Raw genomic sequence first — 72,089 nt, 5'->3', positions numbered from 1 at the left:
TGGCTCTAGGGGAAGGCTTTCTGTTCTGGGGGAAGGACTTTGTCTTTTTACCGCTTCTGTTCCTCAGTTCCTTGAAGATCTCCGTAGAAAATCTATCTCCCTCCATCTGTGTTTCTTTGCTTCCGTGTCTTTTTATACCTTAAAAGTGATTAGGTTTAAGACATGCCCTACACTAATATGGCCTCATTAACATAACAAAGAGCATCCTATTCACTTACAGGATCGCATCTGCTGGTTCTGGGTTAGGATTCTAATACATTTTTTGAGGGGTAAATTCAATCCAGAGCAGAGATGGTTCTGTTGTTGCTGTTAGGTGCTCTCGAGTTGGTTCTGACTGATAGCAACACTATGTACAATGGAATGAAACTGTGCCCAGTCTTGTGCCATCCTTACAATCTCTGTTATGCTTGAGCTCATTTTTGTACCCACTGTGTCAATCCACCTGACTGAGGGTCTTCCTCTTTTTCACTGACCCTGTACTTGCCAAGAATGATGTACTTCTCCAGGGAGTGATCCCTCCCGACAACATGTCCAAAGTATGTAAGACGCAGTCTCGCCATCCTTGCTTCTAAGGAGCATTCTGGTTGTACTTCTTCCAAGACAGATTTGTTCTTTCTTTTGGCAGTCCATGGTATATTCAATATTATTCTCCAAGACCACAATTCAAAGGCGTCAATTCTACAGTCTTCCTTATTCATTGTCCAGCTTTCACATGCATATGATGCGATTGAAAATACCATGGCTTGGGTCAGCCACACTTTAGTCTTCAATGTGACATCATTGCATTTCAACACTTTAAAGAGGTCCTTTGCAGCAGATTTACCCAATGCAATGTGTCATTTGATTTCTTGACTGCTGCTTCCATGGCTATTGATTGTGGATCCAAGTGAAATGACATCCTTGACACGGTCAATCTTTTCTCCATTTATCATGATGTCCAGTTGTGAGGATTTGTGTTTTCTTTATGTTGAGGTGCAATCCATACTGAAGGCTGTGGTCTTTGATCTTCATTAGTAAGTGCTTCAAGTCCTTTTCACTTTCAGCAAGCAAGGTTGTGTCATCTGCATAATGCCGGTTGTTAATAAGTCTTCCTCCAATCCTGATGCCCTGTTCTTCTTCATATAGTCCAGCTTCTCAGATTATTTCCTCACCATACAGATTAAATGGGTATGGTAAAAGGACACAGCCCCGACGCACACCTTTTCTGACTTTAAACCAATCAGTATCCCCTTGTTCTGTCTGAACAACTGCCTCTTGATCTATGTAAAGTTTCCTCATGAGCACAATTAAGTGTTCTGGAATTCTCATTATTCTCAATGTTATCCATAATTTGTTATGATCCACGCAGTCGAATGCCTCTGCATAGTCAATAAAACACAGGTAAACATCCTTCTGGTATTCTCTGCTTTCAGCCAGGATCCATCTGACATCAGCAATGGCACCCCTGGTTCCACATCCTTTTGAAACCAGCCTGAGTTTCTGGCAGTTCCCTGTTGATATACCACTGCAGCCATTTTTGAATGATCTTCAGCAAAATTTTGCTTGAGTGTGATATTAATGATATTGTTCTATAATTTCCGCATTTGGTTGGATCACCTTTCTTGGGAATAGGCATAAATATGGATCTCTTCCAGTCAGTTGGCCAGGAAGCTGTCTTCCATATTTCTTGGCATAGGTGAGTGAGCACCTCCAGCACTGCATCTGTTTGTTGAAACATCTCAATTGATATTCCGTCAATTCCTGGAGCCTTGTTTTTCTCCAATGCCTTTAGAGCAGCTTAGACTTCTTCCTTCAGTACCACCGGTTCCTGATCATATGCTACCTCTTGAAATGGCTGAACATCAACTAATTCTGAGATGTTTCTGGTTCCTCGGAAAGATGTGCTGTGGAAACCCAGGCCCCATCCAGGTTGGGCACAAACTGCAGGGTCTTTCAGGCAAAGGACCCTCTGAGGTTCTGGTTCCCAACATATAAGAAAGAAGCAGTAAGACCTGTTTCTACCATCTTCTGGGAGGCCCTGGGTGGGCAAACTGTTACGCATTCACTCAACTACTAGCCAAGAGGTTGGCAGTCTCTGCCCAGCTTCCTCTCGCCACAATGCAATGGCTTGATGAAGACATGCAGTCACTCTCTCAGTAATTCCAAGGTAAGAGGGTCATGGCTATGTGTTGAATAGCAGTAATGGTCCACAGATAGTTCCACTGGATGTTTTAAAAAAATCCAACCCTCTATTTTGAGGCCAGACACAGTCATTGCTTGAGTTCGAGGAGATGATCCCTCAGAGGCACCTCAGAGACAGGCCTGAAGGTCTGCTTCCTAATGGTCACAGCCTTGAAAACCCTATGGAGCCATTCTACTCTGACATATGGGATTGCCATAAATTGGAGTTGACTCCACAGCAACTAACAACAACAGGATCATCTGTGGGTGACCCTGTCCAGGCATGGACCAGTTAGTTAATTGGAAATTTTACTCTAAAATTGGAGGGTGCCAAGACCGAAGAATGATGTGGCAACTCCAGTGTGGAGGCTATGGAGCTTATTAGGAGACTTATGGTCAGCAGTTTGAATCCACCAGGTGCTCCTTGGAAACCATATGGAGCAGTTCTACTCTGTCCTATAGGGTCACTATAAGGTTACTGTGAGTCAGAATCTACTTGATGGCAACGGGTACGATATGGGTACGGTATGTACAAAGTAGCCTCTGGCAGCCAAAGGACAAAAGCAGATCTACACAACCCACAGTGGGACAGCAGAGGTTTTATAGTGGTCAAGGACAATCATGTCTACATGCCCAGGATGGTACATAAGGTTGCCTCAGCAAGGTTGCATAACAGAAGTTTGGAAAACAGAAGTGAATTAATGGAAAGCATGAAGGCAGACATGGTCAGCCTCACAAAGCCTGTTTTCCCCTTCAGTCTACCCCTTGACCTTGGCTCTTACAATCTGACATGTCCCTGAGAGGAGGTATCGCTGTAAATACAGACAATGTTGCTGTAGTTGGAGACACAGACCACCCTAGCAGTATAGAAAAACACAGCAGACAATCCCTACTCCCAGGAAAAGATGAAGACTCATCATAACACCATGCCAGAGTTGGTAAACACCCTATTGTGGCTGCAACTGAGAGGTATTGCAGTCTCTTAACAAGATGTGGGTGCCCATGAGAGTCTGAGTCCAGAAAAAGGTGATGTTGTGCCCCCATTCTCTCCCATGTCTCTTACAGCTGTCTAGTAAGTTCTGATCAGGGGCTCCACCCTCCAAGGCATGCCTTCAGTGCTTGAGAAGACGAGTGGGCCACAGACCCAGCAGCTGCTTTTGTTGTGGACTGCAACGAAGCTGTGAGCCCACTCTAGTAAGCGGCTGGCAGCCCCAAAGGGAAGAATGGAGTGTCGGCCGTATCTACAGCTGGAAAGACAGGTGTTCAATAGGTACAAAAAGGGGTAAATCTTCCCCTTCTGTTAGGATCACACTAGTGGCTTCCCCTCTGGTAGTAAGAACAGAGTCTGCTTTCGGCAATTTCCCTGGCTGAGTGTGCCATACATGCTGCCTTGGGGAGGTCATCTGAGAGGTTGTGAGTAAAGTCACCCATTTTGTTGTATGCCAGAAAAGGAGACCTACTTCCATCTCTCGTGATATAGCCATCTTTTTTTTTTTTTTTTTCTATGTGAAGTTCGACTCTTGAGGCCTTCCATGCAGCAGGATGGTGGGCTCCCACTTTAGGCAGTTCAGTTCCTCCACCTCCAGAGAGATGAAGTCACCAGTCCACCCCAGTGGGGTAACAGGTGCTAATAGATGGCTCTACTTCCCTAGGGTGTCCAGAGGACCATACTATTATGTTCCAGCAACAACCTTGGTGAATACATTTCCAGAGTTTGTAATGTCACTCAAATTGTTGCTGGATGGTCACTTAAGACTCCTAGTCAGGCATACAGGGCTAAAGCCCCAGTGAAAGCTGAATTTATCAGCCTCAGAGCCTCAGTCAGCACCTTGGCCCACCCAGCCAGGGAAGCCTTGCCTGTAAGGTTCACATTTGTTGATTTAGGACACTGTTCTTTCTTTCCACCAGGCCTGTGGCCCGGGGATTGTAGGGCAGGAGGTAATGCCATTGTACCTTGTTCTCAACCACCCATTCGTGCACATCATGACCTGGAAAGTGTGTCCCCTGGTCACTGTCAACCCTTTAGGGTATTCTGTACCTAACACTCAATTTTTGTAACCCCTTTATTGTAGAAGCCTGGTTTGCTTTTTTACGTGGGAAAGCCTGTGAAAAGTTGATAACAGTGTCCACGGAAATGAGAGTGTACTTTGTTCTTCACTGGGGGACAGAGGCCCTATGTAATCTACCTGCTGATCTGTCACTGGCTGTATTTTCTTACGTATATTTCCAGGATTGCGTGGCAGATGCCTTGGGTGTTGGCATGAGCATACAGACAATTTTGTACAGCACCCACAGGATCACTGTACTTTACTGCTATCCCTGCCTCCTTGGGTATTTTCCAACCAACACAGGCACTGCAATGTTCACTTTTCTGGTGAATTTAATGGGCAGTGTTATGGACTGAATCGTGCCTCCGAAAATTTGTGTCACCTTGGCTAGGTCATGATTCTCAGAACTGTGTGATTGCCCACTTTTTGTCATCTGATGTAACTTTCCTATGTGTTGTAAATCCTACCTCTACGATGTTAATGAGGCAGGATTAGAGGCAGTTATGGTAATGAGGCAGCTCTCAATCTACAAGATTAGGTCATGTCTTGAGTCAGTCTATTTTGAGATATCAAAGAAAGAAGTGAGTAGAGAGACAGGGGACCTCATACCACCAAGAAAGCAGTCCCAACAGCAGAGGGCTCCTTCACTGAGAAGCTCCTAGACCAGAGCAAGATTGATGACAAGGACCAGAACTGACATAGAAAGTCTTCCCCTACAGCTGGCACCCTGGATTTGGACTTCTAGCTTCCTAAAATGTGAAAGAATAAATTTCTCTTTGTTAAAGCCATCCACTTGTGGTGTTTCTGTTATGGCAGCACTAGATAACTAAGATGGCCAGCTTCCCCCTCAAGATGCACTGTTGTAACGTGTGTTATAGCATCTGCTCCTTGGTTTCCCAGCAGGGAAAGGGGTAAATGGGCTACTACAAGAAAAACAGGTCAGCATTCGGGGTTTGGAGGCTATCTCAGATGTCTTGCCACAAGGCTTTCCCTTACAGAACTTTACCTATTATTGTCTATTGTTTGTTATGCTATTGGTCTATTTACATAGTTAGGCCACAAGCTATTGCCTAACTGTCCATACACAGGGTTAAGGGCCAGAGTTCATGGGTGATGACCATCCACATGGCCTTTAATTTGACCTATTGATTGCTTTGCCCTGAGTCAGTAGGTTTTAAACCAAATGGTTTCAGTGGAAGCTTGCACAGCCACCACCACCCACAGTCGTGACATATCTCAGCTAGAGCCATCCATGTACCAGGCATCTGCTGGCAGCTGGCCTTCTCCTCTCTTGGAGGAGAGAAGAGGTGGCTCCAGTAGCACACTAACCTGTGCTGGAGGGTCATCTTGCCATGTCAGTGGACCAAGTAGAGCCTGTAACCCTTGGGACAATGGACTGCAGAAGGGACTGTGCTGTTGCAAGTATGCATGCCATTTGGTCAGCACAGCTGTCTGTGTGGTCCAGAAAACAGTTCATTGACCCACCCGTTTATGGACAAAGCTGTGCAGAGCATGACAACTCCCATCCCTGTTAACAGCTGTACCTGGTGGACAGCATTATGGGCTGCTAACAATTGTTTCTCCATGAGACTATATTGGTTTTCTGCCTGCCTCCACAATTGGGACCAAAAACCTAAGGAGACTTTAGTTCCATCCTGTTCTTGCTACAAGGCCCAGCCAAAGCCATCATTGGTGCTGCTCATGTCTAACTGCAAAAGTAACCTTTCCCATATTGTGCCCAGTGTTTTTACTTATGCAATCAACACATTTGCTTTCTCAGAACCTTGCTGCTGTTTATTACTCCAATGCCAAGAGACATCCTTTTTTACCAGTTCATAGAGTGGTCTCAAACACTGGGGCAAGTGGGGAATAAATGCTCTCCAATACCCCAAAAGACCCATGAAGGCCTATGCTTTTTTGGTGTCCTAGAAGGGGGTAAGCTCGTATCTTATCAACTATGGCTTCAGACAACACACGGATCTTACTAGATGAGATGACCCCTAGGAATTTTACCTACATTCCTGGCCTCTGCACCTTGTGGGGATTTATGGCCCATCTTTTTCCCTGTAGGTGGATGATTAGGGGGTCTAGACACTCCTGTAACAGAGAAACATCTTCATCAGTTAACATGATATCATCAATGTAACGAAACCGATGGATAGTATTGGGGAAAGAGGAAAGAGTCAGACCTCTAGCAACCATACCAAGGCAAAGAGTCAGACCTCTAGCAACCATACCAAGGCAAATAGTGGGACGATGTAGATATCCTTGGGGTAGCACTTGGAATGTCCATTTTTTTTTTTTAGGTGAAGGCAAACTTGTCTTAAGTGCTCAGGGCTAGAGGAATTTAAAGAATGTATTGGCCAGATCTAACACATCATATGTACTTGGGTCTCTACAAGGGTTTCTAACAAGGAAGTTATGTTTGGAACTGTAGCATGTATAGGAAGGCTCACCTTGTTAAGATACTTATAGTCCACGATTATACACCAGGACCCATCTGGTTTCTTCATAGGCCACACAGGGTTATTAAAAGCACTGGGGGATTCCCAGAGGACGACTACTCTTTTTAATTCCAAAGTAGTTTCATTAATTTCTTTATGTCCTCCAGGCAACTTAAATAGCTTGATATCTACCACTCTTCTCAGTGGGGGCGGAGTCACTGGTTCTCAAGCCACTTTTCCTCTCAAGGTTGTCTTTACCACCCTCACTCACAGTCAGAATTTTCCCAGACGTGGTCAAAGTCAGTCCCATGAGGACATCCACCCCTAAAATGTATTCCAATATTGGGGGAAATATAAATTTGATACGGTTTAGAAGGAATATGTCCTACTTGCAAGGTCAGAAGTACCTGGCATATTCAGATGAACTTTCTGCCATACCCATCAATTGCCAACGGGGTCCTTGAAACCACTCAGGGTTTCCAAAGATAAGGGTACTCTCTGCCCTGATATCAACTAGAGCTAGCACGCGCTGCTTGTTTGTTCTTGACCAACGTATTGTGAACTCTACATGAGACCTCCAGTCCTTCTGCAGGGCCCTTCCTTGTGAGGGTCAGTAGGATTCAGAGGGCAATATTGCTGCTCCAGCTTCAGATTCTTCCAAAGGCTAACAAAAATCACATTTGGTTGCTTATCTGTTTTGTCCACTGCCTTTCCAGCAACCACTAAGTCCACCCACACCTGCCTTTGGGTCACTTCCAAGGGGCCCTTGGATGGTCATCTCACAGGTTTCTCGGTCTTTCTTTTCTCTTCCCACAGTTCGCACCCCCTTCTCTCTAGCCTTCTTGGTTTCACCCAGATCAGCTACGGCATGTCTCACCTGGTAAACCATCTGCTCCACTAGCGGACTAACAATATCCACTAGCGTGCCATACCAGGAGGGTAGAGTCACATGCAGAATCCTTGCTTTCATTCCTGCAATAAAAAGTTCATTGTCTGGTCCCCAGAAATGCTTGGCATAAATGGTGTGGCACATACCTAACTCCCAAATTAACTCCTGTAACTCCTCTTTGGAGGGCCATTTCTTGACTGTGCTGGGAAGGTCCCCCTTGTTCAGCCACGTCTTTCTGCAACACAAGATGATCCAATCTATGAGGGCGTGTATGCCCTCTGTGTTCCAAGCTACATGCAAACACTGCCAGAGGTGGAGTGGGTTGCTATACTGCTCATTTTCTCTGCCTTGGCTCCATTTAAAAAGATGCCATCTCCCCCAGCATCCCACAGATGTAGTAGCCAAGCTGCAGTAGTTTCCTTCTCTTTCTCCTGGAGCTTCCCACACAACTCAGTCAGCTCAGAGGGGGTGTACTCCTACACTGTCAAGGAGCTGGCTGGTGGGATTTCTTGTCTGGGGTCATCAGGTTCCCAGGTAGCTTTCATCCTATGAGTAATGCGCAGCTGCGTCCAGAGGAGCCACCCTGCACAGTCAGACTTCTCTTCCACTATTACTTTTATATATGATTCACTACTCGATCTACTCCCCCACAGATTTCACGTTTTTGCATCTTAGTCACCTCGTATCAACACTGCCCTAATCTTTCCCTTTGGCACTTTTCTTCCCACCGTCTTTACAAACCTGCTGGTGAGCATCTCTTATTGCTTGTCCTGCTCTCTGATGTGGCTACTTAATATGTCAATCATTGCCACACACAACTGGTTCACATCTCTTTCCAGCTGTAGCTCTTCTAGCAGGGCTCTTACATGCCCTTCAGCAGTTATCTGGGCTTCTGTTGCTAGCTGAATGGTCACTGCTGCTCTCCTAGCTTCCTTTCCACACTTACAAAGGTGAGCATCTTCACACAACCGTGCTATATTGCTTTGCGTTTGGGCGGTGTCCCCATACTGACATGGCTGTCCACACACATCAAGTTTATGGGACAGACCTTCCCACGTGGGAAGGTCACTGACGTATCCAGGATTTCTCCCACAGATGCCTCACTCCCACTTGCCATTTCCTCAGTCTCCTGACTGGCTCACCAATTGAGCAGGCATGGACCAGGAACTTGAAATTTGCCTCCAAAATTGGAATGTCCCAAGAGACCAAAGAAAGAGATGGGCATCTCCAGTATGGTGGTGAAGTTTATTTGGTTGACTTACATACAAAGCAGTCTCTGCAGCCCCAGAAACAAAGCAGATCTCCACACCCTGTAGTGAGAGGGCAGAGGTTTTATAGTGATCAAGGACAATAGTGGCTACATGCCAAGGATGTTGTATAAGGCTGCCTTGAAAGATCACATTACAAGGGCTTGGAAAACAGCAGTGAACCAATGGAAATGGAAATAGAAAGGAACTAACAGAAAGAGTGAGGGCAGCCATTTTCATCCTTGCAAAGCCTGTTTCCCTCTTCAGACCCCATGTGAAGTGCCCAACATACAGGGATTTCTGGGATATAGAGCACCTTGTCACTCACCGGGCAGATGCTGTTCTTTACTGTTGCATCTTTCTCGTGCGAGTCAGAGCTTGTCCCCCTCACTTTGTTAATATATTCAGTAATGTTGTTATCGCCCTAGTTAACAAGTAAATATTCTGGACGAATTTCAAATGAAGCAGCTGAAAAGATCTTCAGTTAGTTACTTTTGCAGAGATTTGGCTATGAAATGGGAAAACGTGAGCTATCGACCCATTTCAGTTTCACAGAATGTCTGAGGTTTTTGTCAACAGGTTGGTGCAGGGAGACTAGAGCACGGCAGAACAGCAAGCTGACGGATGGCTAAGGTGGGTGGCCTCAAGGATCTCTAAGGGACACTTGTCTGGCCCTGCCTTCTCAGCCGCAATGTCGATGGCTTGATGAAGACAAGCAATTACTCTCTCGATAATTCCAGGATAAGAGAGGGTGGCTATGTGATGAACGGCAGTAAAAATCCAACCCTCTGTTTTGAGGCCAGAAACGGTCTTTGCTTGAGTTCAAAGAGATGATCAACTTTAACATTAAAGCCAGTGTTTTGGTTTCCTGGAGTTCCTGTAACAAAACACAGCAAGATGAGTAGCTTCGGAGAACAGAAATATATCCTGTTATAGTTCTGGAGGCTGGGAGTCAGATTTCTGGGCATCGGCAGAGCCACAATCTCTCTGTCACTCTAGGGGACAATCCTTGCTTGTCTCTTCCAGCTTCTGAAACCCCAGACATTTCTTAATGTTACTTGGCTTTTAGGTGCATCTTTGCAAGGCATTTATCTTCCTCCTGGGCGTGACCATGTTTGTGAGTCTGCTCTTTCCTTTTGTAGGACACCACTTAGGAGGGACCGGGTGTGCTTCAGTGTGACCATGTTTAACTTAACCAATAACAAAGGAAAGAGGTTTCCTCGGGAAACCAAGGAAAGAGGTTTGGAAACAGGTTTCTAAACAGGGTCCCATCCAAAGGTACAGGGGTTAGGATACCAGCATATCTTTGGGAGGACACAATCCAATCCATTACAGTCCTTGTAAACCGTGTGTGTGCTTGGGTTGACTATAAAGTTGGTTACGATTATCGGTGTTACCAGGCTATGACAGGCTCACCTGGCCTCTGGAGACAGACACATCGGTGGCACACCATAGCTGGTGCCCGGGTCTCTATCCTCTACATGGCCAGGGGCAGAATCCACCCTGGCACACTGTGCACTTTCGAACTGGGGGCGGCCTGGGTACCAGGTTGTAAGAGGGGCAGATAAAGGAGGCAGGGACTTCCAATTTGGGAGGGAGTACCCAGGAGGCAAGTTGGAACTTCTTCAAGTAAGAGAGACAAATACTACAGTGGGAAGCAGGCTGATCCATTAGGGGAGGCTCCAGAGGAGTTGAGAGCAGAGTGATTGTGTGGTGAAGGGCCCATCCCATCACTCTGGGTACCCAGGGAAAGGGGCCACCCCAGGAAGTCCCGAACCATCACCCATGAGTATGCAGGCCATGGTCACACCCCCTTGTCTTCCTGCACCAGCTCTCTCCACCTAGGAGGGCACCATCCTGCCCAGAAAGGTCAAGCCATGTGCTGTGTGTCACACAGGCAGTCCTGACAGATGAGGATCTGACTCCAGTCTCCAGCCAGAGCTGAGCATCCACACATCTTTTAGACCCTTTGTCTGCAGGGAGAGGGTGATGTGCTCACTGGCTCTGCCCAATGGAGCTAGCTGCTGAGACCACCAGGAGATTCAAATCTTGATGGCGTTGTCTGGGACTGGGTTTGCCAGTGGGAGTCTTTCTCCTACAGGGACATGGACTCGCATGTCATTTTGGGCCTATGGCCTCTCAGTGGGCTCTAGTGCTGAAGCAGCATTCCCCCAACCAAAAAAAATAAAAATCCAGTTGCCATTGAGATGATTCTGGCTCATGGTGACCCTGACTTACGGTGACCCTAACTCATGGCAACCCCATGTGTCAGAGTAAAACTGTTCTCCATGAGGTTTTCAGTAGCTGATTTTTAAGAAACAGATCACCAGGCCTTTCTTCTGAAGCATCTCTGGGTGGACTAGGATCTCCAAACTTTCGGTTATGGGGTGAGCACATTAACCATTTGTACCACCCAGGGACTAGCCAGCTGCTGGCAGCAGGGTAGAAATCACTGATCTGCCCCTGGCACTGTGGCCCCTATGACAGAGATGGGGAAATGCAGATGTCCCCACAGGAAAGGCTTTCAACATGGCAGAACTGGCTCTACCTTCATCCTCACCAAAGGCCCAGGCCTTCACTCTGTCCTGGACCCGACATCCTGGGCACACAGGACCCCTCTGGCTCTGTTCCAGCCCACCACTGCTACCCCAAGGGCATCTCTGACCCAGCAACTCCACCTGCAATCTGCTGTCCCTCCTCAGTGTTTCTCCTGCTCCGTATCAACAGGACCTCTCATCCTGTCCTACTCCCAGTCCTCCAGTCTAGCTCTTCCAGATTCAAATATCCCGAATCTCCATCCGCAGCCCTCCAAGCCCAGCTTACAGGTAACCTTTGAAGCCGCTGGGAGCAGGTGACTGCTAGCATGCCCTGCCATGATGCCTCCCTCTCACTCATCCTCAATTACCTCTCATTCTGGGCTTTGGCTTCACGGAGTATTTAATAAATGTTTAATAGCAACAATAAAAAAATTGGAGGCATGGCTGAAGATTCTTTTTCGGGGACTTGAGACTGTGTTCTGTGTCTGTAATAAAATGCATCTTGGCAGAGCTGCAGATGAACAAGGGTACCCAGGGTCATGTGGAGCCTCTCCGCCCCCCAGTTCAGGAAACTCCTAGGAGAGGGAGTCTTCCGACAAGCAACCAGTCATGCCCATTTCTGTCTTCTGGAAAAGCTCTCTCTGCCCAGCTGTGTGGACCCTGAACATGGGCACCTCAAGGTCTGAAGGGTCTGAAAGTGCTGGACACCTTCCCAGACTCACCCAGCATGGTGTAAACCCAACTGGTGGGTGCCCTGAGGCTGCAAATGGTTGCTGTGTCAGGAGAATCTGACAGTAGCCTTCAAACCTGTCCTCTGCCCCACCTATCCCCCTCAAAAAAAGAAAGAAAAAACAGGACTCCTCAGGGAGATTCAGGTACAGTGAAAAAAGACGTTTGAGGGTAAGAAATTATTATCAAAATAAAGAGATAAAATAAAAATTCAATATTAATATAACTTAAAATATATGTATAAATATACAAATATAAACTGTAGTTAAAGGTGATGACGTTGTCTCCTTGCCATGCCAGACAAAAGCTAGTGAAAGCAACACTCCACCAAGGCAAAAACCAGAGAACCTTGGGAATCATGAGAAGAAAGAGATGAGGATTGGAAGGGAAGCCTAGGAGATCAAACATATTAGGAATCTGAATTCCAACAGGTGAAAACAGATAAAAGGCAAGAATTGCATTCACAGTGGATGACCATTTCTCTGAGCTGCAGAAGGGGCCAGGGGTGCAGATTGGAAAGCTCCCTGAGACCCAAGCAGGTTGAGGGGATGCATGTCCTGGTTTTCCTGGTGTTGTTGTTGTTGTCAGGTGCTGTCCAGTTGGTTCTGACTCATAGCAACCCTATGTACAACAGAAAGAAACACTGCCCAGTTCTGCACCATCCTCACAATCATTGCTATGTTTGAGCCCATTGTTGCAGCCACTGTGCCAATCCATTATTGGTAGACACCTCCAATAATAAGGGCAGAAAAAGGAGCGTGCACTTTTGGGTGGAAATAACAAAACACAGGCAAGGTAGAAGGGTTGTACTCTCATCCTGCTCGTTCTCTGAGACACCTGAGGTCAGAGTTATGTGACCACTTCTTCTGACATTATCCCCTCTTGGGAGGGAAGGACCAAGGCAGGAATTCCAAACCCAACAGAGCATTCATGGCAGCACACACACACACACACACAAAAGACTTTGCAGAGATGCAAGTTTCGGAGCAGGTACCACCTTTACACCTCACCTGAAGAAAATCCTCAATAAGGACTAAAATAAACAACAAATGAATCAGATCTGAGAATCTAGAGGAGAAAAGACCGGTTTCTCGCCACAGAGGCACAAAACATCGTTCATTTCTTGTACATCCTTCTGGAGGACACAGGAAAACTCATCATCCCACACATACAGAAAATAACTCATCATCCCATGCATACAGAAAACACAGAAAGCTATGCCTCTTCTCACAAATGCAATAGAAACTACTATACATTGTGCTGTACTCTGCTTCTTTTCACTTAAAATGAAACAGAGAGATTTTATAGCAGTTTATAAAGAGCTTTCTCAGCTGTGTTTAACAACGGTATAGGGTTCCATTTCAAGAATGCACCATAAATTATATAATCTTCCTCCTATTGGTGGCCATTCAGGTTGTTTCTAGTAATTAGCTTTTACTAGCCACATTGCAATGTTCATTTTTGTTCATATATCATGACTTACATGCGAGTATATCTGTAGGAAAAATGAATAGAAATGCTACTGCTAAGTAAAATGGAAATTCTAATAATAGTCTAGAAATAAAGGATTTTCAACTATCTCAGCACAATCTAGAAGGTCGAGGGGGAGAGGAAGTAAACACGTCTGAAAGGTGTCATTAGAGTGAGAAAAATTACGGGGGAAAATACATGTAAAGGCTCACTTTATGGCAAGAGGGAAAAAGAATGCCATAGAGACATAAAAATGAGCATCTTATTTTCAAATATATATATTTTTTAATCTCAAAACACCAGTAAGCACTAAGGGAATACATTACAACTGAACATTTAAATTAAAAACTTAACAATTGGAAAATGTAAAGTGAATAACAATAAATAAAATATTTTTATCAAACCAACAAAAATAAGTAACTAGAATAAACAATAAACATATGCAAAAAACAAAAGAATCATATACGAGCCATTATACTAATATAAATGGACAGTCTTCTCCTGTTAAAGAACATAACTTTCAGTTTTGATTAAAAACTAGGCCAAGATATATAGAGAAACAGAAGCAAACCAAATCTATGAGAGAGTATTGAAAATAAAGGCAGGAAAAAGAGAGACCTGACAAATAAATTCACCACCCATCTCTCAGTCCATTGTACTGTAGTGGCTTGTGTGTTGCTATAATGCTAGAAGCTATGCCACAGGATTTTGAATACAAGCAGGGTCACCCAAGGTGCACAGGTTTCAGCTGAGCTTCTAGACTAAGACAGACTAGGAAGTAAGGTCTAGAGATCTACTTCAGATTAGCCAATAAAAACCTGATGAATCGTAACAGGATATTGTCCAACTTGCTTACTTTGGACTTACCATAAGGAGGGATCAATGCTGCAGGAGAACATAGTGTTTAGTGAAGTAGAGGACCAGCAAGGGTGAGGGAGACCCTCAGTGAGATGAAATGACAAAGTAGCTACAATGGATTCAAACATGCTGACAATCATTAGGACAACATAGGACCTGGAAACATTTTGTTCTCTTGTACTTAAGATCACCGTGAGCCAGAGCCAACCCGATGGCAGCTAACAAGAGCAAATAAAAAAATAAGACATTGGTGACAATAAAAGGCAGCAATGAATTTTTGCTAATGAAAACTCAAGTAAATTAGGAATAAAAAGAAGGTACTTAATATACAAAAGTTAGTTAACAAAAGCAACACAGAATTTCAGATTAAAATAGTAAATAGCATGAAAAGGGGTAGACTGTGTGTAATAATAAAAGGCTGTCATTAGGAAATGGTTATGAGTTATAAACCTCTATGCATCTAAGTGCCAGAAGATGAGCACCTCAGGTAGGAAAGCACTCAGAATATGACTGGGAAAGAGCTGCCTCCTCAAACTAGAGCCAACCTTAATAAAATGAACTTTAAGGACATTCATTTGCTGATGTGACATGGCTCAATATGGAAAAAAACAGTTGGAAACATGCATTAATAAACGAAACATGAAATGTACAAACTATGAACCTAACAAAATTGGAAATCGTTAAAAATGAAAGGGAGGAGGTGGAGCCAAGATGGAGGAATAGACAGGCGCTTCCGGCGAGCCCTCTTTACCACAAAGATCCAAAAAAACAAGTGAAAAGAGTGTATTTGTGACAAGCTGGGAGCCCTGAGTATCAAAGGCAAGCTTAGACCTGGAACTGAGGGGCAGGGGGAGGAAGAGACCATTCAGAAGAGGGGAGGATTTACCGGACCGGAATCGCAGGGAGCCCTCAGGCACTATTCCTGGAGCTGCCGCAGCAGTGGGCTGATACTAGAGCTCAGCCACAGTTTCTTCAAGGAAAAGCAGCCACCTGCACAGCCTACTCACACCTCCAGAACCTGAGGAGAATGGTGCCCTCAGCAAAAGCTAAGTACTTACGTATATTTTACTATACCCCCCCCCCCACTCCCAAGGTGGCTTCAGCGGCTTAATCCCTGGGCCTGAGATAGACTCTGGTGAGCACCTAGAGCCATCTTCCTGGCCTTGGGGAAGGAAAAAATTTGCAACTGGGGGGAAAAGATTATTTGCCAGCTCCATTCACCAGGGGAGCTCAGGTCAGGAGTGGCTCCTGTCCAGACATAAACCATCCATGGACCTTGAACACCTTTCCCTTTTGCATGGACTTGTGTGGGCCTATTTTGGGAGAATAGGCCCTTGTTGTCAAACTCCAACTATTTCAGCTGTGCGGTGGAGAGGTAGATGTTCGATGTTTGACATTGCTTTGTCTATTAAACAAGGCCCTCACCTACCCACATCAGGGACCTAAGGACCGTTAGCTCCACTCAGGTCACCCAGCCACCTGCGACATGGGTTCAAAGATAACTTCTAACTCCCAGTCCTTGCAACCAAAAACTTTGGGTGCCCATGGTCCGTCAGCAGAACCCACCCACCTGCGTGCTCTAAGGAACAGGGACTCGTTTTCCTCAGAGACATTTGGGGGTCGGTTCTCGGACCCATGCCTTCCTCAGAGTGTGACCCCCTGCTGCAATCAGATACTGGTATATATGCCAATCACCCCTGCCCTTCTAAGACTGTAGGACAGAACTTGTACCACACACTTGATGATCAGCTACCTGGAAACCTGAGCTGAATTCCATACAAGGAAACTGAATGGAGTCCTAGACTGATATACCTGATAACAGCTCTAGCCATCTGGGGACAGGACATCAGAGCTCCAAAGGCAAAAATAATCAAGCTAGCTCACTCAAGCAACCCATGGGGTATACCAAAACAAAACAAAGCAAGCATCTATGACACAGTAAGCAAGCATAAACTAATATAATAACTTATAGATGGCTCAGAGACAACAGTCAATATCAAGTCACATAAGGAAACAGACCATGATCACCTCAACAGGCTCTCAAAACAAAGAACTCAGAGATCATCTAGATGAAAGTGCATTCCTGGAATTACCAGATGCAGAATACAAAAGTTTAATATACAGAACCCTTCAAGACATCAGGAAGGAAATGAGGCATTACGCAGAACAAGCCAAGGAACACACAGATAAAGCAACTGAAGAAATTAGAAAGATTATTCAGGAGCATAAAGAAAAGTTTAGTAAGCTGGAAAAATTCATAGGCAGATAGCAATCAGAAATTCAGAAGATTAACAATAAAATTACAGAATTAGACAACTCAAAAGAAAGTCAGAGGAGCAGAATTGAGCAAGTAGAAGTTAGAATTTCTGAACTTGAAGATAAATCACTTGGCAGTAATGTATTTGAAGAAAAATCAGATAAAAGAATTTTAAAAAATGAAGAAACCTTAAGAATCATGTGGGACTCTATCAAGAGAAATAACCTATGAGTGATTGGAGTACCAGAACAGTGAGGGATAACAGAAAATACAGAGAGAATAGTTGAAGATTTGTTGGCAGAAAACTTCCCTGATATTGTGAAAGATGAGAAGATATCCAAGATGCTCACTGAACTCCACATAAGGTAGATCTGAAAAGAAAGTCACCAAGACATAATACAATCAAACTTGCCAAAACCAAAGATAAAGAGAGAATTTTAAGAGCAGCAAGGGATAAACGAAAAATCACCTACAAAGGAGAGCCAATAAGAATAAGCTCAGACTACTCGGCAGAAACCATGCAGGCAAGAAGGCAATGGGATGACATATTGAAAAAACTGAAGGAAAAAAATTGCCAGCCAAGAATCATATATCCAGCAAAACTGTCTCTTAAATATGAAGGTGAAATTAAGACATTTCCAGATAAACATAAGTTTAGGGAATTTGTAAAAACCAAACCAAAACTACAAGAAATACTAAAGGGAGTTCTTTGGTTAGAAAATCAATAATATCAGGTATCAACCCAAGACTAGAACACTGGGCAGAGCAACCAGAAGTCAACCCAGACAGGGAAATCCAAAAAAAACAAAGGAAGATTAAAAAAAAAAAAAAAAGCTCAAAACAGGGTAACAGTGATGTTATTATATAAAAGAAGAGAACATTAAAATAATAAAGAGGGACTAAGAAATATAATCATACACCTTCCATATGGAGAGGAAGATACAGGGATACAAAGAAATAAAAGTTAGTTTTAAATTTAGAAAAATAGGGGTAAATAATAAGGTAACCACAAAGGAGACAAACAATCCTACTCATCAAAATAAAATACCGGGGAAAAATAGAGACTCAGCAGAAACAAAATCAACAACAACAAATACCAGGAAAGGAAAATATATAAAGAAAATCTACCCAGCACATAAAATTAAGTGGGAAAAAGAAACTGTCAACAACACATGAAAAAAGACATCAAAATTAATTACACTGAATGTAAATGGACTAAATGCACCAATAAAGAGAGAGTGGCAGAATGGATTAAAAAACATGATTTGTCTATATGCTGCCTACAAGAGACACACCTTAGACTTAGGGACACAAACAAACTAAAGCTCAAAGGATGGGAAAAAATATCTCAAGCAAACAACAATCAAAAAACAGGAGGAGGGGCAATATTAATTTCAGAAAAAATAGACTTTAAAGTTAAATCCATCAGAAAGGATAAGGAAGGACACTATATAATGATTAAAGGGACAATACACCAAAAAGACATAACAATATTAAATATTTACGCACCCAATGACAGGGCTGCAAGATACATAACACAAACTATTGGCATTGAAAAGTGAGACAGACAGCTCCACAATAATAGTAGGAGACTTCAACACACCACTTTCGGTGAAGGACAGGACATCCAGAAAGAAGCTCAATAAAGACACGGAAGATCTAAATGCTGCAATCAACCAACTAGACCTCTTAGACATGTACAGAGCGCTCCACCCAACAGCAACCAAGTCTACTTTCTTTTCTAGTGCACATGGAACATTCTCGAGAATAGACCACATGTTAGGTCATAAAGCAAGCCTTAGCAGAATCCAAAACATTGAAATATTACAAAGCATCTTCTCTGACCACAAGGCCGTAAAAGTGGAAATTAATAACAGCAAAAGCAGGGAAAAAAAAATCAAACACTTCGAAACTGAACAATACCCTGCTCAAAAAAGACTGGCTTATAGAAGACATTAAGGATGGAATCAAGAAATTCATAGAATCCAAAGAACATGAAAACACTTCCTATCAGAACCTTTGGGACACAGCAAAAGCAGTGCTCAGAGGCCAGTTTATATCAATAAATGCACACATCCAAAAAGAAGAAAGGGCCAAAATCCCCTTATGAAAACATTCTGCATCCCACTTTGAATTGTGGCGCCTGGGGTCCTAAATGCCAACAAGTGGCCATCTAAGATACATCAAATGGTCTCAACCCACCTGGAGCAAAGGCAAAGGAAGAACACCAAGGCCACACGACAACTAAGAACCCAAGAGACAGAAAGGGCCACATGAACCAGAGACCTCCATTACCCTGAGACCAGAAGAACTAGTTGGTGCCCGGCCACAATCGATGTCTGCCCTGCTAGGGAGCACAACAGACAACTCCTGAGGGAGCAGGAGGCCAATGGGATACAGACCCCAAATTCTCATAAAAAGACCATACCTAATGATATGAATACAACTAGAGGAATCCCAGAGACAATGCTCCCCAGAACTTCTGATGGCACAGGACAGGAACCATCCCCGAAGACAACTCATCAGGCATGAAAAGGACTGGTCAGCGGAGGGGAGAGAGATGCTGATGAAGAGTGAGCCAATTAAATTAGGTGGACACTGGAGAGTGTGTTGGCAACTCTTGACTGGAGGGGGGATGGGAAGATAGAGAGGGAAGATGGCAAAATTGGCACGAAACGAGAGACTGAAAGGGCTGACTCAATAGGGGGAGAGCAAGTGGGAGAAGGGAGTAAGATGTCTGTAAACCTACATGTGACAGACTGATTGGAATGGTAAATGTTCACTTGAAGCTTAATAAAAATTAATTAAAAAAAAAAGAATTATCCCTACAACTTGAACAAATAGAAAGAGAGCAACAGAAGAAACCCACAGACACCAGAAGAAAAGAAATAATAAAAATTAGAGCTGAACTAAATGAAATAGAAAACAGAAAAACAATTGAAAGAATTAACAAGACCAAAAGCTGGTTTTTTGAAAAAAATCAACAAAATCAATAAACCACTGGCCAAACTGACAAAAGAAAAACAGGAGAGGAAGCAAATATCCCAAATAAGAAATGAGATGGATGATGTTACAACAGACCCAACTGAAATTAAAAGAATCATATCAGATTACTATGAAAAACTATACTCAATTTGAAAACCTAGAAGAAATGGATGATTCCTAGAAACACACTACCTACATAAGCTAACACAAACAGAGGTAGAACAACTAAATAGACCCATAAGGAAAGAAGAGATTGAAAAGGTAATCAAAAAACTCCCAACAACAACAAAAAAAGCCCTCGTCCAGACGGCCTCACTGCAGAGTTCTACCAAACTTTCAGAAAAGAGTTAACACCACTACTAGTAAAGGTATTTCAGAGCATAGAAAAGGATGGAATACTACCAAACTCATTCTATGAAGCCACCATATCCCTGATACCAAAACCAGGTAAAGAGACCCCAAGAAAAAAAAAAATTATAGACCTATATCCCTCATGAATGTAGATGCAAAAATCCTCACCAAACTTCTAGCCAATAGAATTCAACAACATATCAAAAAAATAATCCACCATGACCAAGTGGGATTCATACCAGCTATGCAGAGATGGTTCAACATTAGAAAATCACTTAATGTAACCCACCATATAAATAAAAGACAAGAATCACATGATTTTATCAATTGATGCAGAAAAGGCATGTGACGAAGTTTACCACTCATTCATGACAAAAACTCTCAGCAAAATAGGAATAGAAGGAAATTTTCTAAACATAATAAAGGGCATTTATACAAAGCCAACAGCCTACATTCCCCTAAATGGACAGTCATTCCCAATGAGATCGGGAACCAGACAAGGATGCCCTTTATCACCACTCTCATTCAACATTGTGTTGGAGGTCCTAGCCAGAGCAATTAGGCTAGATAAAGAAATAAAGAGCATCCAGATTGGCAAGGAAGAAGTAAAAGTATCTCTATTTGCAGATGACATGATCTTATACACAGAAAACCCTAAGGAATCCTCTGGAAAACTACTGAAACTAATAGAAGAGTTCAGCAGAGTATCGGGATGCAAGATAAACATACAAAAATCACTTGGATTCCTCTACACCAACAAAAAGAACATTGATGAGGAAATCACCAAATCAATGCCATTTAGAGTAGCCCCCAAGAAGATAAAATACTTAGGAATAAATCTTACCAGAGATGTAAAAGACTTATGCAAAGAAAACTACAGTACGCTTTGGCAAGAAACCAAAAGAGACTTACGTAAGTGGAAGAATATACCTTGCTCGTGGATAGGAAGAAGTAACATTATAAAAATGTCTATTCTACCAAAAGCGATCTATACATTTAATGCAATTCTGATCCAAATCCCAACGACATTCTTTAATGAGATGGAGAAACAAATCACCAACTTCATATGGAAGGGAACAAGGCCCCAGATAAATAAGGCATTACTGAAAAAGAAGAACAAAGTGGGAGGCCTTACTTACCTGATTTTAGAACGTATTATACCGCCACAATAGTCAAAACAGCCTGGTACTGGTACGACAACAGATACATGGACCAATGGAACAGAATTGAGAGTCCAGACATAAATCTATCCACATATGAGCAGTTGATATTTGACAAAGGTCCCAAAACAGTTAAATGGGGAAAAGACAGTCTTTTAAAAAAATCGTGCTGGCATAACTGGGTATCCATCTGAAAAAAAATTAAAGAAGACCCATACCTCATTCCATGCACAAAAACTAACTTAAAATGGATCAAAGACCTAAATATAAAATCTAAAATGATAAAGATCATGGAAGAAAAAATAGGAACAATGTGAGGAGCCCTAATACATGGCATAAACAGTATACAAAACACTATAAAGAATGCAGAAGAAAAACTAGGTAACTGGGAGCTCCTAAAAATCAAACACCTATGCTCATCCAAAGACTTCACCAAAAGAGTAAAAAGACTACCTACAGACTGGGAAAAAGTTTTTAGCTATGATATTTCTGACCAGCACCTGATCTCTAACATCTACCCAGAACATGATACTGCAAAAACTCGACTACAAAGAGACAAATAACACAATTAAAAAATGGTCAAAAGATATGAATAGATACTTCACTGAAGAAGACATTCAGGTAGCTGACAGATATATGAGGAAATGTTCACAATCATTAGCCATTACAGAAATGCAGATCAAAACTACAGTGAGATTTCATCTCACTCCAACAAGGCTGGCATTAACCCAAATAACACAAAAGAATAAATGTTGGAGAGGCTGTGGAGAGATTGGAACACTTATACACTGCTGGTGGGAATGTCAAATGGTACAACCACTTTGGAAATCGATTTGGCGCTTCCTTAAAAAGCTAGAAATAGAACCATCATATGATCCAGCAATCCCACTCCTTGGAATATATCCTAGAGAAATAAGAGCCTTTACACAAACAGATATATGCACACCCATGTTTATTGCAGCACTGTTTACGATAGCAAAAACATGGAAGCAAGCAAGGTGCCCACCAACAGATGAATGGATAAATAAATTATGACATATTCACGTAATGGAATACTACGCATTGATAAGGAACAGTGAGGAATCTGTGAAACATTTCATAACATGTAGGAACCTGGAAGGCATTATGCTGAGTGAAATTAGTTAGTTGCAAAAGGACAAATATTGTCTAAGACCACTATTATAAGAACTTGAGAAATAGTTTAAACTGAGAAGAAAACATTCTTTTGTAGTTACGAGTAGGGGGAAGGAAGAAGGGTGGGAGAGGGGCATTCACGGTTTAGATAGTAGATAAGAACTACTTTTTTTTTTTTTTTAGGTGAAGGGAAAGAGCCCACGGTACAGGGGAGGTCAGCACAACTGGACTAAATCAAAAGCAAAGAAGTTTCCTGAATAAACTGAATGCTTCGAAGGACAGCGTAGTAGGGCAGGGGTCTGGGGACCATGATTTCAGGGGACATCTAAGTCAATTGGCATAATAAAATCTATTAAGAAAACATTCCGCATCCCACTTTGAAGAGTGGTGTCTGGATCTTAAACGCTAGCAAGCAGCCATCTAAGATGCATCATTTGGTCTCAACCCACCTGGATCAAAGGAGAATGAAGAACACCAAGCACACAAAGTAATTATGAGCCCAAGAGACAAAAAGGGCCACATGAACCAGAGACCACATCATCCTGTGACCAGAAGAGCTAGATGGTGCCTGGCTACAACTGATGACTGCCCTGACAGGGAACACAACAGAGAACCCCTGAGGGATCAGGGGAGCAGTGGGATGGAGACCTCAAATTCTCATAAGACCAGACTGAATGGTCTGACTGAGGCTAGAAGGACCCCAGTGGTCACGGCCCCCAGACCTTCTGTTGGCCCAGGACAGGAACCATTCCCGAAGCCAACTCTTCAGACGTGGATTGGACTGGACAATGGGTTGGAGAGGGTTGCTGGTGAGGAGTGAGCTTCTTGAATCAGGTGGACACTTGAGACTATGTTGGCATCTCCTGCCTGGAGGGGAGATGAGAGGGTGGAGGGGGTTAGAAGCTGGCAAAATAGACACAAAAAGAGAGAGTGGAGGGAGAGAGCAGGCTGTCTCATTAGGGGGAGAGTAATTGGGAGTGTGTAGCAAGGTATATGTGGGTTTTTGTGTGAGAGACTGACTTGATTTGCAAACTTTCACTTAAAGCACAATAAAAATTATTTAAAAAAAATGAAATGGAACACATAAACATCAAAATCCTAGGCATTAGTGAGCTGAAATGGACTGGTATTGGCCATTTTGAATCAATTATATGGTCCACAATGCCAGGAATGACAACTTGTAGAGGAATGGCATTGCGTTCATCATCAAAAGGAACATTTCAAGATCTATCCTAAAGTACAATGCCGTCAGTGATAAGATAATAACCATACGTCTATGAAGAAGACCCTCCCCATGTGTCTGTCAGTTTTTTGTACTGTGGGGGCTTGCATGTTGCTGTGATGCTGGATGCTATACCACCAGTATTCAGATACCAGCAGGGTCACACATGGAGGACAGGCTCCAGCTGAGCTTCCAGACTAAGAGAGGCTAGGAAGAAGGACCCACCATTCTACTTCTGAAAAGAGTTAGCCAGTGAAAACCTATGAACAGCAGAGAACACTTTCTGATATAGTGGTAGAAGATGAGCCCCCCTGGCTGAAAGGCACTCAAAATATGACTGGAGAGAAGTTGCCTCCTCAAGTAGAGTCGACCTTAATGATGTGGATGCAGTAAAGCTTTAAGGACTTCCATTTGCTGATGTGGCACAACTCAAAATGTAAAGAAACAGCTGCAAACATCCACTAATAATTGGAACCTGGAATGTACAAAGTATGAATCTAGGAAAATTGGAGAACTTCAAAAATGAAATGGTATGCATATACATCAATATCCTAGACATTGGTGACCTGAAATGGACTGGTATTTGCCACTTTAAATCAGAAAATCATATAACTCTACTATGCCGGGGATAACAACTTGAAGAGGAATGGTTTTGCATTCATTGTCAAAAAGAACATTTCAAAATCTTTCATGAAGTACAATACTGTAAGTGATAGGATAATATCCATATGCCTACAAGGAAGACCAGTTAATATGACTATTATTCAAATTTACCCACCAACCGCTAAGGCCAAAGATGAAGGAATTGAAGGTTTTTATCAGCTTCTGCAGTCTGAAATTGATCAAGCATGAAATCTGGATGCATTGATAATTCCTGGTGATTGGAATGCAAAAGTTGGAAACAAAGAAGGACTGGTAGTTGGAAAATAGGCCTTGGTGATAGAAACAATGCCAGAGATCAAATCGTAGAATTTTGTAAGACCAACGACTTCTTCATTGAAAGTACCGTTTTTTACCACCATAAACAGCTACTATACGCATGGACCTCACCAGATGGAACACACAGGAATCAAATTGACTACATCTGTGGAAAGAGACGATGGAAAAGCTCAATATCATCAGTCAAAACAAGACCAGGTGCTGACTGTGGAACAGACCACCAACTGCTCATATGCAAGTTCAAGCTGAAACTGGAGAAAATCAGGGCAAGTCCACGAGAGCCGAAATATGACCTTGAGCATATCCCACCTGAATTTAGAGACCATCTGAAGAATAGATTTGACACATTGAACACTAGTGACTGAAGACCAGACGAGTTGTGGAATGACATCAAGGACATCATACATGAAGAAAACAAGAGGTCATTGAAAAGATAGGAAAGAAAGAAAAGACCAAGATGGATGTCAGAGGAGACTCTAAAACTTGCTTTCGAGCATCGAGTAGCGAAAGCAAAAGGAAAAAATGATGAAGTAAGAGAACTGAAGAGAAGATTTCAAAGAGCGGCTCAGGAAGACAAAGTAAACTATTCTAATGACATGTGCAAAGAGCTGGAGATAGGAAACCAAAACGGAAGAACACGCTGAGTGTTTTTCAAGCTGAAAGAGTTGAAGAAAAAATTCAAACTTCAAATTGCAATATTGAAGGATTCTGTAGGGAAAATATTAAACAACGCAGGAAGCATCAAAAGAAGATGAAAGGAATACACAGTCAATTATACCAAAAAGAATTAGTCAATGTTTAACCATTTCAAGAGGTAGCATATGATCAGGAACTGATGGTACTTAAGGAAGAAGCTCAAGCTGCTCTGAAGGCACTGACGAAAAACAAGGCTCCAGGAATTGATGGAGTGTCAACTGAGGTGCTTCAACAAACGGATGCAGCGCTGGAAGTGTTCACTCGTCTATGCCAAGAAATTTGGAAGAGAGCTATCTGGCTAATCAGCTGGAAGATATCCATATTTATGCCTATTCCCAAGAGAGGAGACCCAACAGAATGCCAAAATTATCAAACAATATCATTAATATCACACGCAAGTAAAATTTGACTGAGTATTGTTCAAAAGCGACTGCAGCAGTATATCAACAGGGAACTGCCAGAAATTCAAGCCAGATTCAGAAGAAAACTTGGAACCAGGGATATCATTGCTGATGTCAGATGGATCCTGGCTGAAAGCAGAGAATACCAGAAGGATGCTTACCTGTGTTTTATTGATTATGCAAAGGCATTAGACTGTGTGGATTATAACAAATTATGGATAGCATTACAAAGAATGGGAATTCCAGAACACTTAATCGTGCTCATGAGGAATCTTTACATAGATCAAGAGGCAGTTGTTCAGACAGAACAAGGGGATTTTGAGTCGTTTAAAGTCAGGAAAGGCGTGCGTCAGGGTTGTATTCTTTCACCATACCTATTCAATCTGTATGCTTAGCAACTAATCCAAGAAGCTGGACTATTTGAAGAAGAACTGGGCATCACGATTGGAGGAAGATGTACGAACAACCTGCGTTACGCAGGAGACACAATCTTGCTTGCTGAAAGTGAACAGGATTTGAAGCACTTACTAATGAAGATCAAAGACCACAGCCTTCAGTATGGATTATGCCTCAACATAAAAAAAAAAAAAATCCTCACAACTGGACCAATAAGCCACATCATGATAAATGGAGAAAAGATTGACATTGTCAAGGATTTCATTTTACCTGGATCCACAATCAACACCCATGGACGCAGCAGTCAAGAAGTCAAAAGACGCATTACATTGGGCAAATCCGCTGCAACGGACCTGTTTAAAATGTTGAAAAGCAAAGATATCACCTTGAAGACTATGGTGAGCCTAACCAAAGCCATGGTATTTTCAATCGCATCATATGCATGTGAAAGTGGACGATGAATAAGGAAGACTGAAGAAGAATTGATGCCTTTGAATTGCAGTGTTGGGGGTGAATATTGAATATACCATGGACTGCCAAAAGAATGAACAAATCTGTCTTGGAAGAAGCACAACCAAAATGCTCCTTAGAAGCAAGGATGGCGAGACTGCGTCTTACATACTTTGGACATGTTGTCAGGAGGGGTCAGTTCCTGGAGAAGGACATCATGCTTGGTAAAGTACAGGGCGAGCAGGAAAGAGGAAGACCCTCAACCAGATGGACTGACACAGTGGCTGCAAAAATAGGCTCAAGCATATCAACAATCATAAGGGTGGCGCAGGACCAGGCAGTGTTTTGTTCTGTGGTACACAGAATCACTATGATTTGCAACAGACTCGACGGCACCTAAGAACAACAACATCCCAAAAACCCAGTGCCGTCGAGTCGATTCCGACTCATAGTGACCCTATAGGACAGAGTAGAACTGCCCCATAGAGTTTCCAAGGAGCACCTGGTGGGTTTGAACTGCTGACCCTTTGGTTAGCAGCCGTAAAGACCAGTTAATAAGACTATTATTCAAATTTAAACACCAACCACTAAGGCCTAAGATGAAGAAATTGAAAGTTTTGCCAATTCCTGCAGTCTGAAATTGATCAAACATGCAATCAGGATGCACTGATAATTACTGGTAATTGGAACGTGAAAATTGGAAAGAAAAAGAAGGATTGGTAGTTGGAAAATATAGCCTTGATGATGGAAATGACACGGGAAATCTCATGATAGAATCTTCCAAGAGCAACAACTTCTTCACTGCAAATACCTTTTTTCACCACCATAAACAGTGACTATACACACAGTCACTTTGGATCCTGTCCCCATCACCTACTCTCCTGGGAAAGCTTACCAAAACCAAACCCATTGCTGTCAAGTTTATTTGGATGCATAGTGACCTTACAGGACAAAGTAGAGCTGCTCCATAGGATTTCCAAGGCTGTAATCTTTCAGGAAGCAGACGGGCCACAGAGCAACTGGTGGGTTTGAGCCGCCAACCTTTCAGTTAGCAGCCAAGTGCTTAACCACTGCACTTCCAAGGCTCCTTCCCTGCAAATCTTAGAGAAGACTTAATGGGGCTGTCAGTGGGCTCCATTATCCTCATCCTTGAACAGTGGCACCACTTGCATGGGGCTCGTGGAGGACTACAGGGATCACTCTGTAAAGCACTTACAAAACAAAGCCAACTTGTTGCTGTGGTGTCTATTCTGACTCATAGTGATCCTGTAGGGCAGAGTAGAACTGCTTCTCAGGGTTTTCAAGGCTGTGATCCATATGGAAGCAGACTGCCACACCTTCCTCCCATGGAGCAGCTGGTAGGTTCCAATGGCCGACATTCCAGTTAGCAGTGGAGCACGTAACCATTGCTCTACCAGAACTCCTTGTAAAGTGCTTAGCACAGGATAAATTGACTGTTTCTTGCAGCAAAAGCTACTAGAAATGCAAGCGGACCTGATAAAATTGCTGTTCAGTGAGACTTCCCTGCTGCCATCTTACGATAGTGCAGATCTGGTAGATAATGAAATGACAGTACATGGAGACATAGAGAAATCACATTACACAGCCACTAACTTGATCAAACAGATTTATGACCTGCTAACATCCTTCACACTAACACACTAAGTGGTTTACACACTAACATCCTTCGAAGAGCAAACAATGGCTTTATTTGCAGGAACTATTCACAAAATATTTGTTATGTGCTTGGTCGTAAGTAAAACCTTTAAAAAATTAAAATGAAAGTTGAGATTTTTACTGGTCATATTATCTGATCATGAAAGTAGCGATAATAAGGAAAAGATGAATAAAAATACCTTAAGTCCTTGAAAAATAATACTTTCAGTCATGGGTAATCCTTGGACCAAAGAGTTAATCAAGAAAGAAATTACAAAAACCTATAAAGCATTGAAAAGGAGAACATTTCATGCAAAACCAATTGGACACAGAAAAGCTCTATTAAAAGAAAATACATTGCCTTAAAATGGCTTCATTATTTACAAAGGAAAACAAAGATTAAGGAGTTTGGTACTCCACCTAAGCAAATTAGAAAAATAAAAAAAGAACTGAAAGATATTAGGTAGAATAAATTTAATAAACTTAAAAGCTAAAAATATGAAACAGTAAATAAAATAAGTAGAAAGTGTGGCTTAATCCAAAGTTTTTTCTTTCATGTTAAACCTTTATAATCTAAATATGGGAGGCAGGAACAGAGAGAGAGACTGAATCTGTCAATGTATCAAAAATAATAACATGTTATGGTCAGGCAGAGTTCAAGAGTATTACTTTCTACTCACCAGGTCTGATTAGAATGATATTACCAATACAGTGGACCAGGATGTCATTCTTCAAGATGTCCAAACAAGTGCCTTCAGATTCTGTTGTGACGGAAGGTCAGAGAGTTAACATAGCCCCAAACAATGCAATAAAGGTTTGCCTTGTGAAGACAATCTGCTCTTGATCCTTCCTATCTATGAAGATTGGGGAAAAAAAAGGCAAATCAATAGCCATATACCAAGTATAAGGTACATGAAAGCACGCAGTGAGGTACACGGTTTTAAAAATATATACCAAGTGCTAGAGAAAGTGTTGATCTTCGCCAGCAAATATAACTTATGGGGGGACATCTGGCTATTGGGACCATCATTTAATTAAGTCTCAGATCAACCACGATCCATCTAGCTTTTGCAGAGGACCAAAGAACGACTGAATGGGAATATGAGGAGCACAACTTTTCGCCCATTTTTCAAGATTTTGATGGTGGCTCTAACTTCTGCAGTTCCTCCTGGGATTAGGTTTATTGTTGTTGTTAGTAGTAGCTGTAACAGTAATAGTTGTAGTATCTTGGTCCAGATCAAAACCAAACTCACTGCAATCGAACTCATAGCAACCCTATAGGACAGAGAAGACATCCCTCCATAGGGTTCCAAGGAGTGGCTGGTGGATTCAAACTGCCGACCTTTTGGTTAGCAGCTGAGCTCTTAAATATTATGCCACCAGGGCTCCAGTATCTTGGTATCTTGGTCAGGGGAGGGGAAATTTACAGAACCTTCCACTTGCCTTCCCCACCATAATAGCCTTTACCCTCTAGGTCACGGAACCAATGGCACTATACTCACTTTATTCAAATTACTCATTTGTGACACTAGGGAATAATCAAGAAGTTTGGTCCATGGATCCACTGAACTACCACGAGATATCTGGATCAAACCCCCCACTGCACCTGGAAGGGAGTCCCTGGATGGTGCAAACAGTTTGCACCCTCTCCTGCTAACCAAAATGTTAGAGTTCCAAGTCCACCCAGAAGCACCTCGGTAGAAAGACCAAGTGATCTGCTTCAAAAAAATCAATCACTGAAAACTCTGTGGCGCACAGCTCTACCCTGACACACATGAAGTCAGAATTGACTTGATGGCAACTGAAAAAGCAAACAGACAAACTAAAACAGCTGGAAGAACATGACAGCATTTCAAGCCCATGTTCTTTTAAGTGCAGGCTCTCAGGAGCATGGGTAAGTCACTTAGCTTATTGCAGAGGCCCTGGCAAGTGCCCACGGGATTTTTGGAGAAGTCTTGGAGCAGTATTTACCATATATGCTTGAGAGGGACATTTAGAATTCTCCCTCCAGTGGATGGCCTCACCTTCAGTGAATTGGCTCTGGACTGTCTTAGGTGTGTAAGCTCAGTGTGAGATCATAATTTTCCACTGTAAGAGCTGACATCATGCATTCATTTCTGATATCTCAATTGTTGTTTGTTGTATAAACTGAGCAACATAAGAGATTGAAACAGATGGGCTGTTTCACCTCTAGGAAAGCCATGATATATTATTGACTTCCAACAATGACCTGATGGCTGTTCTGGCCATGCTTCTGATGTAAGGGGTGGCATCCACAATTCTGCTGGGATGGACTATCACCTCCTCTCTGCTCTTCTGGAATCCCACCACTGTGATGACATTAGAAAGCCACTTTGATAGCTTCATCCCCTCCAGTCACCCAGGCCTACAGAGAAGAGCCTGACTCTCTCAAATGTGCAGGTGCCCTCTTAGCAGTCACTCCTGATGTCTTGGTGGAGGCAGTGTCTTCTGCACACCCTAAGGGATTACAGAGTCAGGTGGTAGGTTCTCAAGTTCTGTACATTCATTCCATTCTGTTGTATTGTTGTTGGGTGCCATCAAATTGATCCTAACTCATGGTGACCTCGAGTGTTATGAAGTAGAATTGCTCCGTAGGGTTTTGTTGGCTGTAATCTTTACAAAAGCAGATCACCAGGTCTTTCTCCACTGGAACTGCTGGGTGGGTTCAAACTGCCAACATTTCAGCTAGCAGCCAAGCGCTTTAGCATTGCACAGCCAGGGCTCTTTAATTTCATTCTGTTGTTGTTAGATGCCATGGAATTGGTTCAGACTCACAGTGACCGTATATACAATATACAAGACACTGCTGGTCCTGCGTTATCCTCACAATCATTGTTATACTTTATCCCACTGTTGTAGCCACTGTGTCAATCCATCTCATTGAGGGTCTTCTTCTTTTTCCCTAACCCTCTACCTACCAAGCATGATGTCTTTCTCCAGGGACTGGCCCCTCCTGATAATATGTCCAAAGTATGTGAGATGAAGTCTCACCATTCTCCCTTCTAATGAGCATTCTGGCTGTACTTCTTTCAAGACAGATTTGTTTGTTCTTCTGGCAGTTCATGGTATATTCAGTATTCTTCACCAACACCATGATTTGAAGGCATTAATTCTTCTTTGGTCTTCCTTATTCATTGTCCAGGTTTGAATGCATACGAGGCGACTGAAAACACCATGGCTTGGCCATGCACACTTTGGTCCTTAAAGTGTCATCTTTGCTTTTTAACACACTAAAGAAGTCTTTTGTAGCAGGTTTGCCCAATGCAATGCATCATTTGATTTCTTGACTTCTGCTTCCATGGGCATTGATTGTGAATTCAGTAAAATGAAATCCTTTACAACTTCAATATTTTCTCTGTTAATCATGATGTTTCTAGCTTTAGATAAGCTAAAACTCTGTAGTTATAAGGACCCTGTGATGCTGCTGTCCTTCAGAGCTCTCTGACCCAGAGATTTCCCACCTTGTCACAGGAGGACATTCAGTAAGATGCATGTAAGTTTTCCCCCACCTTTATCTTCTTCTCCTGGATTTTTTCATGCCCTGTTCCCCTTCTGGTGGTGTTCTGGGCTGCTTACCTCTGAAAGAACTTCTTCCATGGGGGACCTCTTCCTGTACGCAGCTGTTAATGTTTTTGTCCCAATAAATGGCTCGTTGCGCAAAGCCACTATATAATGCTTACATAATTTTTCTTGATCATATCTAAATTTTCTCAAATTTACACCACCTTGTCACCTTCCGATGAAGATTCATAGTAGGTGAGAAAAGAGATCAAAACATAGTCTCTTTCCCTAGAAGAAGGGCAAAAACACAAGGTGGTGCTGAATCATTAAAGATCAATAAAGGGTCACTAGTACCCTACCCACAAGACCCATGGATGCTATCACCTGCCTAAAACTGAGGCTGAATAACAGGAAATGTGTCCCTGACTGACCCTCCCAGACTGACAGTAAGTAATAAAGGGCACTGTCTGCTACTGGAGGAAGGGCAAGCATGGAAATGAAAGCTTCCTGATAAGTAATATAGCAGGGAAAGGCGATGTCGAGTGTGGGACAGGATCTTTGAGGAAAACCTCCCTAGAAATACAGCCCCCACCCTGAACACAAAGAAATGAAGCCCATGGTACACTGCAGGTAACTATAACAACAATAAAGTCCAAACCCAACACAACTCTTGAAGAGAATGACTCACAACTCACACTAAAAACCTATCAAAAGAAGATACAAACCATTACCCGATATATTACCTACTCCAGCCTCTACTATACTGTATAAAACCTTGCTTTTCAATTAAAAAAAAAAGTGAGGCACACAAAAAGCAAGAGAAAATAACACAATTTCAAAAAACAAAGCAACCAACAGGACAGAGATGATACAGAAGTGAGAACTATCAGATGGGAATTTAAATAAACAATGATTCATGTGTTCAAGGTTTTAGCAGCAGAAAATCTGGAAAACATACAAGAGTAAATGATCAATTTTAGCAGAGAGATGGATACTACAAGAAAGAATCAACTGTAAATGCTATAAATGAAAACATCCGAGTAGGGATGAAGAATACCTTTAACAATAAATGCCTTTTCCTGCTTTTTAGTAAACTCAAAAAAGTTGAAGAAAGAATAAGTAAACTGAAGATAAATCAATAGAAATTACCTAAGCTAAAACACAAAGAGAAAAGAGAAGAATAAAACCAAAACAGAACATTTAGTAGCTTTGGAACAATATCAAATGGACTAACATACATATGGTTGGAATCCCAGAAAGAGAAGAGAGAAAAAACAGAAGAAATATTTGAGGCTAAAGGGGGAAAATTTTACAAAATTAATGGAAGACGTGCAACCACAGATCAAAAAGATCAGAGAACTCCAAGTAGGATGAATAACAGCATAAACAAAAACACACTGTGGTAAATGAGTTCCTTTATGTGACTTCTTGCCTTAGTTCCTTGGAAAAACAGCTTGAGAGATTTTTCCCCTAAGCCTTGAGAAGTTACCTTTGCCCTAGTTTTCTACTGCAGAGGGTTTCTTATTTTTGTCCCAGTTGATTGGCATTTACTTGGTAAGCTATGAGCAAGAATGGCTTGATGCTTCCTGCCTGGTCCTGTGCCGCAACCAGTCCTGTGATTGGTATGAACCTTGCAGGGATTGGTCTATTGGTTAAGCAAATGAGGTGAGTTGTAGCCTATTATTCAAATAAAGTGTCTGTGGCCTACTGTGGCCCTGGTAGGAGTACCATGCCTTGAAATTGACAAAGAGCCTGGTACTGGTACAACAACAGATACATGGATCAATGGAACAGAATTGAGAATTCAGACATAAATCCATCCACATATGAGCAGTTGATATTTGACAAAGGCCCCAAATCAGTTAAATGGGGAAAAGGCAGCCTTTTTAGCAAATGGTGCTGGCATACCTGGATATCCATCTGCAAAAAATGAAACAAGACCCATACCTCACACCATGCACGAAAACTAACTCAAAAAGGAAAAAACACCTAAATATAAAATCTAAAATGATAAAGATCATGGAAGATAAAATAGGGACAATCCTAGGAGCCCTAATACATGGCATAAGCAGTGTACAAAACATTACTAACGATGCAGAAGAGAAACTAGATAACTGGGAGCTCCTAAAAATCAAACACCTATGCTCATCCAAAGTCTTCACCAAAAGAGAAAAAAATTACCTACAGACTGGGAAAAAGTTTTTAGCTATGACATTTCTGATCAGCACCTGATCTCTAAAATCTTTATGATGCTGCAAAAACTCAACTACAAAAAGAGACATAACCCAGTTGAAAATAGGCAAAAGATATGAACATGCACTTCACTAAAGACATTCAGGTAGCTAACAGATACATGAGGAAATGCTCACGATCATTAGCCATTAGAGAAATGCAAATCAAACTACAATAAGATTCCATCTCACTCCATCAAGACTGTCATTAGGCCAAAAAACACAAAATAATAAACGTTGGAGAGGTTGTGGAGAGACTGGAACACTTACACACTGTTGGTGGGAATGTAAAATAGTACAACCACTTTGGAAATTGATTTGGCTCTTCCTTAAAAAGCTAGAAATAGAACTACCATACGATCCAGCTATCCCACTCCTTGGAATATATCCTAGAGAAATAAGAGCCTTTACACGAACAGATATATGCACAATTTATGTTCACTGCAGCACTGTTTACAATAGCAAAAAGATGGAAGCAATCAAGGTGCCCATCAACGGATGAATGGATAAATAAATTATGGTATATTCACACAATGGAATACTATGCGTAGATAAAGAACAGTGATGAATCTGCAAAACATTTCATAGCATGGAGGAATCTGGAAGGCATTATGCTGAGTGAAATTAGTCAGTTGCAAAAGGACAAATATTGTATAAGGTCACTATTATAAGAACTCGAGAAATAGTTTAAACAGAGAAGAATATATCCATTGATGGTTACGAGAGGGTGGAGGGAGGGAGGGGGGAGAGGGAGATTCATTAATTAGAGAGTAAATAATAACTACTTTAGGTGAAGGGAAAGACGACACACAATAAAGGAGAGGTCAACACAACTGGACTAAACCAAAAACAAAGAAGTTCCCTGAATATACTGAATGTTCGAAGGTCAGTGTAGCAGGGGCCTGGATTTGGTTTCAGGGGACATCTAAGTCAATTGGCATAATAAAACCTATTAAGAAAACGTTCTGCATCCCACTTTGGAGAATGGTGTCTGGGGTCTTAAACGCTAGCAAGCGGCCATCTAAGATGCATCAATTGGTCTCAACCCACCTGGAGCAAAGGAGAATGAAGAGCACCAAAGACACAAGGTAATTATGAGCCCAAGAGACAGAAAGGGCCACATAAACCAGAGGCAACATCAGCCTGAGACCAGAAGAGCCAGATGGTGCCAGGCTGCAACCAATGACTACCCTGACAGGGAACACAACAGAGAACCCCTGAGTGAGCAGGAGAGCAGTGGGCTGCAGACCCCAAATTCTCACAAAAAGACCAGACTTAATAGTCTGACCCCAGTGGTCATGGTCCCCGGACCTTCTGTTAGCCCAAGACAGGAAACATTCCCAAAGCCAACTCTTCAGACAGGGATTGGACTGGACAATGGGACAGAAAATGATGCTGCTGGAGAATGAGCTTCTTGGATCAAGTAGACACATGAGACTGTGTGGGCAGCTCCTGTCTGGAGGGGAGATGAGAGGGCTGAGGGGGTTAGAAGCTGGCTGAATGGACACAAAAAGAGAGAGTGGAAGGAAGGAGTGTGGTGTCTCATTAGGGGGAGAACAAATAGGAGTATATAGCAAGGTATATATAAAGTTTTGTATGAGAGACTGACTTGGTATGTAAACTTTCACTTAAAGCACAATAAAAAATCTTTAAAAATCAACACAGAATTGTATATTCAATTTGTTTCAAAAGTTTCAAAAGTAAAGGGAAAATATGTTTGTTTATGAATAACAAAACTGAGAGAATTTCTCATCAGTAGGTATGCAGTGTAAGAAATGTTAAAGGTAGTCCCTCAAGCAGAAGAAATATATCAGACAGAAAATTAGATCTACACAAAGAAATTAAAAGGCCGGATGTGGCATAAATGAAGGTCAAGGCATAATTTTTTTTCTTTTTTTTATTGTTGTTGAAAATATACACAGCAAAACATACCCAGTTCAACAATTTCTACATGTGCAATTCAGTGATATTGTTTACATTCTTTAAGTCATGCAATTATTCTTACCTTCCTTTTCCAAATTGTTTCTCCTGCATTGACATGAACTCACTGTCCCCTTATCTTCCTATCTGACCTGTCTTAAATCATTCTAAAAGATAATTGACTGTCTAATGCACAATAGTTGTCAATTACTATGTGATCATAGCATATGTGAAAGTAAACTGTATGATTGCTGTTTTAGGTGCTGTCAAGTCATTTCCGACTCATGGAGACCTTATGTACAACACTGCGCTATCATGCACCGTTCTCACAATCATTGCTGTGCTTGAGCCTATCATTGAAACCACTGTGTCAAATCTCCTTGAGGGTCTTCCTCTTTTTTACTGACCCTCTACTTTACCAAGCATGATGTCCTTCTTCAGGGACTGGTCCCTCTTGATAACATGTCCAAAAGGTATGAGATGAACTCTCAAAATCTTCCTTCTAAGGAGTATTCTAGCTGTACTTATTCCATAAAAGATTTGTTTGTTCTTCTGGCAGAACTTGGTATATTTAATATTCTTCATCAACACCATAATTCAAAGACATCAATTCTTATTTGGGCTTCTTTATTTTATTCATTGTGCTGCTTTCACACACATGTGAGACCATTGAAAACGCCATGGATTGGGTCAGTTCCATCTTAGCCCTCAAACTGACATTTTTGCTTTTTAACACTTTGAAGAGGTCTTTTGCAGCAGATTTGCCCAATACAATATGTCATTTGATTTCTCGACTGCTTAATTCCATGGGTGTCGATTGCGGATCCAAGAAAAGTAAAAGCCTTAACAATGCAATCTTTTCTCCGTTTATCGTGATGTTGCTCATTGGTCCAGTTGTGAGGATTTTTGTTTTCACTATGTTGAGGTGCAATCCATACTGAAGGCTGTGGTCTTTGATCTTCATCAGTAAGTGCTCCAACTCCTCCTCACTTTCAGCAAGAAACATTGTGTTGTCTGCGTATCAGAGGTTGTTAACAAGTCTTCCCCTAATCCTGATGCCCTGTTCTTCACACAGTCCAGCTTCTCAGAATATTTATTCAGCATACAGATTGAATAAGTATGGTGAAAGGATACAACCATTTCCTGGCTTTAAACCACAAAGTATCCCCTTGTTCTGTTCGAATGACTGCCTATTGGTCTATGTACAGGTGTCTCACAGCACAGTTAAGTCTTCTGGAATTCCCATTCTTCTCAATGTTATCCATAATTTGTTATGATCCACACAGTTGAATGCCTTTGCGTAGTCAATAAAACACAGTTAAACATCTTTCTGGTATTCTCTGTTTTCAGCCAGGAACCATTTGACATCAGCACTAATATCCCTTCTTCTTCATCCTCTTCTAAACTCAGCTTGAATTTCTGGCAAAGTCCTGTGGATATACTGCTGCAGCCCCTTTTAAACCATCTTCAGCAAAATTTTACTTGCATGTGATATTAATGATATTCTTGGATAATTTCTTCATTCCGTTGGATCATCTTCCTTTGGAATGGGCACAAATATGGATCTCTTCCAATCACTTGGTCAGGTACCTGTCTTCCCAGTTTCTCGGCATAGGCGAGTGAGCACTTTCAGTCTTTCACCCATTTATTAAAACATCTCAATTGGTATTCTGTTACTTTCTGGAGCCTTGTTTTACACCAATGCCTTCAGTGCAGCTTGGACTTCTTCTTTTAGTACCATCAGTTCTTGATCATATGCTACTTCTTGAAATGGTTGAACATTGACCAAATTTTTTTGGTACAGCGATTCTGTGTATTGCTTCCATCTTCTTTTGATGCTTCCCGCGTCCTTTAATATGTTCCCTGAAGGATCCTTCAATATTGTAACTCAAGGCTTGAATTTTTCCTTTAGTTTTTTTAGCTTGAGAAATGTCAAGCATGTCCTTCCCTTTTGGTTTTCTATCTCGATGTCTTTGAGCATTTCATTTAATACTTTACTTTGTCTTCTCAAGCCACCCTCTGAAATCTTCTGTACAGTTCTTTTACTTCGTCATTTCTTCCTTTCTCTTTAGCTACTCTAGTACCCATCCTAGTGACTGTGAAGTGGTTTCTCACTATTGTTTTGATTTCTATTTCCCTAAAGACAAATGAAAGAGCCCTGGTGGTACAACAGTTAAGCATTTGGCTGCTAACCAAAATGCTGGAGGTTAAAACCCACCAGTTGCTCCATGTGAGAAAAGTCCTGACAATCTGTTCTCATAAAGATGTCTGTTGTTGTTGTTATTAGGTGCCATTGAGTCAGTTCTGACTCATAGCGACCCTATGTACAACAAAACAAAACACTGCCTGGTCCTGTGCCTTCTTTACAATTGTTATGCTTGAGCCCACTGTTGCAGCCACTGTGTCAATCCATCTCCTTGTAGATCTTCCTCCTTTTTTGTTGACCCTCTACTTTACCAAACATGATGTCCTTCTCCAGTGACTAGTCCCTCCTGATAACATGTGCAAAGTATGTGAGACAAAGTCTAGCCATCCTTGCTTCTAAGGATCATTCTGGCTCTACTTCTTCCAAGACAGATTTGTTTGTTCTGGCAGTCCATGGTATATTCAATATTCTTTGCCAACACCATAACCCAAAGTTAATAATTATTCTTTGGTCTTCTTTATTCATTGTCCATCTTTCACATGCATATGAGGTGATTGAAAACACTATGACTTGAGCTGGGCCTACCTTAGTCTTTAAAGTGACATCTTTGCTTTTTATCTCTTTAAAGAAGTCTTTTGCTGCAGATTTGCCTAAAGCAATGAGTTTTTTGATTTTTGACTTCTGCTTCCGTGGGTGTTGATTGTGGATCCAGATAAAATGAAATCCTACGAAATTCTCTGGGACAGTTCTACTGTGTCCTATAGAGTAGCTGTGAGTAAAAATCAACTTAATGGCACACAACAACAACAGTGACTAATGATGTTGAGCATTTTTCATGTGCTTGTTGACCACTTGTGTAGCTTCTTTGGAGAAATTCCAATTTCTAAAACGGGTAGCTTGTCTTGTTGTTGAATTGCAGGAGTTCTCTGTGTAACCTGGATATTAAATCCTTATCAAATATATAGGGTACCAAATATTTTCTCCCATTCTGTAGATTGTCTCTTCACTTGATGCATAAATTTTTATGTGCCTATGTGGATTTTTCATTTATTTTATGTTTTTGTAGGTTTATGAAGCATCTTGAGTTTTTTACTTGTGTCTTGTCTAATTTTGGAAAATTCTGAAATTAAATATCAATAAAGGACATGTCTGCCCAATTGTCTGTCTTCTGTCCTTCTGAAAATACAATTATACATAAATAAGACTGTTAATTGTAACTCATATTTCTTTATTTTTTATTCTTTTTCACACCTAGTGCTTTAATCACAATATTTTCAAATGGTCTATCTTAAGTTCATTAATATTCTTTTCTGCGATGGTTCGTATGCTGTGAAACTACCTACTAAATTCTTAGTTTCAATTTTTGTACTTCTCAGTACTAGAATTTCTGTTTGGTTCTTATAAATTCCAGTTTCCTCTTGAAATCATATCCTTTCTTCCATCATTTTCTCAAACATATTAGTCTTAGTTGTTTTTTTTTTAAGTCGGTACCTAATAACTTTAATATCTTGTACCATTCCATGGATTTGTTTCTATTGCATCTTTTCACTCTGAGAATTTGCTTATTTGGTCTTATTTTTTTTCCATGCTTGAATATTTTCAATCTAATCCCAGCTATTGTGTATAAAATTAGAGAGACTTCAGATGTTATCTTATTCCAGAAAGTGTTGTTTTTATTTGTTTATTTGTTTTTATCTAGAGGATAGAGAGTGCATGGGAAAAAAAAAATAGGAAGAGGGCTTTTATTCGATACTGGCTGACCCTTTTCCAGTTTGCCTTCATTCTTGGGTCTGCAGCCCTTCTAGGAGGTCTTAACGGGAAGCCTGAGTTTAATGTGTCCCTCTGGCTTGATGGACTCTGAAGCTACAGACTCTGGGTAGACTTAGCCTGTGAGCAGCTGCTTTCTGCGGCTTTTTTTTCAGTTTCAGCAGACATATACAAAGTTAAGAATTCAGAAAGTGCGTGGAGGAAAGTTTTTGCAGCAGATTTGACTACCTCGGTTATAGTTTTCTTTATCTGGGTCTTCACCACTTCAAGCCTAACTATCTAATATCCAATAGCAATTTCCGTTCTAAATATCAATATTAAAACACTTTCCATGTGTTAACTGCTGTATTGAGATGTAATTCACATTCCATTAAATTCACCCATTTAAAGTGTACAGTTCACTCTTTTCTAGTATATTCTCAGAGTTGTGTGCCACTACTACACTTTCAGAACATTCTCCTCTCTCAAGAAAGAAACACCTTACCCGGTAACAGTCACTGCTCATTTCCACCTAACTCACCCCTCCCCAAACCTGAGCAACCACTAATCCACTTTCTGTCTCCGCATTTGTATATGCTGGATGTTTCATATTCACGGAGTCACACAATATGTGTTTTTCTGTGTGTCTGGTTTCTTTCATTTAGAATAATGTTTTCAAGGTTCATCAATGTTGTAGCATGTGTCGGTATTTTTTTTTTTTTTGCCAAATAATAGTCCAATTTATGGATATATCCTTTCATCAATTGATGGACATTTGGGTTCTTTTTCACTTTTTTGAGTATTTGAATAACGCTGCTACGTACATTTGTGTACAATTTTCTGTGTAGACAATGTCTTCTTGCTCTTCTTCCAAAGAGTGGAAATACTGGGCCATATGTTGTCTTAGTCTCTACAGCTGCTGTAACAGAAATACCTCTTGTGGGCGGCTTTAAAGGACAGAAATTAATTTTCTCACAGTTCAGGAGGCTAGAAGTCTGAATTCAGGGTGTTGGCTCTAGGGTAAAGCTCTCTCTGTCATGTCTGGGGGAAGAACCTTGTCTCAGCTTCTGTAGCCCCAGCGTGCCTCAGTTTACTAGTGATCCTCACATGTGCTCTGTCTTGCCTCGTTTGTGCTCACTTGTCCCTGTGTCTTTTCTGCTCTTTCTATATCTCAAAAGTAATTAGGTTTAAGACACACCCTGCAGTAATATGGCCTCATCTATATAACAAAGGAGCCCTATTCCAAATGGGATTACATCTACAGGTATAGGAGTTAAGATACCGACATATATTTTGGGAGGACAGAATTCAGTCCATAGCGGTAAGTTTATATTTAATCTTTTTGAGAAGTGGCCAAATTGTTCTCCAAAGCAACTGCACCATTTTACTTTCCCACCAGCATTACATGAGGGTTCCAATTTCTCTTAATTCTCCAAAAAACTTCTTATCATCTATCTTTAAAAAAAAAAAAAATTACAGCCATCGTACTGGGAGGCTTTGATTTGCACCGTCCTGAGGACTTAGGATGTTGACCATCTTTTCATGTGATTTTTGTCTATATGTAGGTGTATGTGGGAAACCCTGGTGGCATAGTGGCTAAGTACTACAGCTAACCAAAAGGTTGGCAGTTAAAATCCACCAAGCACTCCTTGGAAACTCTATGGGGCAGTTCTACTTTGTCCTATAGGGTCACTATGAGTCAGAATCGACTCGGCAGCAATGGGTTTGGTTTTGGTTTGGTTATGTGTATGTGAGTGTCTTCTTTGGAGAAATGCCCATTCAGATCTTTTGCCCATTTTAATTAGACTATTTGTCTTTTTATTACTGAGCTGTAAGAGTTCTTTCACAATGGCTCGGCATAATAGCCACAATGATGGGCTCAAACATACCAGCAATCATGAAGCAACAACAAACACTCATGTCAGCAAACCTGTGTGTGTGTGTGTGTGTGTGTGTGTGTGTAAGGAGTCTGATTTCTAGAGTTGCTACATTATATTATTTAAAAATTTAGCTTTTAACAAAAAATTATCAGGCACAAAGAAAAAGGAAATTATGGCCCATACAGGGCCGGGTTGGGGGTCAGGGGCGGGGGGCGGGGGATAAACAGTTAATAGAAACTTCCCTTGTAGAAGCCCAGATGTTGGACTTCCTAGACAAAGACTTTACATCAGCTATTACAGATATTGTTATGGACTAAATTGTGTCCCCCCAAAAGATATGTTGAAGCCCTAGCCCCTGCACCTGTGAATGTGGCCTTGCTTAGGGAAATAAGGTTACTTTGCAGCTGTCATCAGTTAATGAAATCATACCAGACTAGAGTGAGTCCTAATCTTAACCTCTTCTGAGTGGTGTCTCATAAAAGACAAGGGCTGACACTAAGAGAGGGTCACACACAGGGAAAGGCAACATGTGAGGATCCATCTACAAGCCAAAGAATGCCAAGAGACACACAGGGTTACAGAAGCTGGGAGAGACAAGCAGATCCCTCATCTAGAGCCTTTGTAGGGAGCATGGCCCTTTCAACACCCTGAATTTAGACTCCTGGGCTCCAGAATTAGGAGAAAATGAATTTCTGTATTTTAAAGCCACCTACTTTGTAGTAGTTTCTATGGCAGCCCTAAGAGACTAAGAAAAATACGTTCAAAGAACTAAAGGAAACTGTCTAAAATAATCAAAGGAAAGCATGAGGGTTATGATATCACATCAAATAGATAATACCAATACAAATGAAATAAAATTAATAAAAAGAACCTAATAGGAATTCTGGAGATGAAAAGAACAATAACTGAAATTTAAAAAAATCTCATGAATCCAGCCTAAAAATCATAATGTGTTATTCAATGGTTCTCCAAAGATCAGCTCCCCTTTTGCACTGATTATAAACCAGGGTTCTCATAAACAGCTCTTATTTATGGGACTAAACTCTCCTATTTAATACTGCACAGCCTTAAAAAATAGAAAACGATTGTCAAAAATGGTGAAACAAACAAACAGATTTTTAAACAGTAATATTTTGATAGCACACGCTACTTAATACAGTTTGGCGCCTGCTATTTTGAGAAGCCTGATATTTAAAATAGTTGTATTCATAACTGTTCCAGAAACTGCTACCTTCTGATGGTAAACATGCTTACCCAAGCATAAACACCCTTCACAAATACACCACGGGGAAGCATACACTCTGTTCATTCTCTGCACAACCTACATTTCCCCTTCACACAATGAGCTAAGTTTTACTCCAAGTATTGGAGTGATTTTCTCTGCTCGAGAGAGCCCAGTGGTCTTTTTTTACCTCCACGGGGCTGTATTCAGGGTTTCTTAAATGAAGACCTACCCATTGCTTTTTTTTTGAATAATTTTTATTGTACTTTAAGTGAAAGTTTACATATCAAGTCAGTCTCTCACTTACTACATACTCCCAATTACTCTCCCCCTAATGAGACAGCCCACTCCCTCCTTCCAGTCTCTCTTTTTGTGACCATTTTGCCAGCTTCTAACCCCCTCTACCCTCTCATCTCCCCTCCAGACAGAAGATGCCAACATAGCCTCAAGTGTCCACCTGATGCAAGTAGCTCACTCCTCATCAGCAACTCTCTCCAACCCATTGTCCAATCCAATCCATGTCTGACGAGTTGGCTTCGGGAATGGTTCCTGTCCTGAGCCTACAGAAGGTTTGGGCATCATGACCACTGGGGTCCTTCTAGTCTCAGTCAGACCATTAAGTCTGGCCTTTTTATGAGAATTTTACCCACTGCTTTTTATTGGTGTTGTGAATACATCCATTCCTGGACAGGGCCAGCGCAAACTGCTTTCATCCTGCTGTCCCCTGCTTCATCCCTGATCTAATCCCACCTACGCGAATACGGTGCATCCAACCTGCACAGGAGCATGGAGACCCTGGGACAAGGGGAGTCCTATTGTGGCTATTGATGGATACATGGGACTGATGGCCTCTTCATGGGTTGGGGGGAATGGTACCCTCTGGAAACAGAGGTCTGCTGAAGATGTTTAGCTCACTGCCTAGGATGATAGACCAAGAAAGTATACCCTGTACAGTGATATCCTAGGGACTCTGGTTGCACAATGGTTAGGCACTTAGCTGCTAACCAAAAGGTTGGTGATTCAATCCCACCAAGAGGCTCCACAGGAGAAAGACCTGTGGATCTGCTCCTGTAAAGATTACAACCTAGAAAATTCTATGGGCAGTTCTACTCTGTCACATGGGGTCGATATGAGCTGTAATCAACTGGAAGGCAACCAACAACAACCACTTGGAGTGGCATTGCAGTATTTGATGGGCATTGTCCTAGATTAAGGCACAGTGGCCACTGTTGAAATGACCTCTGCTGTCACACTAAGCCCAAGCCTGGGCACAGTGACCATGGGGCCAGAAGGAGGCACCGATCCTGGGGGACTGAGGTTTCCAGGTCCCGGAGTGGCACAGGAGGGTTGGCCACAGCCACAGCTTCTTTGGGGACACCTCCCAGGTAAGTGTAGGGCCCAGAGAGCCTGCAAGCAGTGTCTGCCACCTTACTGATTGGGTGGCTCCACTCTCCCTAGCTGAGTGGGGGCAGGCGGGAAGGCTGGCTGGCTGAGGGCCACACAGTTCCCAGTGAGCAGAGGGAAACCACTTCACACTCACTCAATATCCTGGAGCCCTACTGGGTGACTCCCTATCACTCTTGCTTGGCCCTGCTTCCACTGGGTTGGAACTGCTGCAGGAGGTGCTGCTTCCCCGGTACTGGATTCCCTCCTGTGCCCCACTTTCTGAACCGTGGTGCTGGGGGGGTTAGCTGAATGCCACACGCACACAGCTCTGCTCCACAGGCCAGGCAAGTTCACAGCTATGATGGTTGCCTCTGTTCAGCTGCTTTCTTTCCTGTTGCTGGAGCTGTGGGCTCAGCACTCAGAAATGTTCACCCACCAGAACTGCAATACTCACCTTCAGTGTCCTGCAAGGAGTAAAACCAACCACTCAAACCATCCATCCAGCACAAGGCAGATCCACTTGACAAAGGTCCACATCACCCCTATTTCCAGGTGTCCCCCAGGTGGCCTTTTTTCACCATAACTGAGCTCCGCCTTCCAACACCTGCCCTGTAAGAGGACCACAGGGTGGGGCTGATGCTGCAAGAGCCCCACAGCCCAGGCTATCATCAGAGGGCTCAGTCTCCCCCAGGCCCTGCCACAGTCACCCACATTGCTGTCTCTGTTCTGATCTGACCCAGCACCCCATGTGAGCAGTGCTAGCGGACACCACTTTGCCTCATGGCTGACAACTCTGGGGCAAACTCTGTTTCTGCTCCTCAGTGAGTTTGCTGAGGCTTCAGTGGTGGATCCTTCCAGCAAGTCGCCCCTCCCCATGGCAGAGCCTGAGTTATGATCTGCTCTCCATCTGCTTCGAGAGACTGCAGGCCCCACCACCACACCCAACACTTGCATCTCATCTGGAAAGGGAGAGGTCATTGCGTGGAGCCCCAGGTGCTGGTTCTGCCTGCTCCTGGCTCAGGATGTATTTATGAAGAGAAGACAGTTGGACCGGCTTCCTCTACCTGGTCTGCAGAGCGGAGATGTGCAGTGCCATGATTGAGAGTCTGTGGGCTCCCAAATGAATTAGTGCATATGTGCACGTCCCCATCCCTCTAATTCACGTTGATGGAGCTGCCTGAGTTTGCTGCTCAGAAGGTGTCTCTCGTTCAAAACACAGCTGTTCCCAGGCCCTCCTTGAAAACAAGAAATATGCCCATGTAAATTGGAGAACTTGGCATTTTGCAATTTGCATGGGAGAAGCATGGCTTAGTTTTAGTAATTTTGTTTCCAGAAATATATGGCCACAATGATGAAAATCTTATGTTTACGTGACACTTCAGACTCTGCAGAGACTCAGGACACTCCAGAATTAATTACAGGGTCCTGGCCTTCTCTCCTCTCCACCCAGAGCACAGTGTTTGGCACATAATAGGCATTAGGCGTCTTCCGTTAAACGAATGAACCAACACTGCAAGTTTGTATCCCCTGAGAGCTGCACACTGCAGAAGAAAAGGAAGGAGTGTCCCTTCCCTCTGAGGCCATGAACATGTCTTTCAGAGATGTGCCAGGAAGACAGAGAGTACAGCTTCATAGGAAGGTCCTGCCCCTCAAAGAGCTAAGAGACAAGAGGCTGGAAGGACACGTGGGGGACAGATAGAAGGGCACTTGATGGTAGGTTTAGTGGTCAGATTCCACGGGGCATTTAGGGCAGAGCCATGGCGGGAAGCACAGTGTGAAAGTGAAGCTTAGAAATATTTGTGTGAATAAATTTTAGGACTGGACAATAGCTCCTTGTGGGTGCAGAGTAACATATAACTTAAGAAGGGTCACCAAGAATGAGAATCGACTCGATGTCAAATGTTTGGGGTGCAAACAGTTAAATTCTCAGCTGCTAATCGACAGGTTGTCGAATCGAGTCCACTGAGAGACTCCTCAGAAAAAAAGGCCTGGTGACCTACGTCTGAAAAAAACAGCCATTAAAAACGCTGTGGAGCACAGTTCTACCCTGACACAGACGGGATCGCCATGAGTCAGAATCGACTCAACGGCAATTGGTTATTCCAGTTCAGGTGGCTTTGGAATTCAGGGAATTGTTGGCCCAGAGTTTTTCAGGTACTGTGTGTGAACGGTTCAAGACAGTCATGAGATAGAGATGGAACTGTTCAGTTTTTCACAGTTTACAAGGAATAAAGAACTTGATGGGTTGGAAAATAAAACTATTTTTATCTCTCCTACCAGAAGGAGCCCTGGTGGTGCAGTGATTAAAGCACTCAGCTTCTAACCAAAAGACCAGAGGTTCAAACCCACCAGTTGCTCTGTGGGAAAAAGACATGGCAGTCTGCTCCTGTAAAGATTACAGCCATGGAAACCCTATGGTGCAGTTCTCTGTTGCAATGAGTGAGAATCTGCTCAATTACAATGGGGTTCTAGTATCTCCTGCCAGCCAAAGATTCTCAAACAGGAAATGGCTCTCGTGACTGTGGCTGTGAGATCCTTCCTGAAGACTTCAGAGGAATTAAGGTGGTGCCAGTGGACATTCCCCAATACACAAAAGGGCTTCTAAGGGTCTCCTCCCACAGCACCCAGACATTCCCACAGCACCTTGGGTAGATCTAATGTCTAGAGAGGTGTATCCGGAAAACAGGTTGTGAGTGAGCTTTTGTCAACAGGGGCAGAAGGGAGTCAGACTCATCAAAGCAAGGTTCTTCCAAAAGCTGTGTGTGTGTGTGTGTGTGTATGAGATGACACCCTCAACTTGACTGAAAGGGTCTGAAATTGAAAGAATTGCAAAGAGTCTCTGAGCCCCCAAAATTCTTGGGCAGGAAGCAGGCAGGGAAAGCTACTCAGCTACGAATGTAAGCCACCTCTTCAGAGGTATCCAAGCAAGTGACAGGCAAGGGAGTATATCCCAGAAAGGAGCCAGGAGAATGGTGGGCTGGGAGATAGTTAATACAAAGCTCAGAGAGCTACTCCCAGGGAGCAGACCTAGGTCTCATCACAGGACAGTCTCTGTACAGGCTTTGGGGAGACCTGTGATATGTGCCCAGGGTATTCTGCATCACAGTCACTTGGTGCCTCAGCCCTCCCCTTCTTAAATGGGAGCATCCACCCTACCAAACCACCATTGTATGTTGGTTGAGAAAAGGAAGGGAGGAAAGGGACTCCAGTGGTGAGATGACCATCTAGTCAACCAACAGTCCAACTCAACAATGGGAAGCCCCTGCCATCATGGACCTGCCCCACCCATGCCCAAGCCCTCCATCCTCCACCCTCCACCCTGGGGCCTGGCCAGGACTTGGTCTCTGCCCTCCTGGGTAGCTCTGGCTTCTCCAGACCAGTTCATGAGCAGATCTCATGGCCCTCCACCAGCTTTCCTTCCTGCCCTTGGAAGACAGATCGAACATCTCAGATTAGTCATGTAGAATCTCCACTTATTACTGAGAAATGCATTTCAAGAGGAAATCAGGACAAACCCCCCTGTGGCACAAGAGGCCTCCAGGGATTTTTCTGGCAGAAGGAAAGAAAACGAAACAGAGGGAAACAAAACCTGATAAGGGAGAGAGCCTATGGAGTTGAAGTCTGGCTCTCTCTCTCAGCGCATGGGCTGAGCCAAGAAGGCAGGGGCAAGAGGCTGAGGGAAGATGTGTGTCCCTGGAGGGGTCGAAGCCTACCTCCAGACTGCAGGAAGCTGGCATCCCCCACCTCCACCCCCAGGGCCAGGTCTTCTTGGCTGAGATGGCCCCACTCACACACACCCACTGCTGCATCTGGGTTGCCTTTTAGCATTTTCTTCTGTTTTCCTCAACTCACAGGGTCTGCTGAATTAACTGAGTTCTTGTTTATAACTCCTGCCACTCCAGGCTCACATCTCCAACACTACAAGAGGGAACCCCTCTATGTCCTGTATGGGGGCGATGACAGAACCTGAGTGCTCTGATGCGGGAGGGTCAGGGCAACAATGGTGACACCTTGTAAGGATGGCAGAAGTCAAAAAGCCAGGCCAGCAACTGGTACGGCAGTAGCCTGGAGGCCCTGATGAAACTCCTCAGGCCACACATGGATCCCGCTTGGTTCTCACAGTGATGCATCTGAGAGGGAAGTTGTGTTAGTCACGTAGTGTGCTGCAACAGCAATACCACAGTGGGTGGCTTACAGAACAGGAATTTGTTTTCCCACAGTTCTGGAGGCTAGAATCCAAACTCAGGGTCTCAGCCCCATCACTTCCTTCCTTGTCAGTAGCCCCAGGTGTTTTTTGGTTCCTTGGCTTATAAATGACCCTTACATAGCATCTGTCTTCCGCAATGTGTGTCTGTATCTATTCTGCTTTTTTTTATAATTCAGAAGTGATTAGATTCAGAACCCACCCTACTTGGCCATGCTGTAATTAACCGTAACACCATCACATCTACAGGTACAGGGGTTAGGGCTCCAGAGCATGTTTGGGGGGGACACAAATTAGTCCATAACCGAAGGTTCTCCCCTCCCATCTGCAGGAAAGGAGGAGAGGTCAGAGAAACTCAGTGTCTAGCTCAATGCCCCCTGGCCATGACAGAAGAGGAGGCCTGAGTGTTACTTACAGAGCACCATCTGCAGCTAGGGTTCACCAACCAGAAGGGGCAGGATACGATGGGGCCCCATGTGGTAGGATACAGACAGGATGAGCCAGGGCAGTAGGGCGGAGGGCTTCCAGAGGGGTGTTGGGGGCCAGAGTGGTGGAAAAAGTATGGAATCACAGGAGATGGAAGGCAGGAGGGTCCTTCTAGGCAGAAAGGCACACAACTCAGAAAGAAAACATTATGCTCCAGAAATGGCCTTTTTTTTAATTCTCAAAATGCTGAAGCAGCTGCTATGGAAAACAGGCTGTTGGTTCTTCGAATGGTTAAACATAGAGCTGCCACGTGACCCAGCAATTCCACTCCCAGGTAGATACCCAAGACAATTGAAAGCAGACCCACAAACAAAGCGTGTACACAAAGTTCACAATGGCACTGTTCACAATAACTCAAGAGTAGGAACGACCCAAGTGTCCATCAGCAGACAAATGAACAAAGTATGGTCCAGCTGTATAATGAAATATCTGTCAATAAAAAGGAATGACATCCTGGTACATGCTACTGCATTAATGGGCTTTGAACACAATATGCTGAGTGAAATAATAAGTCAGCCACAAAGGACACACATTATATGATTCCATTGATATAAAAGGTCCAGGATAGGCAAATCCATGGAGACAGAAAGCAGGTTAGTGTTGCTCAGGGCTGAGGAAGAAGGGGAAATGGGGCAGGAAAGAAGGGGGTGACAGCAAAAAAGTTGCTGTTAGCTGCAATCAAGACAGCCTTCAACTCACGGCGATCCCATGCACAACAGAAGAAAACACTGCCTTTTCTGCTCCATCCTCATTATTAACTTTGGGTAGGACTATTGTGACCCATGGAGCCCTGGTGGAGCAGTGGTAAAGAATTCAGCTGCTAACCAAAAGGTCGGCAGTTTGAACCCACTAGCAGCTCCTTGGGACCCCTATGGAGCAGTTCCAACCTATCCTGTGGGGTTATGAGCTAGAATTGACTCAACAGCAGTGGGTTTATTATGATCCATAGGGTGTTCAGTTCTTTCTTCCTAGTCCATCTTAGTCTGGAAGCTCCCCTGAAACCTGTTCAGCATCACACATCACGTAAGCCTCCACTGGACAAATGGATGGTGGCTGCTCAACAGGTGCATTGGCCGGGAATCGAACCCAGGTCTCCCTCATGGGAGGACCCACAGCCAGCAACCTGCTCAGGAGGACAGCTCAGTGTGTTGGCATCAGACCCTGACAGGGCCTGCCCAGCTGAGGCCACCACCTGCAATGAAGTCTTTTCCTTCCGGAATGCTCCACCACATCGAGGGGGCTCCAGCACCCCTGATGAGCTGCAGGACAATGCAGAGGCCACTGGGAGTCAGAGTTCAGGCTGTGAATACCATCATTTAAAATCCCGATGACTGAATCTGCAAGACTGCAGAACTCAGGGACTGGATGCTTCAATGTCAGGGATGGCAGAGGGATCAGGGTTAAGGTTCTGGGACCTTTCCCTTTGTTCCTGGGCTGTACAGATTTCTTTTCTTTGCAGCTCAGAGAACCTCACTCTCCCCAAATAGGAGGCCTCGACCACCCAGAAAAAGGCTCCAAGACTGTGCTCCCCTCTAACTAGGGATGAAATTCTTCACCCTGAGAATCTAGTTTCAGTGGAGCAGAGGCTTGGCCAACTCTGGCCTTCCCTGATCTCCTCTGGACACCCCAACTCCCCACTGCCTTGTCCTTCACCTGATGCATCTTTCTCTTCCTCTGGTATCCTTAATCCAGGTCCCCAGAGTCTCCCACTCACCAGGGCCTGAAGAAGGGGTGTCTCAAGGGACAGATGTACACTACTGCCTGAATATCTAGGAGACCAACTCATGTTTTTAAAATCCAGCAGGACTGCCCAGGAGGAAGTAAGCAAAAACCCACCCGCCCTCTTTGGGGGAATGGTGGAAGGAGCCATCAGGGTGAGTCCTCACTGTCACTTTCCTTCCAGACACAAACCAGAGTTCTAGTCAACCCCAAGTGAGGCATTGACGGATGAGACTATTCTGTTTTTTGTTTTTTTTTTAATAAGACACCCATCCATCCATCCCTTTGTCCTACAATGGTGGCTTTCATGTTACTGTGATGCTGGAAGCTATGCCATCGGTATTTCAAATACTAGCAGGGTGACCCACAGTGAACAGGTTTCAGAGGAGCTACCAGACTAAGAGAGACCCAGAAGAAAGGCTTGGTGATCTACTTCTGAATACCAGCCAATGAAAACACTGTGAATCTCAACAGAACATTGCCCAATACAGTGCTGGAAGATGAGCCCTCTAGGTTGGAAGGCACTCAGAATACACAGTGGCTACAACTATGGACTTGAGCATACCAATGGTGACCAAGATGGCCAGGACCATGTTGAGTTGCCATGAGATGGAACTGATTTGATGGCAACGAATAATAACAATCTGAAAGCAGAGAATACCAGGAGGATGTTGACCTGCATTTTCTTGACTATGCAAAGGCATTCGACTGTGTGGATCATAACAAATTATGGATAATATTGAGAACAATGGGAATTCCAGAACACTTAATTGTGGCCATGAGGAACCTTTACATAGATCAAGAGCCAGTTGTTCGGACAGAACAAGGGGATATTGAGTGGTTTAAAGTCAGGAAAGGTGTGCACCAGGGTTGTATTCTTTCACCATACCTATTCAATCTGTATGCTCAGCAAATAACCCGAAAAGCTGGGCTATATGAAGAAGAATGGGCATCAGGATTGGAGGAAGACTCATTAACAACCTGCTTTATGCAAATGACACAACCTTGCTTGCTGAAAGTGAACAGGATTTGAAGCACTTACTAATGAAGATCAAAGACCACAGCCCTCAGTATGGATTGCTCCTCAACATAAAGAAAACAAAAATCCTCACAACTGGGCCAATGAGCAACATCATGATAAATGGAGAAAAGATTGAAGTTGTCAAGGATTTCATTTTACTTGGATCCACAATCAACAGCCATGGAAGCAGCAATCAAGAAATCAAAAGACGCGTTGCATTGGGTAAATCTGCTGCAAAGGACCTCTTTAAAGTATTGAAGAGGGAAGATGTCACCTTGAAGACTAAGGTGCACCTGACCCAAGCCATGGTATTTTCAAACACATCATATTCATGTGAAAGCTGGACAATGAATAAGGAAGATGGAAGAAGAATTGATGCCTTTGAATTTCGGTGTTGGGGATGAATATTGAATATACCATGGACTGCCAAAAGAACAGACAAATCTGTCTTAGAAGAAGTACAACCAGAATGCTCCTTAGAAGCAAGGATGACGAGACTGCATCTTACATTCCTTGGACATGTTTTCAGGAGGGATCAGTCTCTGGAGAAGGACATCATGCTCGGCAGAGTACAGGGTCAGCGGAAAAGAGGAAGACCCTCAACGAGGTGGATTGACACAGTGTCTGCAACAACGGACTCAAGCAAAACAAGGATTTTAAGGATGGTGCAGGATTGGGCAGTGTTTCGTTCTGTGGCGCATAGGGTCTCTATGAGTCAGAGCCAACTCGACAGCACCTAACAACAACAACAATAATAAAGAATGCTCCCTATGCTCAGGCAAAGTGGCTAAGTAAAAGAAGACTTCTCTCATGTCTCCGTCCTCCCTCGCCTTCCCCTGTCCCCAGGATCACACAGGGACCCACCATGCTTGCTGTGGCCAGTTTACCTAGACGACGAGAAACCAAGCTGTGGGCCTTTTCAGGGCCTCTCAGTAGGCGGTGAGCCTCTTACCTGAGATAACAGATGGCAGTCATAAATCCTGGCCAATCACATAATGAGATTTAATATTTGATGTCAGATTATTAGGATATAATGAAGTTGCCACTTTAATATTGATGAATAATCAGTCCTATTAAGGCTATGAGGACAAGAATTTAGTGCAAAGAGAAAACTAATTGCAGAATTAATAGCCATGTCCCTAAGTGAGATTTCTTTGTAGCACCGTCTTCCAGCAGAGCCTGAGAACACCGCCACAAAGTCTGAGCAGCACATTTTATTTGGATGATGAAAGTGTGACTCTCCTGTGAAGACCGGAAAAGTCAGGGTCTTTTCCAGAGACTCCAAGGTGAACAGCCAACCTGGTTCTAAATCTCGCTAATGTCTGCTGGTCTTGCACGATCTTTGGATTGACTTCCAAGATAGGGTTCTCCTCCTAACCCCAAACACCAAAATCAAACCCTGTGCCATTAAGTCAATTCCAACTCATGGCAACCCCATGTGACAGAGAAGAACTGCTCCATAGAGTTTTCTTGGTTGCAACCTTTAAAGAAGCAGATTGCCAGGTCTTTCTCCCACAGTGCCTCTGGGTGAGTTCAAACTGCCAACCTTCTGGTTAGTAGTCAGGCGCAAACTGCACCACCAAGGGACCTAACCCCAAAAACAGACCTACCAATTGCATCCATTTGAGAAATGTGCAAATGGAAAAAGAGACGCACACATGCTCCCCACCTGCAGAAGGAACAGAGAATGTGCCTGGGTAGTGAAAATATAAAGAAAAAAGTTAGAAGTGGGTTTATCTGGGTCCTTTCCAGGGTGTCTCTCACCTTCTTATTATGCCCATGATGGTTAAGATCGTGTGTCAGCTTATCTGGGCCATGATTCTCAGTGGTTTGGAAGTTATGATGTAGTTTGGCAGCCATGTAATGATGTAATCACCTCCAGAGTGAGATCTGCTATAATATAATAACCTCCATGATGAGATCTGCTATGAGCAGCCAATCAATTGAAAAGGAATTTCCTTAGGAGTGTGCCCTGCATCCAATACAGGTGGACTTTCTGGCAAACCTCTTTGGCTTTTGCTTGCTCTGGATCCTGCAGCTGGCTCCTGTTCATCTGACCTCCAGTTCTTGCAACCTGAGCTAGCAGTTTACCTGCCGATCTTGGGATTCATCAGCCTCCAAAGCCTGTGAGCCAGAGGCCTGCTGTCTGACCTCCCAATCTTAGGTTTACCAGCCCCTGTAGCTATGTAAGTTGGGAGAACCCTCCAGCCTGACCCATGGACTTGGAACTTTCCAGCCTCTACAACCATATGAGCCATTTCCTTGATATAAATCTCTCTCTCTCTTTATATACATATATATATATATATATAGACATGTTGTCAGGAGGGATCAGTCCCTGCAGAAGGACAGCATGCTTGGCAAAGTACAGGGTCAGCAGAAAAGAGGAAGACCCTCAGTGAGGTAGATTGACACAGTGGCTGCAACAATGAGCTCAACCTTAACAACGATTGTAAAGATGGCTCAGGGCCGGGCAGTGTTTCGTTCTGTGGCGCATAGGGTCGCTATGAGTCAGAACCGACTCAACAGCACCTAACAACAACAACAACAATACATATACATATACTTATACATATACATATACACATACACATACACATACACATACACATATACATATACGTGTCTGTGTCTGTGTCTGTGTGTGTATATATGGTTTTACATCTCTCGAGAACCCAGCCTAAGACAATGCCATTGAGGAAGCTACATAATTGACTTGACCCTCTGTTTCCTCAGGTGTAAAATGGGAGTGAGTATAAAAGTCCTTCCTCTACAAGGTGGCTGTGATGCTGGAATTCGGTAGCAGTGCTCTGCCCAGTTGCCTGGAAACTTGTAAGATCTGTTGATCCACAGGACACCTGCAACCTCTGTGGTACATAAAGAAAAGATTCCCGGGGAGGGAGGAACTGGAAGCCCATTCCTCAGAGGAGGCCAGGAGGCAGAGATGTGTGAGCCACAGAGCCAGGTCTGTAGACGCCTCCTACGGACATGCTCCTCCACACCTAGGACTACAGCTTGGGGCGTGCCCACTGCTGGGAGCCACCTGCTCAGCCCTGCTTCTAGTCTTGAATCTCATCTTAGAAGTCAGCTCAGACTCTTGGGGACCCCAAAAGACTCCTGGCTCGAGTGCAGGGGGCTGGGCTGTCCTTCACTCTTCTCAGACTCAGAGCACCCTGACTTCCAACTGGAGTGGGTCCACCACGAAGTCAGAAACTTTGAGACCTTCCGAGCATCCCCCGCCCTCTCACCCTGTCCTCCGGTGGTCTGTAGGACATGTGGGCAGAACTGCCATATGAGGTCACCAGGCCCAGGCTGCCAGGAACCATAGGGTGGCCCGTTCCTGTATCAGTGCATGGGTCTTGGGCAGCCTGTTGAACATGGTCCTAGAGCAGGGGTGGGATGGTGCATCCAGGCAGAAGCCAGCTCTGTTCTCATTTCACAATGCTGAACTCTCATTCCATATCTGTGGTCCATATTGTTGTTGCTGCTAGCTGACCTCAAGTCATGGTGACCCATGTGTGCAGAGTAGATCTGCTCCATAGGATTTTCAAGGTTGTGACCTTTCAGAAGCAGATCTCCAGGCCTGTCTTCTGACATGCTGTTTGTGTCACCCAGGGACTTTTGTCATCCCTGTAAGTCCATGTACTTTATGTCTCTGCCCCATTCATCTTCGTGTTTCCAGGTCCTGATGCCCAGGGCTGTCAGCACCTGGCACACCACGGGTATCCAGTGGTTATTAGATTAACAAACACCATTGTGTCCAAACTCATTTAAGATGTCTGCTTGTTTTTTCTCATGTGAAATCTGCTAGGCCTTTGGGCATTTAACATCTAACACACCTGCACAATGACAACATAGGTATGCCTGAAAGTCAAATGAAGAGAGTATCTTCTCATCTTCATTGAGTGCCCATTGGTTTCATCTTATGGCCATGATATCACTGTCAGTCCCATTGCCAAATCAGAAAAAAGTGTGTCTCTAGCACCCCAGTCCCAGCCCACCTCAGCAGTCAGCCCTCCCAGCATCCCCCATGAAGGGCTCCAGGTCAATGCTCCAGAGTCCAGCCTGCCTTGATGCCAATTTACCCAAAGACAGTGTAACTCTCAACTAATTTATCCAGTGATGCACTGACTGACAGTTGATGTTAGTCAAGTCTATGGCACTGCACTGAAAAGTCTCTGTTTTTAGTATTTATGGCATTTAATTTTGCCATTTTCTTTTATGATTTCTTTTATGATTTCTAACCTTTTCCCTCCAAAGTTTTGAAAAATACTTAATTCTATCTATATACTTTTTCCTTTAGGTTTTAGGGTTTGATTTTTTTTTTTTTTTTTTAATGTATAGCACATTAAGACACCTGGAATTTACTGTGTACCTGGTCAGGTGGGAAGAACAAGTTGTCATCAGCCTAGCACAGGAAAGGCCTCATACTTCTGAGATGCCTCTGAATATTAAAAACCAGTTGCTATTGAGTTGATTCCAACTCATGGCGACCTTACTTACAACAGAACAAAATGTGCCTGATCCTGTGTTACCCTCACAGTCACCTCACTTGCATGTTTGAGTCCATCATTGCACCTATTGTGCCAATCCATCTCACTGAGGGTCTCCCATGCCATCACTGACCCTCTACTTCACCAAATGTGATGTCCTCCTCCAGCAACGTGTCCAAAGCAAGCAAGTCTGGCAGTGTTCTGTTGGGATCCATGAGGTTTTCTTCAACTAATTTTCAGAAGTGGATTGCCAGGCCTTTCTTCTTAGTCTTAGTCTTGAAGCTCTGCTTAAACCTGTCCACCATGGGTGACCCTGCTGGGATTTGAAATACTGGTGACATAGCTTTCAACATCATAGCAGCATGTAAGCCTCCACAGCACTATAAACTGACAGATGGGTGGTGGATCAGAGCTGCTAGATCCGCCAAAATAGATATAGTGGTTCAACTCATTTCCAATCAAAATCCCTATGGATTGGACATGAGTTCACTAACAGATGGTGACAGTCAATTAGGAAAATGAATAGGCCAAAACCATTCTGATGATACTGAAGCTCATTAATGTAACTGGAATTATCCTCCATGCAGCCAGAGGGGTCTCTAAAGTGCAGATGAATTGCTGAAACTCGTCTGAGACTCCCCCATGGAGACTGGGATAGAGGCCAAGCTTTTGGGGGTATGTGTGAGGCCCTGCAAGGTCAGGGGGCCTGCTGACCACTCCACCCCATGTCCTTCAGCATCTGTCCCAGTTTCGTCCCTGCAGCCTCAGGGCCCATCCCACCCCTCATAGCCCCACCTCTCCTGGCAGGATCTTATCCAAACCATGCTGTTCTCTTAGATGTTGCCTTCTCTCCTCCTAGATTGTGCCAAATGGAGGTAAATCCAAACTTAGTAAAGGGAGACTTCATTCAAAAAGACTATCACAATAGGGAGAACACGCTCATCTCAGAAACCTGCAAGTGCCTTGAAATCAAACAGAAAATGGTTTTCTTTTATACGGAGAGTTACGAAGAGCAAGCAGAAAGGGGAAGTTGAGCAGGTATAGGGGAGTGAGAAAACAGCATAATCAGCACCGTTAAGAAGGAAACGTGTCTCTCTGTGGCCAGCCAACACTAGGGATAAAGTACCCAGGGGTGGGGCATGTTCTGCGCTTTCATGCTTGCACAGGCTTGGGGAGAGCAAAGTTCATGGGTCAGTGGGGAGAGATAAGCTAGGCTAACACCTGGCCAAGACACATCAGAGGGTAGGACATGGACAACTGTGAGTCCTTGGTCACTCGGGTCAGGTTTGCAGCCTGAGCTTCCTCAGCGTCAGCACTTGTGATAAATCATAACGTTAACCCAATGTCTCCCACATGTCGGGGACAAACTCATCCTGTCGGACTGGGACATTCCTGGTTTTAGCACCAAAAGCCCTGTGTCCCAGGAAACCCCTCAGTCTCACAAAACCAGAACAGTTGGTTACCCCAACCCCCCGAGGTCTGTGAGCGCCTTCCTGGCAGGGACAGCATGAGGTTACTTTGCTGTTGTTGTTACTGCTGCTGCTGTTGCCTGTAACAGCTGTGTCTCCATTACCTGGTGGGGAAACTGTTGCAGAGATGGAGCTCAATGAAAACTTAATGAGCAGAAAAAACTAAAGTACCTCAGGAGTCCCTGGGTGGTGCAAACAGTCAAAGTGCTTGACTACTAACCTAAAAGCTGGCAGGTCAAGTCCACCCAGAAGTGCTCTGGAAGAAAGGCCTGGCAATTTACTTCCCCCCCCCAAAAAAAAAACAGCCGCTGAAAGCCCTATGAAACAAAGCTCTACTCTGACACACATGGGGTCACTATGAGTAGGAGACGGCTCAACAGTAACTGGTTATGGTAATATCTCATAAAGCTACAGTAACTAAAAGAACACAGTGCTGCTCCAGAACTACCAGCAGAGGTGAACAGCTGGCCCAAGACAGACCTGAGAACATAAATCTATGCATGTGAACCAGGATGCCCAATGGTGGACTTTGAAGTAAGGAAGCCATCACTTGGAAGCTGCCTCGTGCTTTGGGGTGGGGGCAGCAGGTTGTCCTGGCAGCATGACCTCAGGAAGACCCCAGGCAAAATGTGTCCTCACAGGATGCAGCCATCTGAGCCTCTTCCGTGTCCTGAAGCAGGCTCTTGCTCTAGCAAGCTGTCCCTGGGGTCCCTCTGTCGGTTGTCTTCCTGATTTCACTTGGCGGCCCAGTCCTCACAAAGGTCTCCCTCCAATGTCATCTTGGAGATGCACCCACTGGCCCTTCCCTGTCCTGTCATCATGATGCGTTTCCTTTGCAGCCTCTGAGCCCTTCGTTGTGTGGGAAGGGCTTGACACAGTAGGTCTACCTTGTCCAAACACTGCACATTCCAAAGAAAAGTCTCATCTTTAACTGGCTTCTGGGACATGACCTCTAAGCCCCTGGAATGTCCACCTAATAAGATGTCTTTGTTTATCTGGGGACTTGGGACACCCCAGATGGTCTATGTCAACAATGAGATTCACGGTGGGAAGCTTAGACCACCCCAGATAGTCTATGCCAACAATGGGGTTCATGGTGGTGGCCCTGGACCAAACACAGTATCAGTTCAACCTCAGGGAGCTGGAGACTCAGTAACTCAGGTCAGAAATGTGGTGGTCAGCTATGTGTACTGACTGACCCAGTAAAAACCCTAGATGCTGGCCTTGTGTGAGCTCCCTGGCTGGCAACACTCCATGTGTGTTGTCCACATTGGTGCTGGGCTAAGTAAGTGCTGTCTGTAGGAGCCCTGGGAGAGGACAGCTGGACACTTGCACCTGGTCTTTCCTGGACCCCAGGTATCTCCACCTGTGCTGGCTCTGGTCTGTGTCCTTTCACAGCAACAAACCACAAGTGTGAACTTAGCAGCTCCTCTCAGTTCTGTGAGCTCTTTCAGTTGATCTTCAGACCCGTGGGTGGTCTTGGGGACTGCAGGAGCAGAGACTTTTGGTAATTTTTTTTCCCTTTGGTCCCCACTGAATGTTGCCTTGGTAGGTGCTTGGTAACCATTTGGAAAAGGCATGATTGAAGCTGGTAAGGCACGTTCTGTGCTGTGGTGCAGCCCTGTGTCCACTGAGACACAAGGTCCCTTCCCTAGAGACCTACAACCAGCTGGGGAGGTGCAGTAGCCATAAGGGTAAGGCCATGCAGTGCCAGTGGGTCCCCAGCCCACACATGGACTCAGCTCAACCCCTGACCATCTGTCTTAATGTCCCAGGGCTGCCATAACAAAAGTACCACACATGGGTGGCTTTAATACAGAAACTTATTTCCTCACAGTTCAGGAGGTTACAAGGCCAAATCAGGGTCTAAGCCATGTTGATTCCTTCTGTGGCCTCTCTCCCAGTCTCTGGTGTCTACTGGTAATCGTTGGCATTTCTTTGCTTGTAGACAGATCCTCACGTGGTGTTTGCCTTTCCCCTGTGTGTGTCTCTGTGTCTATTCTGCTCTTTTATAAGACATACCAGAGTAGGATGGGTCCTAAACCTAAACCCTTGTGAGTGGCGTCTTATAAAAACAGCAGAACACACACATACACACACAGGAGGGACACAGATGCCACGTGAGGGCCCGTCTACAAGCAAAGGAATGCCCAAGATTGCCGGCAGACACCAGTACTGGGAGAGTGGACACAAAAGGAACCAACAGGACTGAGACTCTGATGTAGACTGTTAAACTCCAGAACTGTGAGAAAGTAAATTTCTGTTATTTAAAGCAAGAGGACTCTCAGGATGAATTAGGTTTAGGATCTACCTCAGTCTGGTATGCCCTAATTAACATAACAAAAGAAAATCCTATTTCCATACAGGGTCACATTCACAGCTACAGGGGTTAGGACTTCAACACTTCTTCTTAGGGGGCCCCATTCGCCCTATGCTTGGTAAAGTAGACGGTCAGCAAAGAAGAGAAAGACCCTCAGTGAGATGGACAGATGCAGTGGCTGCAACAATGGACTCAAGCATAACAATGATTGTCAGGATGGCTCAGGACCAGGCAGTGTTTGGTTCTGTTGTACAGAGGGTCACTATGAGTCGGAACCTAACAACAACAATTCACGCTATAACATCACCTGTGTCCCATATGTAAATGGGAACAACCAGAGTTTCCATCTCAAAAGTTGTTGTGACGATTAAAGGTATTAAGTGCAACCATCCACCTACAATGCCTAATGGGGTGTGAACAGCGGTGATGGTTTCAGAAGAAGGTGGTAGAAGAACTTGATGGACGTGTAGGAGACTGTGCTCCTTTCTTCTGGGTGGTGACAGGGTCTAGGAGCACTGAGGCCTGGTGTGGCCAGCAGGTGGAAGGGCAGAGCCTGCCCAGCCCAGGGGCTCCCCTGGCTATGACCAAGAGTGGAGGCTGGTGACAAGGGGCAACGGACAACCTGGCCTTGGCTGAAAGCACTGGACTTCAATAAGAAAGATGAGATTTACATACTTGACAAACTAAGGAAGAATATTTGGGGAGAAAATAAAATGACTAAAAGTAAAGAGTATTAGGAGATAAGGAAACCCTGGTGGCATAGTGGCGAAGCGCTACTGCTGCTAACCAAAGGTTCAGCAGTTCGAATCCGCCAGGCGCTCCTTGGAAACTCTACGGGGCAGTTCTCCTCTGTCCTACAGGGTCGCTATGAGTTGGAATTGACTCGACGGCACTGGGTTTGGTTTGGTTTGGGTTTATTAGGAGATAAAACCAGTTGCCTTTGAGTCCATTCCGATACATGGGGACCTCCATGGGGTTTTCAATGACTGATTTTTTGGAAGCAGATCACAGGTCTTTCTTCTGAGGTGCCTCTGAGTGAGCTCAAACTTCCAACCTTTCGATTAGCAGCTGAGCACATTGCCATTTGTGCTCCACAAGGACTCCTAAGGAGATAAAGCCAAAGATTAAACCCATTGACGTTGTCTGGACTCCAACTCATGGTGACCTCCTGTGTTACAGAAAGGATCTGCTCCATAGGGTTTTCTCGACTGTAATCTTCACAGAAGCAGGTCACTGGGCCTTTCTTCCACGGCAGCACTGCATGGTTTCAAACAGCCAACTTTTAGATTAGTGGTCGAGTACAAACCACTCGTGCCACCTAAGGAGATATGATCTCCCAAAGCCGGGTGTGTCAGGACGTGTTGCTGTTTATTTCTGTGCTGGAAACCTCCAGAGAACGGCCTGCTTATGGCTTTATGGTGATGGCGGAAGTGAAGGTACACGGCCCAGCTTGGCTCACACTTAGAAGCTTTTCCCGGGAGTCACAGGTGATCCATCCCACAGAATGATACATGGGTTCTGAGACACACAGCTCCTGCCAAGCGACCACAGACATAAATGTGGCTCTTCTCACTCACCATGGGAGTGGGAGTTATCAGTCGTAATCAGAGCTGCCAACTTTGAAGTTACCCTTCACATCTCACTGGTCACCTAACAGCAATCAGTGCCGGCCTCTGCCGGTCTCCATCCTAATTACTCTCTTCAGCCCCGAGTATAAACAGCCGGTGACACGCGACCGCCATGGACTCACCACCATCCGGGGGCGGCAGATGGGCTTGCACTCCCTGAGTCTGCAGGTTCGAAGAGTAATGTATCGAAACACCAATCTAATCAGAGAGCCAATTATTCAGCCCCAAGGAAGTGTGCGGCTGAGATCAACATATTTGGCCTGATTTACTGGCAAAATGGGCCAAAAGCAACCACAGAGGAGGCGGTTGTGCCAGGGTGGAATCCCCAGACTGCAGATCTTTCCGGAAATCTGACCCAAGTCAAGCGTCAGGGCCTCGAGTCTCAGAGCCTGGTTGCGAAGGGAAGCAGGACTTGGAGAAATGGGACTGAGTCCGGCCTGCTAGCAAACCTTTTCTGTAAAGGGCCAGGGAGTAAATATTTTATGCTTTTGTCTCCACTGGCAATATGGTCTTTGTCACTGTTATGGGTTGAAGGGTGCCCCCCAGAAGGGCATGTAGAAATCCTAGCTCCTGTACCTGTGAATGCTACCCTGTTTAGCACTAGAGTCTTTCTCTGAAGAAAGCAGGTAAGTCACACCAGAGTGAGGTGCGTCCTAATCCTAGTCCCTTCTGAGTGACGGTTTGCCTATTGCCGTGATGCTGGAAGCTATGCCACCGGTATCTCAAATACTGGCAGGGTCAGCCAAAGTGGATAATTTCAGTAGAACTTCCAGGCTAGGAAAGACTAGGAAGAAAGGCTTGGTGATCTACCTCTGAAAATCAGCTAATGCAAACCCCATGGGTCGTAACAGAAAGTTGTCTGATATAATGCTGGAAGATGAGCCCCCTAGGTTGGAAGTCACTCAAAATACCCAGTGGCTCCAACAATGAACTGGAGCATACCAATGATCATGAAGATGGTGCAGGACCGGGCAACGTGTCGCTCTATTGTACAAGGGTTGGCCATGAGTTGGAGCCGACTGGTCGGCAGCTAACAACAACAGCAACAAGCAGAAACTAGAGGAGACAAGGAAGGCTCTTCCTCTACAGTGACTCAGCTTTGCTGTTGTAGCAAGTACAAGTCCTCTATCATTGTGCAACAAGTTCCCACAAGCTTAGCAGCTTAATACAATGTACATTTATGAGATCCATGTTCAGGAGTCTAGGAACTGTTTAGCTGGGTCCCCTCAGGGTCTCACGGGTTGCAGGCCAGGTGTGGCCAGGCGTGGCCAGGCTGGTTGTCCTCCAGAGTCCAGACTGATGATTGACCTGCTCCCTAGCTTCTTCAGCTTGTTGGGATAATTCATTTCCTTAAAGCTCTAAGACTGAAGCTCCCGGCTTATTGCTGACTGGCTGGCTGTCACAGGACAGTCTCAGCTCCTGGACGCCTCCTGCTGTTCCCTGCCACATGCCATTCCACAAGCCCTCTCACAACATAGTATCTTCCTTCCTTGAGGCCTGCAAGGGAGGAAAAAGTAAGATGAGGCTTATATAACATAACCTATCACAGGAGTCCCAACTCCACTTGTCAGAGTAGAACTGTGTGCCTCACGGTTTCCAGTAGCTGATTTTTCAGAAGTAGACCCCCAGGACATTCTTGCAAGGCACCTCTGGGTGGATTTGAACCACCAACCTTTTGGTTAACAGCCAAGCACGTTGACTGTGCCACCCAGGGATACCATGAGTTGGAATCGACTTGACTGCAACTGGTTTGGTTTATGGGTTTTAATCACAGAAGTGACATTTCATTTGCCCTGTCATGTTCTATTGGTTAAAAGCAAATCAGAGTCCCACCCACACTCCAGAGGAGGGTACCCTACAATGTGTCCACCTGAGAGTCCACCCCTCGTATAACACAAAAACAACCACAGACAATATAGAAAAGAATCAGCCTGGCTCTGTTCCCACAAAATTTTATTTACAAAAACAGGTGGTGGGCTGGTTTTGGCCAATGGGGCATAGTCTGCCAACCTCTGATGTAGAACTTATTTTTAAGAATAAAACTAACCATTGTGAAAATGAGCTCATTTTATTTTATATTTAACAATATTAAGGTTATACTTATCACTATAAATTTGGAAGACATCTACCTGGCCAACTGACTAGAATAGATATGTATTCATGCCTATTTCCTAGAAAGGTGATCCAAATGAATGTGGAAATTATAGAACAATATCGTTAATATCACATGCAAGTAAAATTTTGTTGAAAGTCATTCAAAAGTGGCTGTAGCAATACATCCACAGGGAACTGCCAGAAATTCAAGCCAGATTCAGAAGAGAACATAGAACTAGGGATATCATTACTGATGTTAGATGGACCCTGACTGAAAGCAGAGAATATCAGAAAGAAGTTTATCTGTGTTTTATTGACTATGCTAAGGCATTTACTGTGTGGATCATACCAAATTCTGGACAACTTGCAAAGAATTGGAATTCCAGAACACTTAATTGTGCTCATAAGGAACCTGTACATAGATCAAGAGGCAGTTGTTCAGACAGAACAAGGGGATACTGAGTGAATGGTTTCAAGACAGGGAAGGTGTGTGTCAGGGCTGAGCAAATAATCTGCAAAGCTGGACTATATGAAAAAGAATGGGGCATCAGGATTGGAAGAAGACTCGTTAACAACCTGCATTATGCAGATCACACAACCTTGCTTGCTGAAAGTGAAGAGAACTTGAAGCGCTTACTGATGAAGATCAAAGACCGCAGACTTGTATGGATTATGCCTCAACATAAAGAGAATAAAAATCCTCACAACTGGACGAGTAAACAACATCATGGTAAACGGAAAAAAGATTGACGGTGTCAAGGATTTCATTTTATTTGGATCCATAATCAACGCCTATGGAAGCAGCTGTCAAGAAATCAAGAGATTCATTGCATTGGGCAAATCTGCTGCAAAAAAACCTCTTTATAGTGTAGGAAAACAAAGATGTCACCTTGAAGACTAAGGTGTGCCTGACCCAAGCCATGGTGTTTTCAATCTCCTGCGAAGCTGAGCCACGAATAAGGAAGACTGAAGAATTGATGCCTTTGAATTTTAGTGTTGGTGAAGAATATTGAATATACCATGGACTGCCAAAATAACAAACAAATCTGTCTTGGAAGAAGTATAACCAGAAAGCAAGGCTGACAAGACTGCGTCTTACATACTTTGGACATGTTATCAGGAGGAATCAGTCCCTGGAGAAGGACATCATGCTTGGTAAAGTAGAAGGCCAGTGGAAAAGAGGAAGACCCTCAACAAGATGGATTGACACAATGGTTGCAACAATGGGCTCGAGTATAACAGCGATTGTGAGGATGGCACAGGGCTGGGCAGTGTTTCGTTGCTGTACGTGGGATTGCTGTGAGTCAGAATCAACTCAACGACACCTAACAACAACATAAATGTATGTAATTATTATTAGACTAGATGAGAGAGGAATCAAGTGTAAATTTTGTTTTTAACAAATTATATGAGAGGACAATAAGATCCCCTTGACGTCACAGTTGATTTTTGCAATACCATCACAAAGTGATCCCTTTCTGGCAATGTTTCCTGAAGGGTCCTAACTCATTCTTTGAATCTGGGGTCATTCTCTCCTGACCCCCATGCACCATCATGCTGTGGAGACTGAACCTTCTGGAGAGGCCCCCAGTTTCTTCTGTAAGAGTCAACGTCACTCTCTTCGACTTCATGGAAGCCTGTTTCCCTCTTGGTGATATCCCATTTCTGAGCTGCCGATCCTTCTCAGATGTTCTCAGTGTGTAATAGTCATAGGTACTCACCCACAAAGAAGCAGCTGCGGTGAGTGGGGAAGTACACTTACATCAAGGAAGGAACGGTGTTTGAGCTGAGCTTAGTTTTATAAGCCATCAGTTCATCAGTGAATATGTTCATAGTAGGAAGGTTCTATCTTCCTGCATAATCTCAGAACTGGGTTGAGGGGACTGGATTTAGATAATGAATACTTGGATAATATGAACCCATGTCTTAGGAAACCAGTTACTCTGTCCGCTGAGCCACAGAAACAAAGTGGGGGCTCCGGGGCTGTAGTTTGGTATAAATAATTCATTACTGTTCATCCGGTTTTAGAAGCAGGGCCACTGGCAGGCTCATCCAGGAGGGATAGAAGGTTTGCCAGCCCACATAGTCCAGGAATATCACTGGCCACTCAAGTGCCTCTCCACTGGGCTCCTCTGTGCACTTTTGGGCATTTTGATGTCAATTAATTAATAGATTTACGACAGAGCCCAAGGACTCCCTTACTTCTTAACAGGTATGAAGTTCCCTCTGGGGTTGGCCTGAGTATAAATAGAAGCTGCTGCTGAGATGAAAGGAGGTCCTGTCCCTGCTCCCTTGTCATGTAAAATTCTCCCTCCTTCCTCTCCTCCCTCACTCCCTCCAGGGGCACCTCCTCAAGAGGATCCTGCTCCACTCAAGTATTTTCCAGAGCCCATTTTCGTATTCATCTCACACTTGTCAAAATGTTCACGCAGCTTCCAAAGCTTTTTACAGCCTGTCAAATACATGGCTGGATGTGAGTCCCACTGTTTAGTTAATGGATCCTCAACCTCTTTTATTCCCTGAGGATTTTTTTATTTAACTTCTGAAATAATAGGTGGAATTTGAGTCCTTTCAAGTGACATGGTTTACTTTTTCCTCTAATTATCCTGGAGAAAAGTACAGTGGTATGCAAAAACATGGGTAGGTGCTTAGAATAGACACAGACTCCAACACGGGGCACACGCCTGACCGCTGAAAGCCACAGTAAGTGCCTCTGAAAGATGGAATCATAATATCCAACCTTAGATGTTATCTGAAAAAGTGCCAAGCCAGTGCCGGGTGTAGAAAAGTACTCAAGAAAGGATGTCTGTGTTACTGCTCAGGACGGTTGTTGTTGTGTGCAGTCCATTCGATTCTAACTGACAACAACCCCACATGACAGAGTAGAGCTGCCCTGTAGGGTTTCCTAGGCTGTAATCTCTACAGGAGAAGATCCGCAAGTCTTTCTCTGACGGAGCCTCTGGGTAGATTCAAACCAGCAACATTTATGTTAGTAGCTGAACACTTAACTACTGCACCATCAAGACTCCTTTATTTCATTCCAAAAACCCATTGCTCTCCAGTCAATTCCAACTCGTAGTGACCCCATATGACAGAGTAGAACTGCCCTATAGGGTCGCCAAGGCTGTAATCTTTACAAGAGCAAATTGCCAGGTCTTTTCTCCCAGGTAGCAGTTGGCAGGTTAGACCTTTCAGTTAGCAGCTGAGTGCTTAACCACTGCACAACCAGGGCTCCTTTCATGATGATTGCATCTCTGATAAAGAGAGAAACCTCTTGCCTTGCAGACTGCTTACTTCAATGTACACATGAGCACTCTGACCAGGTTTGGTGAATAAAAACAGACTTCTTAATCCACTTAGGACATAGGACTTTGAAGGTAAATTATCTAGGTGTTATGGACTGAATTGTGCCCCCCAAAAAGATATGTGGAAGTCCTATGTCTTAATTACCTAGTGCTGTTATAACAGAAATACAACTACTGGGTGGCTTTAACAATTAGAAATTTATTTTCTCACAGTTTAGGAGGCTAAACCAGTAAAAAAAAAAAAAAAAAAACCCAGAAATTTGAATTCAGGACACCGGCTTTAGGGGAAGTCTCTGTCTGTAGACTCTGAGGGAAAGTCCTTGTCTCTTCAGCTCCTATTCCTTGGTTTCTTGGTGATCTTCCTGTGGCATCTATCTTCCTCCATCTCTATTCTCTCGCTTCATTGCTTACTCTGCTTTTATATCTCGAATGAGATTGACTCAAGCCTATAATACTGTCTTATTAACATAACAAAGAAAACTCATTCCCAAATGAGATTATAAACATAGATACAAGGGTTAGGATTTATAACACATATTTCTGGCAGACACAATTCAATCCATAACACCCTAACTCTTAGTACCTATGAACTAGACTTTGTTTGGAAACAGGGTTTTTGAAGATGTTATCAGTTAACATGAGGTCATACTGGAGTAGGATGGGTCCTGATCCCATCTGAGTGGTGTCCTTATAAAAGACGGGAGACACAGACAGACAGAGAAGAACAGCCATGTGAAGAAACAATGAGATGCAGCTGCAAGCCAAGGAACCACAAGGATTGCCAGAAGCTGCCGCCAACCAGTAGCGGCATGGGACAGTTCCTCTCTCAGAGCCTCAGAGGAAATCAACACTGCCAGCACCTTGATTTGGACTTCTAGCCTCCAGAACTGTGAGACAATACTTTTCTGTTTTTTAAAGCCACACACAGTGTGGTATTTTATTATGATAGCTCAGGAAACTAAGACACCAAGTCATTGCTGTGCAGACAACACTCCACTGTGTTCAGGATGATACAAGGCCTCTTCTCTTGGCACAAAGGAAACCCTGATGCCTGGGGCCTTTCACTCCTCCTGCCTGCCCACAGAGTCCTCTGAGGGCCACAGACACCTAGCATGTGGTGGGATCAGGGACTGCCTCTTCCTGGCTTGCCTTTCAAGGCAGGGGTTGCCATAGAAACACTACAGGTTCCATCGCAAATTCCTCAGCTGTTTAATTTTAAGCTGGGAAACACCAGTGAACACCCAAGTAAAATAACCTTCTGTTTAAAAAGAGCTTTTCTCCCGTTTGCAAACTCAGTGAAACATTCCTTGAAAGACTGTACCACCATGGGGAAAAGCTGAGATAAAGAACACATTGACGTGCTAATTCACGGATTTAGACCCTTGGGAGGAAAACGCTGGATCAGTGCATGAGGGAGAAGCTGCTATGTCTATATTCAGAGCAGGGCTGACAACTAAGGCACTTTTCTCAGGATTCTAGGCTGCAGGCATCTATGTTCTCCTGACATAAAAGTTTATGTAGACATTGGGGATGCTGAGCTGGAGACAGGGCTTCCTAATCATAGATGCTTAGTATCTGAAAATTAGCTTAAAAAAGTAGGACTTAATTCTCACCAGCATTGGTAATTACTGGTGACTGGAATACAAAAGTTGGAAGCAAAGAAGAACGATCAGTAGTGGGAAAATATGGCCTTGGTGGTAGAAAGGAAGCCAGTGATTGCATGATAGAATTTTGCAAGAAAAACAACTTCTTCATTGCAAATATCTTTTTTCAACAACATAAACACCAACATATACATGGACATCACCAGATGGAATACACAGAAATCAAACCAACTATCTTTGTGGAAAGAGACAATGGAAAAGCATTCAATATCATCAAGTAGGACAAGGCCACAGGCTGACAGTGGAACAGACCATCAAACGTTCATATGAAAGTTCAAGTTGAAGCTGAAGAATATTACAGCAAGTCCATGAAAGCCAAAACATGACCTTGAGCATGCTGTTGTTGTTAGGTACCGTCAAGTGGGTTCTGATTCATGGCGATCCTATAAACAAAAGAACTAACCACTGCCTGGTCCTGCACCATCCTCATAATCATTCTTGTGCTGGAGCCCATTGTTGCAGCCACTGTGTTGATCTATCTCATTGAGGGTCTTGCTCTTCTTCACTGACCCTCAACTTCACCAAGCATGATGTCCTTCTCCAAGGTATATCTTGAGTATATCCCATCTAAATTTAGAAACCCCCTCACGCATAGGTTTGATTCACTGAACACTAATGACTGAAGACCAAACGAGTTGCGGAATGATGTCAAGGACATCATATGTGAAGAAAACAAAAGGTCATTAAAAAGGAAAAAAAGAAAAGACCAAAATGGATGTCCAGAGAGACTCTGAAAATTTTTCTAGAACTTAGAGTACCTAAACAGAACGGAAGAAACGAAGTAAACGAGTTGAACAGAAGAGTTGAAAAGTCAGCTTGACAAGACAAAGCAAAAAATTATAATGACACGTGCAAAGACCAGGAGTTAGAAAACCAAAAGGGAAGAACATGCATGGCATTTCTCAAGCTGAAAGAACTGAAGAAATAATTCAAGCCTCGAGTTGGAATATCGAAAGTTTCTATGGGGAAAATACTGAACAATGCAGAAAGCATCAAAAGAAGATGGAAGGAATACTCAGAATCACTATACAGAAAGAATTGGTTGATGTTCAACCATTTCAGGAGGTAAAATATGATCAAGAACCAATGGTACTGAAAGTAAAAATTCCAAGCCACACTGAAGGTAATAGTGAAAAACAAGTCTCCCGGAATAGATGGAATACCAACTGACATGTATCAACAAACTGATGCAAAGTTGGAGGCACTCATCAATGTCAAGAAATTTGCAAGACAGTTTCCCGGCCAATCAACTGGAAGATATCCAAATTTGTGCCAATTACAAAGAAAGATGATCCAATAGAATGCAGAAATTATTGAAGAATATCATTAATATCACTCACAAGTAAAATTTTGATGAAGATATTTCAAAAGCAGTTGCAGTAGTACATCAACTGAGAACTGCTAGAAGTTCAAGCCAGATTCAGAAGAGAATATAGAACTAGGGATATCATTGCTGATATCAGATGGCTCTTGGCTAAGAGCAGAAAATATCAGAAAGATGTTTACTTGTGTTTTATTGACTATGTAAAGGCATTCAACTGTGTGGATCGAAACAAATTATTGATAACATTGCAAAGAATGGGAATTTTAGAACACTTAATTGTGCACATGAGAAACCTGTACATAGACCAAGAGGCAATGGTGCAAACAGAACAAGGGGCTATTGTGTGGTTTAAAATCAGGAAAAGTGTGTGTCAGAGTCTTATCCTTTTACTATACTTATTCAATCTATATGCTGAGCAAATAATTTGAAAAGCTGGACTATACGAAGAACAATGTGGCATCAGAATTTGAGGAAGACTCAGTAACAACCCACAATATGCAGATAACACAACCTTGCTTGCTGAAATCAAGGACTTTAAGCACTCATTGATGAAAATCAAACAAATATAGCCTTCAGTATGGAATCCACCTCAAGATAAAGAAAACAGAAACCCTCACAACTAGACCAACAAGCAACATCATGATAAACAGAAAAGATTGAAGTTGTCAAGGATTTATTTTACTTGGTTCTACAATCAACACCCAAGGAAGCGGCAGTCAAGAAATCAAAAGACACATTGTATTAGTCAAGTCTGCTCCAAAAGACCTCTTTAAAGTGCTGAAAAGCAAAGATATCACTTTGGGGATTAAGGTGCCCTGACCCAAGCCGTGTTATTTTCAGTAGTCTCCTATGCATGTGAAAGCTGGACAATGAATAAGGAAGACCAAAGAAGAATTGACACATTTGAATTATGGTGTTTGTTGGTGAAGAATATTGAATATATCATGGACTGCCAGAAGAATGAACAAATCTGTGTTGGCAGAAGTAAACCCAGAATGGTCCTTAGAAGCAAGGATGGTGAGTCTTTGTCTCAGATACTTCAGACATGCTATCAGAAGGGACCAGTCCCTGGAGAAGGACATCATGTTTGGTAAAGTCGAGGATCAGTGAAAAAGAGGAAGACACTCAACAATATGGATTGACACAGTGGCTGCAACAATGGGCTCAAGCATAACAATGATTGTGAAGATGGGCAGGACCAGGCAGTGTTTCGTTCTGTTGTACATAGGGTCACTATGAGCCAGAGCTGACTCAACAGCACCTAACAACAACAGCAACATTTACAGCCTGGACTCTGACTCCCAGTGGCCTCTGCAGTCTCCTGTAGCACATCAGGAATCCTGGAGCCCCTTTGCAGCAATTGCTTACGTTAGAAAAGGAGAAAGTCTCAGATCAATGACTTCAGCTTCCAATTGAAGGAATTAGAAAAATGAACCCAACCTATAAAGAAGAAAATAAATACTAAAGATTAGAGTGAAATCAATGGCATAGAAGAAAACAGAAACAATTGAGAAAAACAAAACCAAAACCTGGTTCTTTGAGAAGATTCATAAAATTGATAGATATCTAGCCAGACTGAGCAGGAAAAAAGAGAGAGACACGAATTACCAACATCAGGAATGGGTGAGGAATCATTACGACTATTACAGATGTGATAAGAATCGTAAGGAAATATCATGAAAACTTTACATCCATATAATCAACATCTTCGATGAAATTGACACATTCCTTGAAAGACACAAACTACAAAAGCCTTCTTCATTTTCAGCAGCAAGGTTGTGTCATCTGCATATCACAGGTTGTTAACGAGTCTTCCTCCATTCCTGACACCCCATTCTTCATCATATAGTCCAGGTCTCAGATTATTTGCTAAGCACACCCCCCAAAAACCAAACCCACTGCCGTCAAGTTGATTCCGACTCATAGCGACCCTACAGGACTGAGTAGAACTGCCCCGTAGTTTCTGTATGCTCAGCATACAGCTTGGATAAATATGGTGAAAGGATACAGCCCTGACACACTCCTTTCCTGATTTTAAACCATGAAGTATTCCCTTGTTCTGTTCCATTGACTGCCTCTTGGTCTATGTACAGGTTCCTCATGAGCATAATTAAGTGTTCTGGAATTCCCATTTTTTGCGATGTTATCCATAATTTATTGCAATCCACACAGTTGAATGCCTTTGTGTAGTCAATAAAACACAGACAAATGTCTTTTTGGTATTCTCTGTTATCAGCCTAGATTCACCTGACATCAGCAATGATATCCCTCATTCCACAT

The sequence above is a fragment of the Loxodonta africana genome, chromosome 4, assembly GCF_030014295.1.
Source record: "Loxodonta africana isolate mLoxAfr1 chromosome 4, mLoxAfr1.hap2, whole genome shotgun sequence".
Taxonomy (NCBI): domain Eukaryota; kingdom Metazoa; phylum Chordata; class Mammalia; order Proboscidea; family Elephantidae; genus Loxodonta; species Loxodonta africana.
Note: the sequence above shows the minus strand (reverse complement) of the source record.